This window comes from Gastrolobium bilobum, unplaced genomic scaffold (assembly GCF_033153095.1).
Source record: "Gastrolobium bilobum isolate Gb01-03AN ecotype WA unplaced genomic scaffold, APGP_CSIRO_Gbil_v1 utg8480, whole genome shotgun sequence".
Taxonomy (NCBI): Eukaryota; Viridiplantae; Streptophyta; class Magnoliopsida; order Fabales; family Fabaceae; genus Gastrolobium; species Gastrolobium bilobum.
The window spans coordinates 110,595-182,458 of NW_026899605.1; the positions used below are offsets into that span (position 1 = coordinate 110,595).

A 71,864-nucleotide genomic window follows, 5' to 3' on the forward strand; every position below is an offset into this window, starting at 1 on the left:
GAAGAAAGTTATACTTATCTTATTATTCATTTTTATCTTTCATTGTAAAAATAATCTTTTACTCTCAATTTCTTTTTTTTCCTCTCCCTCTCCCCGAGTAAAGTTTCCTCCAAAATTTGCTATTTTTCTTATTTCCTTCAAAATTCTCTCTTGGATTTTCACTCTATTTTTTTTATATAAATAGAAATTGAACACATAACTTAATACAATCAATGAACCAATCCTAACAGCACTGGACCAATTCTAGTGACTTCATTCCATTTTTTTTTTGAAGCAATGGCTAATGGCTCCTTGGATTTCTATTTATAGGGAAAATATTACCATGTCAATGGTAAACGTAATATTATAATAGTAACATATTATTTAACTAATAATCATGAAAGAAAACAGTTACATGTGAAATGTTTTGGAGTTTTGTTTATAATAATTTATGATTGAATTATATAATTTGGGGTGTTGTTTGTAATAATTTATAATTGATTTATATATTTTTGGAGTATTGTTTATAATAATTTGTGATTGAATTATATATTTTGGAAGGGACAGGATATTCTTACACCGGTGTAAGAGTTAGAAGTCCTACACTCAATCTTAACCATTGATCCACTTGTATCTAATGGCTCACTTTACTAAAAAGTTAGATCCTTTAGATATAAGTGAGATCAATGAACAAGATTAAGAGTGTAACTTACACTGGTGTAAAATGCCCCTTGGAGGGATAGGATCAACTTACACCGGTGTAAGAATAATAAAACTTACGCCAAATCTTAACCGTTGATTTCCGTACATCCAATGGTTGATATTTATTGGGAATTAAAAATTAATTAATAAGTGAGACCTAATAAATCTTAACCGTTAGATGTAGAAAATCAATGGTTAAGATTTGGTGTAAGATTTATTATTCTTACACCAGTGTAAGATGATCCTGCCCCTATTTTGGAACATTATTTGCAACAATTTATGATTGATTTACATATTTCTGGAATGTTATTATAATAATTTGTGATTGAATTATATATTTTGGAATGTTATTTATGATTAAATTATTATTATTATTTCAATGTTTTGCCAAAAAAATATAAATTGGAGACATTTTGCAAACTTTTTAGTGATGATACCATTCTTCCCTTCTCAAATTCCCTTCTTAATTTCGTCCTTTTTTTATCTTTTAAAAAGGTATATTTTTTTGCTTAGCTATCCGAATTGAATGCTTTTTTTATTTTATGTAACTTTTCATGCAGTGACAAATACATGAAGGGCAAGAATTTCTTTTGAAAAAAAAAAAAAAAAACCTCACCCTTTCAAAGGTGTAGGGAATGTAAAATGACAATAAGGAGTAATAGTCACCATTTTGCATTTTGTATATTTTGTATGTACATGCGAAATTATATTTAAAATCATAATTCCAAGAACTCGTAAAAAATCAAGGCTTTTATCGTCCTTTCAATTTTTCAGTTAATTAAATTTGAAATTGATGACATTAAATAAACATGACATCGGCAAACGGCCTATGAATATTATTATATAAATCATATTATGTGGTGAAAATTGGAGATTACCCTTAGCAAAATATATATATATATATATATATATATATATATATATATATATTGAGTGTATTTTGAAAGCAAATTACCCATTTGATATTAGTGTTTTAATCAAATTACCCATTTGGTATTAGTGCTTTTATCCTCCTTTTTATTTTGTTTAGTGAGTTATTAAAAATAATAAATTAACAAGTGCTGTGATGTGGCGCAACCCAGGACAAACACGTTATTTCCTTTAATAGTTAATAATAATAATAATAATAATAATAATAATAAAAAGTGTGGCCGTTAATACCCAGTTTCCAATGCTGTTATTATTATCTTTAAGTTTATAAGAAGGGGGACAAATTTGTGCCGCTGAAATATTATAAATCTGTACCCATGATCGCGATCTCTCCGCCTCGTGGAATTAGTCCTTAGTTTTCAACGGGATAGCTTTGAAACAATTTTCAAAAATAAAAAAAAAAAAAAATATCACGTGTCATTATTTGCCTTTTCAAACCATGTTCACGAGCTTGCATAGGGATCACAGTGGGAATTTCTCTTCACTCCTAGAAACGTAATGACAATAATAACTGCATTTTTCACATAGAAATAAAAACAAAGGAATTAAGAAAGGCGATATTAAAGTGATAATTTATGGCAAAAAATAGATTTATTGTTTTTTAAATAATTTTTTTTGAATTTATGACTGTTTTGAAAATAATTACATATTTATTGCACAATATCACGCTTAATTTGGCATCACCAATTACGCCTATTTAGGCGTCACTCATCAGGTGTTGACACGTGTCACATTTTTTTTCCAAAAAAAAAATTAATAATTTAATCGTAAAACTTATAAGGGCCATAACTTTTGACTCGGGTATGCGAATCAGGTAATTTTTTTTGATTCCACGTAACTTTTCGATATCTACGTAATGACACCTCATTTGACATATTTTATCTCTCACAAACATAATTTGAATTTGTAACAATGAGACTTTATCTTATAATCGTTAGATTGTGACCCAATAAATTAATAATTAATTAATAAGTGTGACCCAATAATTTATAATCGTTAGATTGACGAAAATTAACGGTTAAGATTTTGTAGTAACAAGTAATAAGAAAAAAGGTAGTAATTATAACATTTTCCTTATTTATTTCTATAACAGCGGGAGACAATGTAGTTTAATATAAAATAAAAAGAAAAGTAATATGACAATAACATGACAATAACATGCCCCCAAACAATACGATAATATAATTTACAAAAAAATTATATTTGATTAAACTCCCAAATCTTTGTAAATTATATTTGATTAAACTCCCAAATCCTAATAGTGTGTTAAATTATTAAAAAAAATAAAAGACCATAATAAAAATAGTAAAAAGATCAGTAAAATTGATAAGTAATATAATTTGTATGAATCATTAAATATAAATAGAATAATAATGAAGGTAAGATTTCTTATTTTCGTATCGGTATAAATTATCATCATTAATTTCAGACCACGACTTCTAAAATAAAGTCTCATTGTTGCAAATTCATATTGTGTTTGTGAGAGCTAAAATATGTCAAATGAGGTGTCATTATGTAGATCTCGAAAAGTTATGCGGAATCAAAAAAAAAATTACCTGATTCGGATACCTGAGTCAAAAGTTATGGTTTTCAGAAGTTTTACGATTAAATTGTTATTTTATTTTTTTGAAAAAAAAATGTGACACGTGTCAACACTGATAAGTGACGCCTAAATTAGGCGTGATTGCCTCTTTAGTGATGCCTAATTTAGACATGATTGGTGACGCATAAATTAGACGTAATATTGTACAATAAATACGTAATTATTTCAAAATTGTCATAAATTCATAATTTTTTATTTAAAAAACAATATATCAATTTTTTTGCCGATAATTTATGAGCCATCATACGTGTCATTAGATACCTTCCCAAACCATATATATGAGCTCGCACCCTGAACACAACTTCTCACCCATACGAAACTTCATGATAATAACAACAACATTGAAAATTTGGTTATAATAACACCTGTTATTTTTTTAATAACCCACAAAACGAAATAGCAAGTTTGCTCTGGATTGTGGCATGTGGTACTGGTAGCACATTGCACTTGTTATTATTTTTTCTAATAACTCGCTAAACAAAATTGTGAATTTTTCATGGGTTGCGTAATGTGTAAAGTGTCGTAACTTCGAATTTTCTCATCCTTCAAGAATGCAAAGTTTGAATGGAACAACTAGCAGGGACATTATATGCAAACACAAAAGATTAACAAATTGAAATTGAATAGTTCATAAATATCGTCTGTTTGATTTAAGGGATTTTTTTTTTTTTTTAAATTTCATTAAAAATTTCACTAATAATTAAAAATTGCCACATCAGTTTTATTTTATTTTTTGTTTTTATAAAAATTTAAAAAAATTATAAAAATAACCATTGTAATTAATGTTATGAAAATCGGACTAGTCCGGCCGGTCCAACCAATTTACCCAAAGACTGGACCCCAACTAGTCCAATCCAACTAATGGATCATGGCAAAACGACCGTACTACGATCAATTTTTAAACGTATTTCCAAATAAAGATACATTTGGAAAGTTTGCCCAATGTAGAGCAGTCAAAGACGTCATGTTGACTGACGATATTAGTTTAGTCTAATAGCTTAACGTGTCTGCATGCCACGTAGGCTTTCTCTCCCAGTCACGTCAACTCCACTGGCGAGTCCTACAGTGTCTCGCCGTGCATTCTGACGTGATCCAATCAGCCCTACACCTGCCATATATTGTGACGTGAATGGCAGCCAACGTTGTCGGTGCCCCACGAGGATAGCGTGACGGCACATGGCTGTCGGTGCCCCACGAGGATAGCGTGGGGTAGTGTCCCGTAAGAAGTACATACACAACTAATCTCGTTACCGACACTTACTGGAATACTTGACTTGGTTAAATATAGAATCTTCCGATGTTGCTCAATATGTGACAATTTGGTTAGTGTCTGGTGTTTCTATTTTTGTATCAGATATTGACTGACCGCTTCTTCATCCATATTTTATTTTCCATCACTTGCAATGTGTATTTAAACATATGTTGTTTATTTACTTATTTTGAATTTCAACTATCCTCTAATTTTTTGTGTTTTATTTGCATAAAAACACAATACTACAATGGAACAATTTCGTTCATTTGAATATTATAATGGTTCTAAAATTAACAGTGTAGGCGGTTTGAGCTTCGAAGGAAAAAAGAGAGCCATGTATATTGTCTGAGGGTTTTCCATTGAAGATCTACTTGAGAAGATTCGTCAGAAGTTGAAGTTGCAACAAAATCAGGTAATATCTTCAGTTACGGATAGAGTCCCATGTGGAAATCGCAAATATGCAAGTTTTGAAATAAATGATGATGAGGACATTAACATTTTTCTTGGAACATTTGTCCAAACTCTACTACATCTCAATTTGTTGAGTTATACGTGAATATTGAGACATCAAAGGATTTGTCAACACCAATACGTGGGCTGGACCATAACAGTCAGACACAAAATCCATCGTCATCGGTACCCCAGCCCACACAATCAACTATTGCACATGGAGAAGAAAGCGACTATATGGTAGATGTTGAACCTGAAAATGAAGAGGAAGAGGAAGACGAAGACGAAGACGCTATTGGCAAATGACCATGATCAAAATGATATTGATCCACGTGATGATGAACATGATGAGAATCCCATATCACACGAGACTGTTATCCCTATGTTCAATATTGCGGTTGTTCCACCATCATCAGGTTAGTCAGTAAATGGGTTGTATTAATTATTTTACAAAATCATTTTTTATGCCTACGATTTCATAAAATTGTATTATTAATAAATTATTTTTTATAAAGGATTTAATAACATGATTAATATTCAACTAAATCAATAAATTATAATGACTATTTAATTAGTTAATTAATAATTAATAACTTAACTTAATATGTCAAATTGTTAGGGTTTTATTTATTAACATGAAATCTGTAATTATATAATAATTAAAACAATTATTACAATTTTAATAATTACTAATTATAATTATTATAAATATATTAAATCAAAATTACTATTTAAGATTAATGTTTATAATTTTCAATATTAATTACTTATTTTTCTAGCAGGGTTTTTATGGCATTGTAAATTAAAATATGATTACAATTAATTAAAACACTAATAGGTTTTAGAAAAAGTTTTCTATGCCTAAGGTTTCCAAAAATATTTTTATTATTTAATTATTTGAAAAGTGATTTAATAACATCATTAATATTTAATTATGACACTAATGATTACTAAATTAACTTAATAGGTTTTTTCATAGTGTGTTATTTATTATGATTAAATCATTAATTACAAAATAATTAAAATAGTTATTACCGTTTTAATAATTACCACTTATAAAAACCGTAAATTACTAACATGATTAATGTTTAATTATAACACTAATAGTAATTACTATTTAATTATTTAATTAATAATTATTTATTTAACTTAATAGGTTTTTTCTTAGGTTCTTATTTATTATGAGAAGATTTGTTAATTACAAAATAATTAAATCAGTGATTAGCATTTTAATATTTACCACTTCTAAAAATCATAAATATATTAAAACAAATTTACTAATTATTAAATATGCTTAATGTTATTAATGAATCTACTAATTACAATTATTTGGATTTTTTTAAACACCTTGTCTACTACATTCACTAATTACAATACACATGCAATGACATTCACTAATTACAAAACACATGCAAAGAAAATGAATAATGCAACAACATACATGTAGTGGGTGACTAAAAATTATCGAGATAGGTAAAAAATGCAACACCACACCAGATAAACAACAAAGTAACCCTAAAAAAAAATACCCAACACAAACAAAATTAAGGTTACAAAAAAAGACAAGTACTAGGTAAATTAAAACAACACCATACCCGTGTGGGTGACTAAACGGAGAGGTGGAAAGATGGGAATATGAACTATTTGTTCCGGTGGGTGACAAAATTAGCCCCAAATGTATGGTATGGTGTGGGGTGCTCCGGCGTTGGGTGACTGCAGAGGTGCAAACAGACTGGAGAAGGAAAGTTGGCCACGCGAAAAATTTGCTTGACACACCGGAGAGCTGAGAAACGAACACAAGAGAGGAGAAGGGAAGAAGAAGGAACGTGAAGGAGAAGGAGACAGAAGTCAGAAATGAGAAGGAAGAAGAAGAGAAAGGCAACAGATCTATTGAAACCGTCAACAAGTGTCACGAGACATAAGCCACGTGGTGCCATTCGCGTCACAATGCATAGCGGGAAACATGTAGGACTCGTCACTGAAGTTGACGCGACTGGGAGAGTAAGCCTAGGTGGCATGTAGACATACTAAGCTGTATGACGAGACTGATCTTGTCAGACAACATGACGTCTTTGACTGCTCTACATTGGGCAAACTTTCCAAATATATCTTCATTTGGAGATACATTTAAAAATTGATCGTAGTATGGTCGTTTTGCCAATGGATCATATGTGCATTTGAACGAGTATCAAACCGACAACTTGCCTTTTATTTGGTTTAACGGACAACAAGCACCACTATGCCACTAATTCTTTTGTGAAATTTTATCACTAACGTTATATGGTTTTAATGTTTTTACAGTGAATGTAGATAAGTTATCTACATTTATTCTCAAAACAATGTCGTTTTAGAATGAAAGATTATAAAATTATAATAAGAAAGACTATTATTACCCTGAAATAAATTATAATTACAAAAATATCTTGATTTCCGTCTAAAACGACGTCATTCGTTTTTGGCTCAGAAAAAACGAACTTATATTATATTTATGGGTTCCCTTTTTGTCATTTGACATGACAAGAGCACTTTCCTACACACAAATTAAGTGTGGGTCCCACGCTTAAAAAAAAAATCAAACCAAAATCAGGATACGACGCCGTATCCTTGTTGCAGGAATGAACAGTGCCATTCCTGCAACATGATTCTTATATTTCCCTATATTTATTACATACTTTTATATAAATTCAAATCAAATGGTTCAATCAATATTGACTTATTAGGCCAATGACCCACTAACCTAGTAGTCAATCCGTTCTGTACAATTTTCATAACATTGGTTGTAATGATTAGTTAGAATAAAAAAAAATAGAAAACAGATTTTTAAACCAATCAGATCCTAAAGTTGCTAAACGAATCCCAATATAATATCCAATGGTCAAGAATCTTGAGTCACCAAAACAAAAGTACCATAGAAGCCACCAACCATGTCATACTAAGAGTCTCTTCATTTCATGCACCAATCTGTTTAAAGAACCCTGTATATTTCAAAAAAATAAATAAAAATAAACGAATGAATGACCAAAAAAGAAAGAAGGATGGCATATCTGTGTCTATGCAGGCCACAGCCTACATTTATGTATATCAGATTTAAAGGCATAGGATAGGAGCAATAGTTAAGAATGCAATGGACCATTAAACCTTGCATTGAGACAAACACTCTCAACTACCGCCACTTGTGTCTTTATTTGATTAGGAGTGCTATTAAACTCACATTTCACCAACCAATTTGCCAATGTTTCCTACTTGTTTTGTCCATCTCATTTTGAATCTTCAACTTTTATGAATACCAACTCATTTTAACATCATTCCCATTTATTAAATAGACTTTTGATTGTCACAAAATTCAAATGACTCTTCTCTGACAGATTCTTTGACTCTAGTGGATGAAAATGTTTCATTATCACTGCATTTCATTTCTCCACGTCAAATAAGATAATCTGCACTTACTAATACTGCACAGTAACAGCAATATCATGACATGGATCACAAAGAATTGTGGTATGATCAATTTCTCTTCTAGTATCATCATTTGCTCATGTTGGAAATTTTGATTTGATTTTATTTTATTTTTCTTTTGCATCGAAATAATGAATCCAGCTAAGTTTGAAAACCCGAGTTAAACTTTAACATACAAAAAGACATTCAATAAGAAAGCAAAACAAAGTTGCAGTTGGCAAAGTCTATTTATGGTCAAGTTTCACTTCGAAAGTTCACATCATGTTAGCCTTTAAACAAGAAAGTTACATATTTTTTTGTTTTAGAGGATGGTACTATAGCAGACATGCTAAATGCTCAGCATTGCCATTGTATTTGGGGATTGATATAGACATACTTATTTAAGAAAAAAAATAAAGTGATAAACTTACACTTTTACTGAAAATAAGTCTTCCTAGTTCCACCAACAAGTCCTATTTGTGTAATAAAGATTCAATACATTCATTAGAGTAGGTTGTTTTCATTTCAGAATCAGTAGTGTATAGCTTGAAAGTAAAATCATGGTTGTCACTCTTCTTTTAAGATAGAGTAGGTTGTTTTCATTTCAGTATCAGCAGTGTATAGCTTCAACACGTAAAATAATGCAGGAATTGTCATTATGTGAGGCAATGCCACTATAAAACTAAGGCTATTGTTCAATAATCACAACAATGCAGAAGCAAGTCCATCAGTCCCTCTTTTAAACAGCTTTAGAGTCCAGTTTATTATATTTACACCTACCTACCTTGGCTTCTCATACATTGTCTCAAAAATGAATACCAAGTATCTCACACTTGGTTTTGTGTTAACTTTGTTCTTGCCCCTAGCATCAGCAATGAACTCATATCACCCAAAACAGATTCCAGCTATGTATGTTTTTGGTGATTCCTTGGTTGATAGTGGAAACAACAACTACCTTCCAATAGGCGGACCAACCTTTCTTCCTTATGGTATAGACTTTGGTGGCAAACCTACAGGTCGAAACACTAACGGAAAAACAGTGGTTGATTACATAGGTGAGAAATACAATTGCCATTTGTTTTTCAACTTTCTATGCTCCATAAATTTATATTTCATTCTGATACAAAAATTTTAATGTTCAAACAAATTAATCTTCATTCTTTATGCAGCTATACATCTAGGACTACCCTTTGCCCCTCCCTACATGGGTCTGTCAAAGCATCAAAGGGAAAAAATCACCACAGGCATAAATTATGCATCCGCTGGTTCTGGCATTCTACCAGAAACCAACAATGTAAATGTTAAAACATACTTGTATTTAGAAGTTCATGAGCTTTGCTGTTCTTTGAATAGGTTGTCTCTGAAATCATATATTGTTTTCCCTCTTTGCAGTTTACATTGACACTAGACAGCCAAATAAAGTTACTCCAGAAGACTATTAAGAATGATTTGCCAAATCAGTTCAATGAGCAAGCAAAACTAGAGAGGTATCTATCTGAATCCTTCTTTTTTATCTCTACGGGGGTGAATGACATGTTCCATAATGGAACTTTCCATGGCACTACCAAATTTGCTTCAAACCTGCTAAAAGAATTCTCCCTACGCTTGCAGGTATGTATATGACATATAGAATTGGTTCTTATTTTTCATTCTATGACAATTTTTATCACTTTTGTCCATATGTAAGTGCAATTGCAAAAACACAAACAACCAAGCTTTCATTGAGAGAGATATATCAACAATAATATCACAAATGGGGGAGAATTCTTTCATTTGTTTCATCTTTTGTTTGTGGCAGAAAATGTATGACCTAGGAGCAAGAAAATTTTTGGTGAACAATATTCCTCCAGCAGGTTGCTTTCCATCAAGAGCTGTCCACACAAGACCAAGAGGAAAATGTGTTGACAAGATAAACATTGGGATCACATTTTACAATAGGAGGTTACCCAGTTTACTCCATGAGCTGCAATCTCAGCTTCCTGGCTCTGTCTTTGTACATTCAGATCTCTACAAGTTCCTTATAGAGCTAAGGGAAAATGGAGGTAGATATGGTGAGTTAAAAAAACCAGATGGTAACTCAAAACAGTAACTTAAAAGCTTGTGGTGGCACACTTGAATAACTGCTTTTCTTTGCAGGTATACGAGAGACATGGAAACCTTGCTGCCCCAATAACATTTATGGTGATCTTAAATGCCGTCCCAACACTGTTCCTTGTGCAAATAGAAACGCTTATCTTTTCTTTGATGACCACCCTACTCAGATTGCAAACCATATATATGCAACTCGTTGCTTCAATGAATCAACTATTTGCAGGCCTTCTGGCCTCAAAATGTTCTAGGATGCCTAGTTATGTTTGATATGTACGTGTTATTATAATAAATTGCATCCAATGAAATTAAAGTATCAACCTGTTCTAGTATGTCTAGTTCTGTTTTGTATGTACAATTTATTATAATAAATTGCATCCAATAAACTTAGTAATTTCCCATCTCTTGCTTTAGCAATTGATAAAAAAAATAACAACAAAAGTATGAGAGAGAGGAGAGAAAGTTTGTTGAGTGAAATCTGTGTAAATGACTTGAGAATTAAACTGATTATAATGAACTCATATATATATAGGGAAGAGAAGATAGCTTGTTCTATAAGCTGAAATTTAGCAATTACTTACAGCAGAAGTAACAGTAGCCAGCTCAGCAAACTAACTTCTAACAGAACCTGAGCTCGCACTAACAGTTTCTTACAGTTATGAAACTGAATCATAGAACAGAAAGCTGTCTATCACAAAATACAACAGAAAGTAAACTAACACAGAGTAAATCATATACTCTCTTACACCCTCTTCAAACTGATTACAAAAGCCAAAACGAGTAAGAAGGTTTCCATGGCTTTAAGTTTCCGAAAGCACAGGATACCCAAAGCAACCACAGAACATATAGAAAAGGGTTGTGACTAAAACACTGATAAAAGTAGCCTTCTTCATTGTTTTTGCCTATGATGGAGAGGATTTGACTGTGTTCCTGTTTCGTAACATAACCATCATTTGAGTTGGGACTTGAGTCTCACATGATTTAGTAAAATTTATTTGTACCTGAATTTCTAAAAGGATCTTGAGTAGGAGTAGGCAAAGGCTTGTTACCAAGTGCTTGGAAGATCCTCCAAACTTTTTGGGTTTGTGTTAAGAGTCACAACTCTTTTGTATACGTCGTTACTTGCCTTATTTCAGATTGACATCAAGGAATTAAATCGGCAATAACAAATTCACACCTTGGTTGACAACCTTCGAATATTTATCACTATTGTAACGTACGGATTGTTTTTTCCTTTCCATGCTTTAATTCATGTGATTGCGTGCATGGTTGAAGCAATTTCAAAACACATTCATTCCATCTATTATTCTGCCATAATTTGTCTAACAATTTCAACTATTAGTTCCAGAATGCAAAGTTTGCATAGAACAGCCCGAATGGTTACTGAGTTCATACCTGTCCCATAAAAAAATCTATTAATCTAGTTAAAGAGGAAAAGAAAAACTTCCATGTAGCTAATTTAATCATTTTACAGAAAATGCATTCGATTTCCTGAGCCTGATTTCGTGAACGCAATCCCCATACAGAAAAGGAAGCAGATGAAAGAAAAATACTGCCCAAGTTGACGTAGACTCATTCGTAAATATCATTAATCTCACAAATGACCTGCAGATCCCTACTTTTTAAGCTAAGGGTAACTTAAAATTTAACATACTAGATACAACAGGCATCATTTGACACCCCTGCTCTTGCCCCTTCTGTTGTATCTGGTAATTCTTTTACCCTTTTGCTTAGCAATACTAGTTGGTGTGGCTGCCAAGCTTGATTCTGAACCTAGCCGAGAACTATTCGGCTGAACCTCGTCCTGTACACTGGAACTGTTCTGCGAGCCAGTTGCAACACCGTCATCTTCTTTGAAAGCAACAGTGTCGGCTACATTCATATCAGGCACCTCCATAGATTCACGCAACAGCTTACAAGTCTCTTGCTCAAGAACACCCTGAGCTGTCCTCTCCTGTCTTGAATCAACTGCACTGGATTCATTATCCAATGTTCTTGTGCCCTGTTCAATAACATTCTCTGCATACAAACTGGCAAACAAGAAAGTGGTAGAATTAATTTACTATTTTGATAATTGGGATAAGACAGGAAAAATAATTTTTTTCCCCAGACAGGCGTGAGAGAAACTCAGTTGATTTTCCCACTATGAAATTTCACGTCAATTAAAAATTATTCATTCCAAATTTTGCAATTCAGGAAGTAAAGCTACCAAGAAAGAATCACGGCTTGTGGGTAATGAGTAATGACCCACGTATTGTGATGACAGTAAAAACAAAATTTGATTTACAATTTTACACTCTACTGATTAGCTAAAAGTAAAAGCCAGTTTACACAAAAAAAAGGTTTTACATTAAGAACATTCAACCAAAAAGAAACAAAAGAGCCAGATAACCATAAATTTACCTGGGCTCTTCTGAAGAGGGGAACCCATTTAACCATGCATCATCTGCTCCAACCTTCTCTTTGAATACCAAGCACTTTCCATCTTGTAATCTAGAATTTAAAGCTGCACTCAGAGGAAGGATCAGCATCTAAGACGAAAACTGAGATTTGAAAATTCTGAGTAAAAATATCTAAATTAAAGAGGCACAAAGAGGGAGAGATTTATAATAATCCACACAACAAGGGGAAGACACCATAAATCTACCTACACATGCTAGGTCCTGTAGATAACTACCCTAATCTATGTAAACACATCCTCAAGAAAATGAATAACATAATTTAACCAAGAAACATTAAATTGAATCCAATCACATTCCCAATAAAATGCGACAATCATACACAAGCTAAAGTGAGCCCGCTACCTACACTGAATTGCAATTAGTGAACAAAGGTTTAACTGAATACAATGTCTAAAAGAAGAATACGAACATGAAGAACTAGTATAAAAGTGAAGGAATTATATACTGCATACATGGTTTTTAAAAGCAAATAGTGCACTTGCAGCAATATATGGCTTGTAGGACTGTAGCAAAAATTGAATAGCACATCTTATTTGAAATACGGTGCATATTATATAAAAAAGTAATAATATATCTAAAACCATTTAAAATGACAATATAGAAACAAAGTACTGTGCGCACGTGTTTCTGTGTATATAATGAGTATTTCCTGGGCCTTGGCATAAAAACACAGAAGAAAAATTATATCTAAAAATAATATCTACCCACTAAACCTCAAGTGGCATGATCAGGGCAAAAAGAGACCTCCCAGTCAAAGCAGCTGACACTATTTGGAGGCTTTTCTTTTTGACCAAACATAAATCATAAATTCTAGAAGCATAGAAATAAAAAAGCTGAAGTTCCTTTGCATGCATTGTTCATTGCAACAAAACATTTGAGAAGCTACTTTCACCTGAACGGACCTCCACCAGCGATTCAAAAGCAGTGGGCAATGTCAAAGGCCTCCAATAGCGTGCCAAAGCTTATGGGGGAGTTTAGGTTTTTTTTTACTTTCTTTTTAGCCAGACCCGACACAAAAGCTATATTTATTTACTGCACAAATTTTCTTAGTTTCACTGGTAGATGTTATTGCCATCAGAAGATAGCACTGATTCCAAGGTGGCAAAACTAAACACATAGCATAGTGCAGGGGCCCATGGTGCCTCCCTAAACACTATAGCATCTCATAATAGCACTCTTAACTATTTCTACTTAAATTGCATATTGAATGTAATGAATGAATTGATACACAGATAGTGCTAACAAGCTCTATTTATAGAGCTGAAGCTGACTCAGTGATGAGTCAGCATTACTGACAGATTACAAACTGAAAGCACAACAAAATTGAAACCATCTAACAAACTGATACAAGGGAAATAATCTGCTACAACAGTATACAAAGAAAATAATCTACAACAGGTTGCTAGCTACCTAATAGTATGTAATATTAACCGAGTGCTTTTTCTAATAAGGCTGCCAAAGGGACTAAAAGTTCCTACCTTCTCTAGTTTCTTCAACTGAATCTCGCTGATGATTAGACCCATTAGTGTCATTATTGCCATTGACTTTAACCAGACCACCATACCTATTACATTCAGAAAAATGTTAAAATTAGAAGCTAATTAATACAACAAAACAGGGCCAGTTTTCCACAAAAAGCCTGACCAGACCTTTGTGCGTGTGACTCTTGATAATCATAGACATTGTCATAGGATTAAACTCAAAACACAATTTGTAACTGTTACTGTATCAATCTTGCACATCATTGTGTCTAGAGTTACAACTTTATTGGTTGGTCACCCAGAGAAAGTACCATGATAATAATCAAATACTGGGAATTTGGACACCTTTACTCAGAAGAGTTGTCAATTTCGAACACAGTAGCGCAAAACGAAATGTTTGTGGTGTAGGAAAGTTAAAATTTCCACTTATCAGCTAAAGAAAATGTCAAAAAGGTGATGAATGGGTTCAACTATAAGGACATTAAATGTATTGTACATTTACTTCATCAATCAAACAAGTAAAAAGAAACAAGGAAAAAGTAAAGTTGGGGTGGGAAGGGAGAATCAGGTAATATCAGAAAGTAAATGGTGACAGTGACACACTTAACCTGATAAAAATCTACCTATAAAAGTATATTGAAAATAAATGTCAACAAGATAGAAATACTCTAACCTGAGCATATCATCCGAGGACCCATCTCTTAGTCCTGAAGAAGTTATTTCTCTGCAGTCATCTTGAGTGCCTATGTAGCATGGTTTTTCATAAGCACAGTAAAACTTCTAGTGGGAGAGGGGAATAAAACTCATGAATAAGCATTTCATCTGCTGGTCGGGTCGCACCAACAGAAAGCACAATGGACTTATACTTGTAAGGAGTAAAAACTTTCCTACTTATCAGCTCTAAAATAACAATGAACAATGTCTATGTCAAATTGCACAATTATAATCATCCTCGGTATTAGATAGGCATTGATAATTAGCAAACGGATTTGCTTCTAAACTATATTTGAATAACAAGTTAGGTATACTGTCATTCTTTAAGACACCAATATAAGGCCTAAAAGTATTTTTGGTTTTTTTTTGGTTTTTTTTTTGGGGGGTGTTGGGGGGGGGGGGGGGGGGGGGGGGGGGGGTTGCAGTACAGATTACTAGCAGCAGTGTTACCTTTGGTTTTCAGAACAGCTACAAAGCCCTAGTGAAAGGAAAAAAAAGTAACCATGTTAGAAACAAAATAGCTTGATCCTTATAATAATCCTGAATGTATTACAAGGAAGGGGGCAGGGAACCCTAAAGATGTGCTATTTATATTAACTCCACTTCGGATGAGCACCTGATTCTGTTCAGAATTATTATTAGCTGGATCACACAGCACAGATTCAGGTTGGAACCCATCCAGTTTACTCTCCAAATCTGAAAGGCAGAAATGAAACATGGTTATAAAGAAAAAATAGCTTTTACTATTAAAATGACTGATTAGCAGAATAACCAAACAGGCTTCCTACAGCAGTAGAATCATACCTGGAGAGGCCTGAGAACCTAATCCTCTGGCCAAGTTTGTAGATGCATATTCTAAATTTGTAAAATTATTTTCTTTCTCTTGCAAACTAGCTTCAATAATTTCAATAGCAGAAGAGTTCACATTATTTTTATGCTCAACAGCAAATGCAGACCAATCAATTTTTGAGGAGGGAAGAGTCCTAAGCATCTCCTCTGTTGCCCTGGATCTTACTCTTCGTATTTCATCCTGAATACTCCATGATCCAGTAGCAGGAGAATCCCTTTTCAACTGCATTTTTATTATCAGCACAAATGCACATCCATAAACAGAACATTTGAATACTGTAACTCAATCAACACAGATGAAAACAGCTATGATTGACAGCAGCATTCATGTAAATCCTTGACAACTGATACTCCAGAACATGAGAAATTCTATTAAGGTACAAGTATATCACATAATTTATCTTGTAGTAGTATAATAAAATAATTAAGGAAGCTAACTGCTAAAAGAGGAAAACTTAGAGCCTCTGGATTTTACCAGGTGACAGTCATAGATTTTCCAGAACAAATCTTCTCACTCAGGTTGTTTTATGAAGTCGAAGCATGTGAATTTCAAAAATAATACTTTTCAAAATTTCTACATCCACTTTTAGGCAGGCCAATGGATTGGATTGATCACGTATGTACAAGGAACGGTTAAAGCCCCATATCATTAATTAACTATCATATACTTCCGTTATTTTAGGTCATCTTTTTCCATTTCACCATTCACTTGCAAGCCAACTTTAGAGATTTAATGCTAGTATAGGAGATCTTTTGAGCTCCTACTGAACCCTCGGACAGCCCCTTCCCATCCATATATCTTACTGTTTCATAACTTTTTCTTATACAAGCCTCCACCTAAGCATGAAATTGGCATTTCCACTACGTCTTATTCTCATAATGAAAAACAGAAATCGTGCAGATACAAGATACATACTCATCAATGGCCATTCACTATCTTTTCTAAGAAACATCAAGAACTTTGCAGAATCAACTTCTTAGCTTCAATTCAACAAACTAACTATACCCAAGCTGCTGCAACTGTTACCAACCGCAGGAGGGGGGGTAAGAAAGGTGAGATTATGACTGGCAGGAGAGACGGGGCACATAAAATCCACCCCCTTCCCATCCCTGGCAAACTAAGCAGGATTATAATGCAAAATAAATAACTCTTGTGAAATTAAAACTTAATTATTTCCCTTAAAATTCAACTTGCATGCATAATACCCCCCTCATACATAATTATCTTTATCGGTCTTCACATTTTCTAAAGACAGCCAAATATATCCCAAAAATAAAATAGACAACTTCTATCTACTATTTTATCTACTTCGTATTCAATTGTCCTGTACTCTATCTCTATTAGTTTTCAAGATTTTAACTTCATGAATTTCATTAATAATAAATTTTCTGGTTTAACTATACCCTGTGACAGCAATGTCTGTTCAAAATGAAGGGCTCCACTCTCTAAATAAATTTCCAGTAAAGAAGTCAATAACATAAAGGTAAAAAGCCCAGTTTGAATACAAAATTAGCTAATAATAAAATGATAAATACATTTTTTCCAAAAATAAATAACACATCAAATGGCACCTTGGAGGACGATGTAGAATTGCCACCAAATAGATGTGGTGTTTCTTCTTTAAAGAGTTGAATTCCGGATGGTGTTGGAGGCTTAGTATGGTCTATGGAGGGAGATGCCCACGGAGGGCGTGTGCGCATATATGACTTAGCCACATCCACCGGTGATCCTTCATCTTTGGGATCCTGCATAACACCCAGAGGTATATAGGTAAAAACAAAAATTAATGGGAAATCATATTGCCATGATATATATTATATGATTTTTGGATGAAAGGGGAAGGAGATAGCATGTACAAACATCAGTATAAGTATCTCCACAAACTCAGATACAGAAAGAAAAAGTCACTAACTTGTGGTGATGTAGCCAAAATCAAACTATGACTTCCATAACCTAAATCTGAATTTGAATCTAATCCTGACTTCTTCTCCTGCAGCCATTTCTTTGCCTCCATAACAGCAGCACTACAGAGATCGGGTGAATCTGTATATGAGATAATTAAAAACCCATGGTCAGGTAACAGTAAGGAGTTGAAATTGGGTTTTGTATGGAGAGAATACCGTTTCCAAAAGTCATGTTGAATATATCCCTTGGCCTCTTATCCCCATCATCATCATTTGCAGGAGAATCTACAACTCTTGATCTTATTATTTTTATCAACCTATCACATTCTTCCCTGATCAAACATTAAGTTATTTTAGAATCTTTTTCTGAACAACTTGAGGAAATAGCTAATGCATCCATAAAATTCTACACATTGTTAAACCACATAATAAATACAGTTCTACTCCACATATAGTTCATAAACTACATATCACTCAAGGTTTGCAAATTTTAGTACAGGTCATTGATATATGCTGCATAATGCACTTTTCATGATCATGCTCCTTATGCCTGGCCTGGGTTGATTCTTATATTTTGATCGCTCCGAATTTTCGGCAAGTTAAAGTCACCAAGATTGTACGTAATTTGGAGGAAAATTTTGAAGTCAAAGGATGCTGTCAAGTCTTGCTATGAATTTAAAAATTGGCAAATGGCAGAAATGTCTTCTATGATTTGATCACTAGCATCTACGATTCTGTATGGTATACTACTAGATAAATATGAAATAGAATTATGCTAGAGGCTAAGAGTACTGCTAATTTTTCTTGTACAAAGAGTAGTACTAATTTTAAATTCAACTCTATGAAAATACAATAGGTAGTCCTAAAACCAGGATGCACACTTTTAGTGTCTTTTTATTTGACTAAAGATAAGTATTAATGAAATTACATTGTTTACAAAAGAGGCAGATCAAGCAAACTTCCAACACATTATTATACACAAACAGAAGGGTGAAAAAAACTAAGAAGCAACAAAGGAAAAATCCACATGTTAAATTTATAATCAATATAAATTATTCAGTACCTTGAGAATGACTCTTGCATAAGTAGCTGCTCGATGATATGCTTGCTTTTGCTATTCCAAACTAATGGCTGGAATCCCTTCACAGAGAAATCAATCAGTTCTGGTGTCCCACCCTTTCATCACAGAATCCAATATCAAATGTGCAATATTCTTAGCTGAAACCAAGGGATTCATGAAGACAAGAAACCATCGACAAACTGCCTCTAAATCACAATCCAATGCATTTCTAAAAATGACATTTTAAAGCTTCGGAATCATCAACCAATTTTATTTTTTTATTTTTTTTGGAGAGGATAGGTTAAAGGGGTGAAGTATTCTAAAACTACCAAAGGCCTATATAAGTAAGTGGAACAAAAAGGTGTCTAAAAAGGAAATATGAAGAACAATGACTTATTGAAAAGGACTAGTTTCTACAATAAACAACACAAGCGCTACATCTCAAGCACAAGACAACATATCAGAGAGTCAATTACCTTGTTCAATGCAATATCACCTTCAAAAGGGCTATCATTTTCATCATCGAAAGTACCAACTTCCTCTGCAAAATTGTACACCGAGCACGTTTAAAAAAAAAAAAAAAAATTTGAACAAAGCATGACCGCTGCATACGGTTATATTTAAAATACACCATATATTCGTGTAATTTGTCTTTTTCATATCCAATTAGGAACTTTAAAACTGCCATAATTGCAATGCACCTACCTCGAATATTAGATCTACCAAAACTAAGATCAACTACAACTAAAGTCAGCACACACAATTTCTGTTCCCTCAAGTCCACATAGCAAAAAAATAAAAAAAAAATAAAAAAATTGACTTAATTATTTTAACAGCAGAAAAACAAAAAGGACAGAAACCCTAGTATTCCAAGTAGAGCAGTGTCATGGTAAGAGAAGTGCATATATGAAATTATAGACATTACCATCACTGGAATCGTTAGCAGAAGAGGAAGGAGAAGAAGTAGCGGAGGAGGAGGAAGTTGGAGAAGAATTGAGATCCAAAACAGAGGAAAAGAGCTTTCCGGCACCAGAAGCAATGAAACGGGTTGGGGAGACAACGAAACGCGAGAGCCAATTAGGGCTCTGAGAGGGATCGGGTCGGTCGTAGGGGGTCCGAGTCCTGGCAGAGGCGGTTCGGCGGGTTCGGACCATTTTGCCACCCGATCGAGATCCGGGAATGGAAGCCATTGGAGTGAAGCACACAGACACACAAGGGAAACAAAGCTTCAACGCTTGCAGAATGAAGAGGTTCCACTTTTTCAGTTCTACTCCTTCTCTTCTCTTCTCTTCTCTTCAAAACCTCTTCTACTCCCAGAAACAGAAGCAGAGGTTGATTGTTATAGCGGTTATCTTCGGTTTATTGCGCTTTTTTCTTTCCCTTCCTCTTCTTCTTTTGGTCCTTTTTTTTTTTTTTTCCTTTTAATATTCGTTTTCCTGAAAAGTCTGGCGATTTGGGATTTTTTTTTTTTACAAAATTGCCTTTCTGTTAAAAACAATTATCGATTTGTTTCACTTTTTTTTTTACACGTGATGTGACTTTATTTGAGGGTGAAGGACAATAAATTAACCAAATTAATTAAGGGTTTGGTGTTTGTCATTTTAAATGACATAAGTTATGTCATTTTAGGAGAGATAGACACAGAAAAACGAAAATCATGGGAGAGAGAAAGTCGATGGTTTTTTTTTAATTTAAAATTCAAATTTTCTGTATCTGTATCTCTCTTAAAATGACATAATTTTCTGTTATTTAAAATGACAAACACTTTTCTCATTAACTAAATAAGGAAAGAAAAAATTAGTAATGATAAAAAAAGAATTCAAATAATTCAATACACTTAATTTTTTTTTTACATAAGGAAAAAATATTTGAAATTAGCATTGAATTTTTTTATATAAGGAAAAAATATTTGAAAAGCATTGTTAATACTGAATTTGATATATTTAAATTTGAAAGGATTTCGAAATATCATTATAAAATCGTATTACAATTATTGATGAAGATCTTGTTATTATTATTATTAATTATTGATTATTTATTGTCTTTTCTTTTCCTTATTTATCAAAAATAAAAGAATGGAGTGTATTGTATATTTTGGACGAAAAGGAAAAAAACAAGAGCCATTATTAATAATAATATTTCCAAATCCCTACTGTTATGGATATATTCATCATATCCTAACTACCTGCTCAAGAGATCATCAAAGGGAGAAGTTATTCCATGGACCAGTCCCATAGAATTTACAAATACTCTTTCTCACATGTAAAGGGAAAAAAAGGAAAACAAAAGAAAAAGCAGGGGTAAAATAGTCAAAAAAGTTTTGATAGTGAGTGGGAGCAAGAAAAAATAACATGGTCGGGATCATATAAAAATTTTCCCATCAAAGGATAGATTCTCTATAATCCTAACAATATTAAAAAACAAAAATACTCAAGATAAGGACCTCATCCCAACAGAAAGGGGAGGAATACTAATGCAACCTGGGAGATCTCAAAAGGCCCAAGCCTAGGAAGGTAATCCTTATAAATAAGAGCCTAAAGATCCCAAGTACATACTTTTTAACCTATTTACTATTGTTGCCAACACTGTGCACACTCACGTCTTGGCTATAAGCCCATTGCTTGTGCGCAGTGATTGGGACATCGGCTATAAGCCAAGTATACATCTGATTATACAGTATCTCTGAGCGCATACTATACGGTATAGCAATACGGTCTTTCCAGGATCGAACACCTACAAATTCAAAAATAATGATATGATAACTTATTTTCTCTTTTGTTTCTTATTTTTTGAAAAACAAATCGAGTTGATTCAATTTTTTTACAAATAGGAAAAATTCAAATCAATTTTATAAAAACCAGACCAACTCGGCCACGTTGACCCAAAATTTGATGAACCGGTTATATAATTGGTCTGTTTTCGTATTGGACCGACCATGTAATGGAACCTACGTGACTCGGTCGATTTTTGTAAAAATCGATGACCCAGCCCATTTATAAAAAAAAATTAGTTTCCTCTCATCAATTGATGTCTTTCTTTTTTTCACTCTCACACACAAATGATTTGTTTTTGTTTTTTTTTGAAATATTTGAGTAATCTGTTGCTTATTGAATTACATAGTTAGAAATGTCGTCTACTGATACTGAAGCACCAGTATCACAAATATTATATGTTTGATAGATCTTTTGCTGGACAATGATATGTAATTTATTGTTTTTCTTATTAAAACATTTGAAATTGATATCATTTTTTTACAGATATTTGAGTATGTTTATAATTTTTTAATATAAATTATAGATTTACATATATTTACCGGCCATGCGGTTAAACCAGCGAGCCGGTTTTAATAACAATGAATTCAATAGTCAAATTTTATTATTAATGATAAATTTGTCATTTTTGAATTTTCAAAGATTTAAAAGATTGCATCAGGTAATTGACAATTATTAATGATTTTAAATATTATTTGACTTAATAAATTTAATAACCAATCATAATTTAATATCAGTTTGATCAATTTAATTAATTTAATGCATTATGCTTGATATTTACTCGATTTAATAAGGTAATGAGTTACAAGATAAATGATATACATAAGGTCAAAATTTCTTTACACCAGCATAAGAATCATAAATCTTACATCAAATTTTCATACATTTGATGATGGTAATTTTTTGGGAATTAATGATAAATTAATTAGTGTAACCCAATAAACTATAATCGTCTGATTCGTAGAAATCAATGGTTAAAATTAAGTATAAAACTTATAATTCTTATATCATGTAAATTCACACACACACACACACACATATATATATATGGCTTATCGTTTCTCAAGCTGCCGGAGATAATTTTATCTCCGGCTACTAAATCATAACCGTAGAAAGATGGATCAATGGTAATGAAGAAAGAGAGAGAAAAAGAAAATCATAATCATTCAAAGGTTAATCAATTAATATAAGGAAATAAATAAACTAAACGACGTAGTTTTGGGGTAGCTGGAGATAAACTTATCTCAAGTTGCCGGAAAAATGTTTTTCCCATATATATATATATGTGTGTGTGTGTATGTGTCTAGGGGTTTACATTTCTACAGCTGCTGTACGTGCAGCAATCAAATATAATCATAATCATACACCTGTCGTTGTTGTACGTAAAGCGGCTGCATAAATTATTTTAGCATTATGTATGTGTGTATGTATATGGGCTTATCATTTCTCAGCTGCTTGAGATAACTTTATCTATGGCCACTAAATCATAACCGTACAAAGATAGATCAATGGTGATAAAGGAAGAGAGAGAAAAAGAGAATCATAACCATTCAAAGGTGAATCAATTAATATAATAAAATAAATAAATAAAATGACTAGTTTTGGGGTGACCAGAGATAAACATATCTCAAGCAGCTTGAGAAATATTTCTCTCTCTATTATATATATATATAGAAAAATGTTATACTTACAACCTACTTTCGTTTACAACATTTTACAACTATATCTTAACCGTTGATTTCTGTGAATCAACGTTATTATTTTCGCAAATCAAACTTATTATTTAATTATTAATTTGCAATAAATGATAATTGTTGATTGACGGAAATCAACAGTTAAGATATAGTTGTAAGAGATTGTAAATATAATCTTTCTTATATATATATATATATAGGTTTTATGAGTGTCAAGTCACTGGATATAAGTTTTTGTCCAATCACTAAATCATAATCGTACAAATGTTGATCAATTAATATAAAACAAAAACAAAAAAACAACATAGTTTATTCATGACTTGACCATCCAGTGACATTACAAAAAATAACTTTCTATATATGTGTGTGTGTGTGTGTGTGTGAAGCAGTTATATTTATTACTCTTTTAGGCTTATTACTCTTACTACCTGATCGGTAATCGTTGGATCAATTTAAAATCAACGGTTAAAAAATGGAAACTAGTGGTAATCAATCAGGTTTTAGGAGTAACAAGGCTAACATGGTAGTAAATATAACATTTCCCTATATATAACTTTAATAGCTCTTCTGTAGTTGCAGATCAGAAAATTTGCAGCCACACTTAATTCCACCAGGATAAGGTTCTGTATCCTGGAATTTTATTTTTTTTTATTTTATTCCGGGATACGGCTCCGTATCCTAGTGTTAATAGGTTTGCTGCAATTTTCCTATCTGCAGCGACAGCAGAAACGATGAACCCTATATATATATATATATATATATATATATCTGTGATTTATATTTCTGCAGCTGTTGTACGTGCAACAATCAAATATTTGCCATATATATACTTGAAAGCATTAAATGCGGGGAATCATAACCATACAAAGGATGAAAACATTAAATGTGGGGAATCATAACCATACACATGTCGTTGTTGTACGTAAAGCGGCTGCAGAAATGATTTTACCTATATAAATATATATATATATATATATATATATAGGGATTTACATTTCTACAACTGCTATACGTGCAACAATCAAATACTTGCCATATATATACTTGAAAGCATTAAATGCGAGAAATCATAACCATACAAAGGATGAAAGCATTAAATGTGGGGAATCATAATCATACACCTGTCGTTGCTGTATGTAAAGCGGCTGTAGAAACGATTTTACCATATATATGAGAAAAATATTTCTCAAGCAGCTTGAGATATTTATCTCTGTCTACCTAAAATCTACATCATTATTGTTTATTTATTTCCTTATATTAATTGATTCACCTTTATATGGTTATTTTTTTTCATCTTCCTTTATCACCATTGATTCATTTTTGTAAGGTTATGATTTAGTAGCCGGAGATAAAGTTATCTCAAATAACTTGAGAAACAATAAGCTTATATATATACATAGGGTTTAGTCAGTGGCGGACACACATAGTTCCCGCTGTCTGCACTTGCAGACACAAGTTTGAGATTTTTTTTTAAAGGGTGGGTGATTTAGGTCAAGTAAAAAAAAGAAAAAAAATTAGGAAGATTGAAAAAAATAAACATAGGCCCAACCATGGTAGTTAAAATCGATATCTTACCTAAAATCGGAAGAAGGATAAAGAGTCATAAAACGTAAAATCCTAACATAAAAAAATCGTAAAAAATCATAAAATCGTAAAACTGTTTAAAATTTTGATGAAATTGTTTTGATTAAAAAAAATTGTAAAATCATAAAATCGCATATTTAAATCGGGATTTTAACTATCATGGATCCAACCCAACCAACCCCTATAATTATTTTCTTTTCTTGTTTATATATTTTTTAATATATTTAAAATTTTCTTTAAAAAAAAAAATCTTCGGGTGCGCTGCCCCCGAACCTCCACATTAAGTTTGCAAACATAAATTTTTTTTTTCTGGGTCCGCCATTGGGTTTAGTGGATGTACAGTGACTGCACCTAAGAATAGTGGTTCATTACTTACTCCGGAAGTATACCAGAGTACACCGTTCTTCTCTAGTGTACATTCGGGAACGGTGTACTCTGGTTTAGTTCCGGGAGTACATAGAGAATCGTACCAATTCTTAGATGCAATCACTTTACAAATCATTTTGTCATATATATATATAGGGTCCGTCGCTTCTCATGTGACTGCTGATGAGAAAAGTTGCAACAAATTTTTAACATTAGGATACACGTGCGGATTCTATCAAAAAAAAAAAACCAGGATTCAGACGTGTATCCTGTGTTGCTGCACTTTTTCCCTTCTGCAGTCACATAAGAAATACTTTCCCCATATATATATATATATATATATATATATATATATATATATATATAGGGCTTTATTAATCTCATGTGACATAAGAGAAGCTCTCTTATGTCATAGAGATAGTTATGAGTGTGACCCACTCACTTAAAGAAAAAGAAAAAAAGAAAAAAAAGCAACACGGAAGTCGATGTATGTGTAGGAGAGAAAAATACTCTCCTACAGCATAAGATAATATTTTCCTATATATATATATATATATATATATATATGTGTGTGTGTGTGGAGGGTTCTTTTGACTCCAGAGTAAGACTTTTAAGTCTTATTCCCAATCCCAGCTGTTGATGGACGGAAATCAACGGTTGTCATTAATAGTGTAATTAATAATTAATTAATTAATATAACTTCCTAAATTATAACTGTTGGATAGACAGAAATCAACGGTTAGGATGGAGAGTAAGACTTGAGTCAAATGTTCTCTCTCATATATATATATATATATATATATATGGGAGGGTTCTTTTGACTCCAGAGTAAGACTTTTAAGTCTTACTCCAAATCTTAGCCGTTGATGGACGGAAATCAACGGTTGTCATTAATAGTTTAATTAATAATTAATTAATTAATATAACTTCCTAAATTATAACTGTTTGATGAACGAAAATCAACGGTTAGGATGGAGAGTAAGACTTATAAGTCTTACTCTTGAGTCAAATGATCTCTCTCCATATATATATATATATATATATATATATATATATATATATATATTGAGGGATGGAACTTGTATTTATCATTTTTTTTTCCTCTTTTTTTGTCAGATACCAACTGATGTCCTAAGCTGACTAATTCGATTGCAAGTGTTAACCTCTTGACTCTTCGTAAGGGAAAAATGACTAATTCGATTGCAAGTATTAACCTCTTGACTCTTGGGCGTTTGGTATGCTGGATTTTGAGAGATTCCCGGGAAACTGAATTTTTCTAAATTTTAAATTTTCAGATATTATCGTAAACTGAATGCAAAAATCATATTTTTGAAAATCGAGATTCCCGGACAAATAAAAATTTCTCCTGTACCAAGGGAAAAATTTAAAATGATCCGAGATAACCGTGATCCTTCCATTTTAGGGGTGCCACATAAGAGGAGTTTTTTTCTCTCTCTCTTATGCCCCAATTATTGAAAAGTGCTCCACGAGCACTAAATGATTTCTCCTTCCTAAGAGTTACATCATTATAAGAATACAAAATTTTACATTTACTTTTAAAATCAAATTTTACACGTGATGTGACTTTATTTGAAAGTGAAGGACAATAAACTAACCAAATTAATTTAATAAATAAAAAAAATTAATAATCATTTGTTAATGATAAAGAAATTCAAATAATACACTTAATATTTTTATAAGCCACAAAAATTGAAATTTAATACATTTTGAAAGAATTTCGAAATATCATTATATAATCGTATTACAATTATTGATGAAGATCTTGTTATTATTATTAATTATTGATTATTTATTGTCTTTTATTTTCCTTATTTATCAAAAATAAAATAATGGAGTGTATTGTATTTTGTGGACGTAAAGGAAAAAAAGTCAATAGCCATTATTAATAAGGGGTAAGATATAATTGTAATCACCAATTAGTGTTACTACTAATATTATTATCAATCAATTTTACCTTTAGATTGATTATGTTGATCCAATAATTATATTTATTTTTATTTTTGTATGGTTAGGATTTCTCATATTTAATGTGAAATCATTAAATATGTGAAATCATAATTATGCAAAGGTAAAAATAAATATTAAATATTAAATATGGGTTCATGGGAGAAAAATAAATAGTGGATCCCACCCTTAATTTGTGAGTGTATGAGAGAAAAATTCTCTCATATCACATGAGAGTAATATTTTCCTACTAAAAATATGTAATCGATCAATTGATATAGAATTATATGACACAAGCAGTCGTGGATCAGAATCATAACTAGAAGTCAAAATAACTAATATTTCATTTTCATAAATGACACATGCAGACGTGGCGCGACCCAGCTAGTATGTTATAGCGACCTTGGGTTGCAATCCACTTCACGTGAAGTTCCATCAAACCCCCTCTTCTCTATCTTTTAACAGGAAATATTTTTTATGCTCTAGGACCACTCAATGATTTGGTACTCTTTCTTATAACATTAATTATTTTTTTTTTAACCTTTGTTATTTTTCTTCTTTTTTAATTTTATCTTTTCATTTATACTAGGGGACCACCTAAAAAATGGTGGTCCTGGGTCACAATAAATCTTCTCCTTTTAACTGGCAAACAAAGTAATAAAATACCCTTTTTTTTTTTCTTTTTTTTAATATATGATGATGTTATTTAACACATTAAAGATCCATAAATACCGTTTTTTTAGTTTACTCTTAATGTCGATTTCTCTGAGCCAATCATTACAAGCCACTGTATATTTCTGTTGAGTTGACCTTTCCTTAATCATGGAAACTAATCCTAGTACGCTTACACGACAAAAAGTAAAAAACAAATGCCCAAAAAAAAAAAAAAAAAAAAAAACCTACTCAAACGCCCAACCCAAGAACGTATGTATAGAGTGGAAATTAACAAACGGGAAATTCATGAATGGCATGAGTACTTGTTATTCACCCATGCCATAATAGCTTATTGCTTAAAACAGAAAGCAAAATGAATCAACCTTAAAGTCTTGCAAGATTTTTCACACTCTATATATATATATATAGAGCAAAAAAAAATAAAAACTCAAATGTCGCGCACGTGGAAGACATTGCGGTTCTTGATGACTACATCGTACATATAGACAGAGGTGAATTTGGTGAAATCCCATGGAAGAGAAATGAGGTCACTGGAACAATGCTTGTGGAATTGGTACAGTTCAGCGTCTCCACCATAGTACCTTTCCCATCCTAAACCAATCAAGATTTGCTCAAGCGAACTATAGGAAGATACCACTTCCCCAGTTTGTAAATGAACCAAAACCTTTTTCTTTGAACTACCTGTCTTCCCCTCCGCCGCTTGAGGGTTTTCCACCAAACGAAACCCACGATCCTTGAATATCCATACCCCAGACATTAATTTGAGTTTTCTACAGGGTAGTAGGATATATGTGGTTATTTATGATGCGTTGCTCAGAGGAACAGGGGAGAGAAAATTAATTAGAAGGGGTTCTGTTCTGTTTTGTTTGAGGAAAGCAAAGGTTGGGTGGGGAAGGGTATATATATATATGTTTCAAAAGAGGAAAATACTATACTCTTGGAAGTGGAAGATTTATATGTCTCTTTCGGGGTTTAGGTCCTCTTTGGTTAGGATAAGGCATTATTGGCTTTGGCATAGAATCTGGATATTGTGGGGCCTAATGGGGTTTCTCATTTAGGAGAACAACTTCATGCGATTCGATTTCCGTTCAATGCAAGAGTTGTTCCGTCATACATCACGAGATGACCACGTGATGACAGTGGGAGTGATTGTATTAATCTTCCTTAGATGTTTACTCATCATTGGGAATAATTGGACACCGTAAAGGCAATATTTGCCCCCTTTGTCTAGTCATTTGGATTTTACGGCTCAGAAAAAATGGTCTCTGTTTTAGCTGACAATAAATAATTAAATTAAATTTTAACTATTAATATATATATATGGCTTATCGTTTCTCAAGCTGTTTGAGATAATTTTATCTCCGACTATTAAATCATAACCGTACAAAGATGGATCAATAAACGGCGGACCTGTATATGTGCAAGTGCACACACAAATTTTTTTTTTTAAAAAAGAATAAAATATATTTTGAGTCATCAATAAAAATTACGAAACCTAATTTTTTAATGTCAGAAGATATCTGGATCTATTTTTGAATTCTGAGAGACCACGAGTCGACTTTTTTTTCCTAAGGGATTAAATTAAGGCTCGTCATTTTTGTTGAGGACCCAAAATGTTCTATTGTAACAGTTTAGTTGACTCTTGATTACTTTTTTTATGTTAAGTTAAAGTTTTTTTTTCTGTTTATATTCTTTTGTATTTTAATATATTTAAAAAAAATTCCTTTGTTCTTTTATTCTAAGTGTGCAGACATAAATAAAATTTTTTAGGTCCGCCATTGTGATCAATGGTGATAAAGAAAGAGAGAGAAAAATGGAATCATAACCATTCAAAGGGGAATCAATTAATATAAGGAAATAAATAAATAAAACGACGTAGTTTTGGGGTGGCTGAAGATAAGTTTATCTCAAGCCGCTTGAGATAAGTTTATCTCAAGCTACGTCGTTTTATTTATTTATTTCCTTATATTAATTGATTTACCTTTAAATGGTTATGACTCCTTTTTTCTCCGACTACTAAATCATAACCGTACAAAGATGAATTGTCGCTGATAAAGGAAGAGAAAAAGGAAATCACAACCATTCAAAGGTGAATCAATTAATATAAAGAAATAAATAAACAAAACGACATAGTTTAGGGGTGACCGGAGATAAATATATCTTAAGCAGTTTGAGATATATATATATATATATATAGGTTTTATGAAAGAAATAGAAAAATATGTGGACCTCACCTCTTTGACGTGTGTGTAGAAAAGTGAAGTAATGTTATATAATGTAACAAACATATATATATATATATATATATATATATATATATATATATATATATATATATGGGGAGGGATCATTTGACTCCAGACTTAAAAGTCTTACTCCTCATCGCAGCCGTTGATTTCCGTTCATCTAACGGTTATAATTTAATAAATTATAACAATTAATTATTTATTAATTTCAAATAAATGATAACCGTTAAATGAACGAAAATCAACGACTGCGATGAGGAGTAAGACTTATAGTCAAATGATCTCTCCCCTATATATATAGAGTTTGGTGTTTGTCATTTTAGGAGAGAGATAGACACAGAAAAATAGAAATCATGGGAGAGAGAAAGTGAGTGGTTTTTTTTTAATTTAAAATTCCAATTTTCTGTGTCTGTATCTCTCTTAAAATGACATAACTTTCTGTCATTTAAAATGACAAACACTTTCTCTCTCTCTCTCTCTATATATATATATATATATATATATATATATATGGGAAACAAATTTCTACTTTCAAAGGAGAAAGTTTTTCTCTTACTAGTGACTCATAGTATAAGTGAGGCCTACAAAATAGTGGAGAGAAAAAAAAAATAAAGATGAGATCAACTTATGCTATGAGTCACTAGTAGGAGAAAAAATTTCTCCTTTAAAAAGAGAAAATATTCTCCCTATATATATAGGGTTCGTTTTTTCTACAGTTATTGCAGATAAGTTATCTGCAGTAAGCCCAATATGACGTCGTTTTGGGACAAAAATCATGATATTTTTTGTAATTTTAATTTATTTCAGGGTTATAATAGTCTTTATACTTATAGTTTTTTAAGACTTTCATACCAAAACTATGTCGTTTTAGAAATAAATGCAGATAACTTATCTGCATTTTTTTCATATATATATATATATATATATATATATATATATTCGTGTGTATATATATTCATTTGAATTGATTCTTCAATTTATAAACTAAATACATCATATGATTTTTTAAAATATTTCAAAAAAAAGGTTATATATAATTTATTAAAAGTCTTTTGTTCTATGTACGTAGGTGGACCTCGGATTGACTTTTAGGATTTTAAATGTTATAGTGTCCTTTCTGATCATATTAGATTTTTTTTTTTTGTATTTTTTAAAATAATAAAGAGATCTAGTACAATTATTGGGTTATTCTTCCTATAATTTTGCATCACCGTTCAAACCTCATCATCAATAGCGCCTTCAGAAATGTTGAGTCTTTAAAGCACCCCTCAATTTTCAAACGACCACAATTTCAGTAATAAATCATCATTTGTCCTCCGAACGTGCCTCATATTGTTTTAGGGTTTTATAATAGTTATGTTGTAGGAAAAGTGATTGTGTAATGTTATAGAGATTCGTTTTGGGTGTCTTAATTTTTTATTTATTTTTTTGTTTTAAAAAGTGTGGGCCCTACAAAATATTGTGAGTGTAGAAAAGTTTGTTATGTTATGTTAAAGGATAAAACGAAAACCCATTGTTTTACTCGACAGGCAGAAAAATTCTTTATTCGATAAGAATGTTGAGTTGCATGCCCACATGGCATCACGTGGGCTTTGTAGGGTTCATGGTCCTCCCCAACAACGAGGAAATCTTTGAGCATCCTATTGTCAAATCTGTCATTAATTCATGGTGATAATGTTGGATTTATCCACGTATACAACTTTCTCTTCATAAATATAAATGCCCGATCACAATCAAATAAAGCTAGACTTGACTGATGCTAAGGTGGTCCTAGACTCCTAGGCAGCTAGAGTACTTGACAAATTTGATAAATTTATAGTAAAGAAAAACCAGTTTGCACAAAAATAAAGTTATTATATGTACCCAAAAAAATAAAGCTATTGTAAATATGCATAAAGACACTCAAATACAACAGGCACAGAGAATTTCTTTAATATGTACTTGCACCACAATTCTATTTGATGGTTCTTTATCAAAAAATAATATATTTTCTTTTATTTATATTCTTCTTCTTTTTTTAAATTCTCTCCCAATTTTTTTTTTTCCTCTTATTTTTTAAAAAGAAACACAAGCTTCCGGATCACTAAAAACGAGCTCCAGACACAAGGCACACCCATGCTCGTGCAGATACGTGCAAAATCCTCGATCTTGGGAAGAAAATACTAGTGAAGATGACATTGGTCCCCCCGCATCAATTTAATCCAATTATAGTGGGGAGACATAGTTAAGAAAATGAGCACACAAAATAAAGAAAGAAATAGTCATTTAGAAGCAACGTAAAATTTCAATAATTTTTCAAAAAAAATGTATTTTATTTTCGACGTTGAAATTTTATTTCTAGTTAAATTCCATTGTAAGAAGGAATTTTTCATCAAAAATTTTGACAAAATTATTTGACTTTCAATGGAATATTGGATGGTCATAAAATTTCCATTAGAAAGTTTATTTTCAACAAAATTATTTACAGCGAAAAAATCCCGTCGATAAAATAACCTTTTCTAATAATGGATCTAATACTTCAAGTTCTGAAATGAATTTGTGTGCCACATAATTATGTTATATTTTATTAAAAAATATGAAGACGGTTTGGGTTAGCTAGTCTTTTAGGCCAGAGCCTCGCAATTATCTTTTTTTTTAGCAGCATATATATCATCACAATGATCGTAAAAATTGTAAATTGGCGTTTTTTTTTTCCGGTTTCTTTTTGGGGTACAGAAGAGCTCATTATTGCTTCTCTTTCATAATTCTATTTTGCACATACTTGTCATTACATATTTCACATGAGTGTAACCTACACTTAATAGGCTAACAAGATAATCGATCTATTACAGTTCTGTCCGTTAAGAATAATTCCTCACTTAAAACACATTTACAAGCCATAAAATTAAACGCAAGTTAAAACTAATTTACCTCGGCTGTTATTAATTAACTGCATCAATTGCTATAAAACCAGTTAAACCATATTGATCTTAAATACAATTATTGAATTAAACGCATGGTCATTTAGGAGCACAACGGACAATATTTGTGTCTCGTGCAAGGAATTATCATGTATGACAATAATACCCTTTTTTTTTTTGAGTTAACCCAACCATGGAAGCGAGTTAGCGACCTTTTGATATTTTCATAAGTTTCGATTCTTTAATCTGGGTATGAAACTAATCTGGAATACAGGGCGAGTTTGTTGGTAGTAATAAAGTTGAGTAACTGAAAAAGAAAGTTTCGATCCCCACATGTCATTTTTGGAAGGTTTAAATATTTTTATCCTTATATCCGCCTTGTATTCCGAATTAGTCGGCTCAAAAAATCAAAACTTAGTGAAAAAAGAGAGCCAACTCGTCTCAAGAGATAATTAGAATTGAGTTATCGGAAAAAAAAAAATACTTTAACATATCACCATTTACTTAAATTCGAGTAAAGAATTACACAAAAGTAAACAAACAATAAAATGAACAACACAAAAACGAGTTCATTCAAAAATCAAAATGAACGAATCCCATAAACACAAATCAACGGTGTAATAATATCATTGACGAAGTTATCAATTTCCCCGTAAGAACAAAATCTTCATTATTATTATAAATCCTGTCAATATATATCGTTTCAATTCCTCAAACGATATCTATTCTCATCCTCTTCCACTTTGTTTTTTTTTGTTCTAGAATTAATAAACATTTTAAAAAGAGACAAAAAATGAAGCCAAAGCCATAACTACACCAACGAAGCCCATGACCTGGGTGCGAGAAGAGCTGCTAGGAGCTGGTGCCTCTGCAGGTGACTCAGCAATAAGACTCTCTTCGTTTTCAACAACTGGTGATGATGATGATGATGATGATTCAACACCAGGTGCAACAATGGGTTCTGTGACCTGAAGAACCGCAACGGTTTCAGGTTGGTTGGTGACAGTGTTCACAAGCAAGGTTTTATAAGGAGAACCCTCAACAGCGGAAGCAAATGCAACTTCACCCTCGTTAATGAGGTTAACATAGATGTAACCCTGATCGTTCTTGGCTGCACCAGAGGCTCCAAATAGGGTTTGCAATTTGGTGTGGCTACCTTGAGCTTCAACGAGTTTTTTCTCATCGTAGTAATCAGGGAGAACGTGTGTTCCGATGATTGCTTTGATGGTTTCTTGGGATTTACCAGAGAGGGAAGAGAGTGCTTTGTTATCAAGGGCAAGGATTGTGACTTTTTTACCACTGTTGATTTGTTCTGCCAGCTTGGTTTCGGTTAGGTATTTGTTGAACTGTGAAAATTCTGGGTATTGGCTTAGCAGTTTTGTGATGTCCAAGCCATGAATGGCTGAAGAGAATGTTAGCATAAGTGCCAAGCACAATACCCAAGAGTTCCTCAAACCCATCTTTTATTTTTTATTTATTTTTTTCTCTTTAATTTTTTGATTAATCCGAAACCAAGCTGGTGTAGGGAATGGTGAGGTTGATATGTGTGTGTGTATATATATATAGATAGTGTGTGTGTATGTGGTATGTGGAATTTTTGGGTCAACTTTATTTAGAGTCAAATTGTGTTCGTAACCGAATTTATTGGGATCTAGTGGCGTACGAATGATCACCAATGTTAGCCTTTACTATTTGATGGAGATTTTGGATGGCTAAGCATGGTTTGTGTAATGAAGCATTCGGAGAATAAGTAAAATATACTAGAAGAATCCGTTTACAATTATTTTTATAAATGACACTAAATTTGACCGGTTATATATTTTTTATTGAAGTATGATCGGTCAGATATAGTATAGTTTGTAAATAAAAAGTTTGTAAATATAACATTTTTCAATGTATATATATAGGTAAGATTATTTTTGCAGCCGTTTTACGTACAACAATGATATGTGTATAGTTATGATTTCCCATATTTAATGCTTTTATCTTTTGTATGGTTATGATTCCCTGTATTTAATGCTTTCAAATATATAAATTGCAAGTATTTGATTGTTGCACGTACATCAGCTGCAGAAATGTAAACCCCATATATATATATATATATATATATATATATATATATATTGTGGTGATTATGATTGATGGTGATTTGTGATGCCATGGTCTACTTTCTTTAAAATTAGGAGTAGAGGGTTTTGTGATGATATATGGTCAACTTTCTATAATCTGGCCGAGTTTAATTTAGAGCAATTAACAACTTGTAGGAGTAAAGTTTTTTTTTTTTTTTGATAAAAAAATTAAAGAGAAGGTTATCCCCATAAGCTTTTTATAGAGAGCTTATTAATTGACAAGAACAGATTCCGATCTAAACTTAGGTGCAAAAGCTTATAAATATCGGAATTTTGTTGGCTCAAGAAAACTGCCTACTATATCTGTAACTGGTTTATTTAAATCATTAGGGAGACAAAAACAAAAATAGTATAATCTTTTTGCTCGCTGTATCTTTACATTTGGATATGTAAATAACTCGTCATATATAATATTGTGTAAGGAGAATGATGAATTTGTATGTTGTAAGAGTAATAAGTTTGAACTATACTAAACCTGACTCAGAATTAGTGAGAAAAAAAGAGTAATAAGTTTTATATCAATTTTTTTATCATTAATCTACTTCTATCTAATTATTTTAATCTATTAATCACATGAGATCAATCGCTAAGATTATGTAAAATTATCAGTCCTCATATTATACAAGCATAGTTAAATTGCTATTTACATATGAAGATTAGATTCATTTACGTGAAAAAAATAAAATAAAATTCACACAGTATCCACCAAATAGTTCGAACATCAAGTAGACTCCCAAAAATTTGGATTGGAATTGTCTTGATTGTTTAGCATTTCTTTTTTGTGAGCCATTGATGGTAAATAGGGGTGTCATCCTTCGAATTGAACCGAATTTTTAGAAAAAACGAATTGAATTGGTTTAAATGATCCAGTTCAAAAATGGTTCAGTTCGGTTCAAAATCGGTTAGATTCGAAAATAGTTCAGTTCTATTAAAAATGGTTCATTTAAGTTCGGGTCGACTCTATTCTGAAAAGAAAAAAATTAATAAATTAAAGAAATAAAATAATAAAAATCAATTCGATTCTGTTCGAAAAAGGTTCAATTCGTAAACGGCTCAATTCGATTCAAAATCGGTTCGATTGGAAAATGGTTTAGTTTGGTTCGAAACCGATTCAGGTTGACCCTATTCTGAAAAGAAAAAAATTAAATTTAAAGAAATAAAGTAATAAAAATCAATTCGGTTCGATTTGATTCGAAAATAGTTTGGTTCTTGAACTGATTTTAAAAATAAATTTGATTCATGAACTGATTCTTTAAAAACCGGTTTGGTTCATGAATTAATTTTTAAAAATCGATTGTTTTAAATACAATTCAGTTTGGTTCACAATTCAGTTCAATTTTTTGATTATTTTGCACAATAACACAAATGCCTCAATAAAATTGGGACGCTCAAGACTTAAAAGCCGGTCCAATGACATAACTCAGCCTGAAAAATAACTAGGTTGAGTTCGGATTCTACAAATTAAGCATGTGAATTTCAAGTCAAATTTGGGCCCTCCATTGTTTTAGTGCAGCCCAATATTATCATAAGTTAAGATTTATGATTTTTAAATTAAAGATAATAATAATTTTTTTATGCATCATGATCTCTACCATAATATCCGAATCATTATCTTAAAATTATGGTAATTATGATAAAGAACTGCACAGATGGCCATTATAATGCCATGTGGCAATTGCAGACAAGAATTTTAAAATCAAGTTTTTACTTAAACACAGAAATGGGATAAAAAATCATAAAATATAAAATCATAATAATTTTTTTTATAAAAAATCACAAGAAAATAAAAATGCTTGGAATGTTGATAAAAACTTTTTGATGAAAAAAAAATCGTAAAAATATAAAAGTACACTTTTAAAACAAGTTTTTAACTACCATGGTTGCACATGTACCACATGCACAATTAATTCACACTAATTATATACATAATTGATTGCATTAATAGAATAAAATACTTTAAAATAATATAATTACATAATTTATTTTTTTAATCGCAATTATATGATTTTTTTGCCTCAACTAAGAATTTTATACAAACAAACCAAATCTTAATATATAAAATCTTCATCCAAACTTTAGAAACTTTGCTGACGTGTCAATCTGTTCTTGCTTCTCAGGTTTGTGTTCACACTTGACAGATTTTGAAATGTTTCTTCTTTTGGCAACTTTCAAAATTCGAATTTTTAAATTCATGGATGGGAAAATAATTCAATTTTATGTGGTGGAAGACAGCTGTATTAATGATCCACTATTTTTTGCATGGATAAGTGAAAAAGTAATAATATCCCATTACTTTTTGCATTGGTAGGTGGAAAAGTATTCAAATTCAAAATTTAAACTTAAAGGTGATAAAAGAGTTCATCGTTAATATCTGAATAGGTAATTATTAAAAAACAAAATTATTTTGTGTATAAATAGGATATGTGTTACTGGGTCTTTTCATTTGGTAATTAGCTTTTGTGCATATGTTTCTTCTCTTCTCTGCCTATTTATCTTCTTCTTCTTAAGTTGTTCTTCTATTTGATGAACATATAATATTTTTTATTTTTTTTGTAGCACTATTGTAGAGTAAAGCTGACAGGATGATTTGGAATCACTAGAATATGAATTTATTTACTTCCTCATAGGAAGGTATGACATTCTTCTCTATCTTTTTTTTTTGATACAATTCTCTATCTTTTTTTCTTCTACAAGTATTTTTTCCATAACACAATATCATGAACGAGACGATATAATAAAATGTCCTTACTTTTAAATGATTAAATATTTATGTTTAGCCTTCATTGTCTGTGTTTTGTGGGCACCATCTCATAATTCAACACGGTAAAAATTTCTCTTTTATCTTAAAGTCCTTATTTTTTCTATTTGTAATACCTACAAGAGCAAGATGAGTTTTTTATTTTATTTTTTATGTCCATACATAATTTGTTTCTCATTGTTGTTGTTGCTCTTTAATTTATTTTTGTTCTTGACAGATATGTTTACCGTGGTGGTGAAAATGATGAGTTTGATATGAATGATACTACTTTGACCTCATAAACCATCATCTATTTCTTTAAAGGATATTCGAAGTGTGTCCGATGCTAGACCAGTGCAACCCAGCAACATAGTTTCAAATGGTGATTTAGAAGAAGACAAGATAGAATAAGCTAGAATGTTGCTTTAATTCTATACTTTTGTTGCTAGAATTTTGTTCTCACATGTTTGTCTTGAATAAGCTACATATCTTTTAATATTCCTTAAACCAATAATTATTATAGTTGTTACATATATTACTCTATTAATTATTGAAATCCTCCAAATTTAACTCAACAAAAATGAGGAGCCATTCAAATATTATGTGAAAAAAATCCTAACTATAAAAAAGATAAGTGGTGTTTGCTACAACTATGTACTTGGAGGAAGATGATGTTGAACATTCACAATGGAGACAATTTATTAAACATAGCGTAAGAGTAATATTTAAGTTTAAGAAACATAAATATATTAAAATGAATGACCATTCAATGACTAAATTGACCATTGAGCTGATACACCATAATGTTTAAGTCAGTTCATTATAGAAACAACAGTGGAATTTTAAAAGTTGTTAAAAAAAACAAAACCACTAATTATTATACCTATTAGGATTAATTAATTTTTTGGGTCTAAAAATAATAATATTTATATTTACCAAAAAGAATAATTATTATTATGTCTATTGGACTTAATTATTATACCTATTAGTAAACTTTTCAAATTCAAAATTAAAGTAACTAGATAGGTGTGAAAAAAAATTCAACATTATTCGGTTAGACAAACAGCTATTTTCTTCCATTATTTTTTATATCAAAAATTGTTAAATCTATTAAAAATATAGTTGGCAAACAACTGTATTATTCTACTATTTTTTGCATGGAAAATTATTAAACTTATTAATAATATTTATTATTATGTGTATTATAATTCATTATTATACCTATTATGATTAATTAATTTTTTTTACAAAAATAATATAAAGTAATAAATTTGTTTTTAATGTTTTTGTTCTTGAGAAGATTTAGAAGTTATTATCAGATATTGACTTCATTATTACATTGGAAGTTCCAAGAAGGATAATCAAATACGAGTGGGTGTGTTGGGAAAACGCGCGCATATGGCTACAACAACCAAAATAGACATTTAATATTAATTTTGGAAGACACTTTTGACACGCCACTTGGTGCACGTTAAAGTGGTATATGATTATAAATAATACTTATTGCACAATAATAAAACTTATATATATAATACTTATTGCACAATAATAAATTTTATATCTTCTTTATTGGCAGTTAGGCTTGAATTAAAATGTAGATATATACAAGGGTAGATTGAATTAATTTTAAAAATAACGTAAAACGGTTACGTTTTCCTAGAATATCCAAAATTTAAAAATAAAAAAATTAAATAAAAATAATGCAAAACTATTACTATTACTTATTGCACAATATTTATTATGTACAGACTTCTATGCATGTTTCCCTTTATTTTTTGCATAGAAAAATGTTAAGTTTATTAATTTATTATTATGTCTATACGGAGGAAAAATATTTAATACCTAAGATTTAAACTTTTTAAATTTTAAATTTTGAACTTGAAAGGTGAGAAAAGATTTAGCATTTAATATTGCCCACTACTTTCTGCACGGAAAATTATTAAGCATATTAATAATAGTTATTATTATATCTATTGGGCTTAATTATTATACCTATTAGAATTAATTATAAAATTGAAAAAAAGATATGTATAAAATAAAATTAATTTTAATAAAAAATATTAATTAAACGAAAAATATATTTAAAATTATAAAAATAAACTTTAAAATAAAGTAAATTAAAATCTTAACTTAAAATAATTATACGAAAAGAAAAAAGAATTCGTGCAAGAAACTTTTTAAAAAATACTTAAGATAAATATTTTAAATGTATACATATATATATATAATTATATATATAATTATGGGTTTTATAATTCTCATTCAACATGAGAATTCAAATTTTCCTACACACCCTTCGATTTTTGTGCTATCATGGGTCCTACATATAATTTTTTCTAACACACGGGTCCCACATGATTTTTATCTCTACAACACGAGAATTGAATTCTCATTCAACATGAGAAAATTAAACCCCTATATTTATATGTATATAATATAAGTTAAAAGAGAAAAAAATTATTTTTTAAAAGAATGTATAATTAATTATTTTATCATGTTGAATTTTAAATTTTAAAATTAAATATATTAGAAAGAAATCAAACATTTATTCTTTTGATGTAAGAGTATAATTAACACAATTTCCTATGTCGTGAATGATTACCTAGAAGCTATTACTTGAAGAATGTGCATAGACTTCTATGCATGTTTTCCTATATTTTTTGCATAGAAAATTGTTAAGCCTATTAATTTATTATTATATCTATTCGGAGGAAAAATATTTAATACTTAAAATTTAAATTTTCTAAATTTGAATTTTGAACTTGAGAGGTGGGAAAAGATTCAGCATTTAATATTGCCCAATACTTTCTGCATGGGAAAATATTAAGCATACTAATGATAGTTATTATTATTTCTATTGGGCTTAATTATTATACCTATGAGAATTAATTATAAAACTGGAAAAAAGATATGTATAAAATAAATTTAATTTTAATAAAAAATATTAATTAAACGAAAAAAATATTTAAAATTATAAAAATAAACTTTACAATAAAGTAAATTAAAATCTTAACTTTAAATAATGATACAAAAAGCAAAAAGAATTCGTACAAGAAACTTTTTAAAAAATAATTAAGATAAATATTTTAAATGTATATATATATATATATATATGTATATAATATAAATTAAAAGAGAAAAAAATTATTTTTTAAAAGTATGTATAATTAATTCTATTATCATGTTGAATTTTAAATTTTAAAATAAAATATATTAAAAAGAAATCAAACTTTCATTCTTTTGATGTAAGAGTATAATTAACACAATTTTTTATATCGTGAATGATTACCTAGAAGCTATTACTTGGAGAATCTGCACAGACTTCTAAGCACGTTTCCCTTTATTTTTTGCATAAAAAATTGTTAAGCTTATTAATTTATTATTATGTCTATTCGGTGGGAAAATATTTAATACTTAAAATTTAAACTTTTTAAATTTGAATTTTGAACTTGATAGGTGGGAAAAAATTCAGTATTTAATATTGCCCACTACTTTCTGCATGGGAAATTATTAAGCATATTAATGATAGTTATTATTATGTCTATTGAGCTTAATTTTTATACCTATTAGAATTAAGGGAAAAATATTTCTGCAGTTAATGCAGATAAGTTATCTGCATTTATTCCCAAAACGACGTCGTTTTGGTATTGAAATCTTAAAAAATTATAAATATTAAGACTATTATAACCCTGAATTAAATTAAATTTACAAAAATACCATGATTTCCATTCCAAAACGACGTCGTATTGGTTTACTGCAGATAACTTATCGGCAGTAACTTCAGAAAAAGCGAACCCTATAATTAATTATAAAACTGGAAAAAGATATATTAATGACAGTTAGAGTTGGCAAATTGGGCTCGGCCCCCAGTGCAGCAATAATTTTTTTTTATTTTTAAGTTTATTGTCTAATTATATAAAACATAGATAGATAGTAATCTAGAGGTAACTATAAGAAACTTTTTCTTGTGGTTAAATATAAAAACCTATTACATGTCGGTATAAAATGCTGACATATATATGTGGCAAAATGGGTTCGGCCCGACAGGCCGGCCCTCCCCGCCCGCCAAACAGGCGAGTTAGCCCGGCCAACATATTTTTTTTGTTATGTATACTGTCTAACTATAGAAAACATATATAGATGGTAATCTAGATGCAACTGTAAGAATCTTTTTTGTGGAGATATAAAAATCTATTAAATGCTTATATGAAATGCTGATAGTTAAGGTGGTAAAATGGGTTCGGCCCGGAGGGCCGGCCCATCCCGCCTGCTAACACTTTTTTCCCCTTATGTTTGCTGTATAAATATAGAAAATATAGATAGATAGTAATCTAGATGCAACTATAAGAATTTTTTGTTGTTGACGGATATAAAAACGTATTACATGCTTATATAAAATACTGACAGTTAGAGGTGACAAAATAGGCTCGGCCCGGAGGGCCGACCCGCCCATGCTCACCAACACTTTTTTATATCTATTATTATGTTTATTGTCCAACTACAGAAAACATAGATAGATAATAATCTAGACGCAACTATAAGAATCATTTTTGTGGATAAATATAAAATTATATTACATGCTGATATAAAATGCTGACAGTTAGAGTTGGCAAATTGGGCTCGGCCCACCCAGCGCACCAACAGTTTTTTTTTTATTCTTATGTTTATTGTCTAATTATATAAAACATAGATAGATAGTAATCTAGAGGTAACTATAAGAAACTTTTTCTTGTGGATAAATATAAAAACATATTGCATGCCGGTATAAAATGCTGACATATATATGTGACAAAATGGGTTCGGCCCGGAGGGCCGGACCACCCCGCCCGCCAACATGTTTTTCCTTATGTTTACTGTCTAAATATAGAAAATATAGATAGATAAGAATCTAGATGCAACTATAAGAATTTTTTTTTTTTTTTTGTAATAACTATAAGAATTTTTTGTTGTTGATAGATATAAAAACCTATTACATGCTTATATAAAATGCTGATAGATATAATTTATTTTATTCTGAATTTATCAGAATTGCAAGCGTAGGTTGGACTATCTTTAATTTACCTTGATGTCAAGCACAATATGTCAATTTTTTTGTTCTTCGTATGTTGCACGATTTGAATCTATTATAGACATCATTTGACATTACACTGAAATCAGTTTATCAGAATTGCTCTTTTCTTTGTGCAACACATGCAATAAACTATTATTTCCATATTCTATGTCATTGATGTAACATTCTAAAGTCTTTTCCAGACTACTATCAAAATTAACTTACGACTCTCTTACATATTTTATCTACCCGGTAAATTATTTTTTGAATTATTGTGCGCTATAAAATTCCAACTAACAATTTAATCTAAATTTTACGCTAACATTTACGAAACAAACCGATTTTTTTCTCCGTGCATCGCACGATAATCAACTAGTTCTTATTTAGTTCCTAAAACAGTGACTCTGGTTATCTCATATCACTGACACTAAGTAAGGATTTTATGCAAACCAAATTTTATACATGAATTTTAAAATACACGTAATATTACCCCTCCCGGGAAAAAAAAATAACAATGAATCTACATCGATGAAATATAGCATCATGCCACCTCAACTGATGGTCCAATAGATAACGCACAAAAATAGCAACAAAACTTTCAATAAAGACAAATAGATTAATATTGACGAGTAAAATTGAAAAACACTGAAGAAAGCACTAAAAACGGCTAACAATATATTTTGGAATTTGATCAATAAAACGAGTCTAGTTCAGTCAGATAAGCCAAATATATTGGTACATCCCAGTCAGTTAACTAATCCAAAATGACTGTCTCAAATCTCATGCAGGGTAACTAAAATCCAGAAGAAAGACAAATAACAAAGAAATTATCAGCAAATCTCGATTTGATTTCTACTAGCACAACAATTCACCTAGCTTCATCCAAAGTCATGCCTGATAAACTAGCGCTAGATATCTTGTCAACGATATCTGAGATGGTCTTGTCCATGTCTAGATCCATCATTGGTTTAAACGGACGCTCCATTTTCTGAAATAAAAACAAAAAGGGATTAAGGCATTAAAATATACTGAGCTGAGTACATGATGATTGCACCCACCAAGTGAGGAAAAAAAATAGATTAGAAACATTATATATCAGAAACATAGCAACCAACCAGCCTCTAGTAAAAACAATATAGAAGACCACTGTTGAGATATATAGTCCCACATTAGTTGTATGTGCAACTAATGTGGAGTTTATAAGGCCTTGGGCACTCTCACCCTTTGAGCTAGCTTTTGGGGTGGTGTATCCCAAGGTTCTTTACATGGTATCAGAGCCTCGCCGCTCCCCACTTTCTCTTGTGGAATTTCTTAGCACAGGTAGGCTGAGCCTGTTGCATCATCCACTCTTCAAGTCCAATGGGCTCTCGTATGGGCTCTCGTGTGAGGGGGCGTGTTGAGATATATAGTCCAACATTGGTTGTATGTGCAACTAATGTAGCCTTTATAAGGCCTTGGGCACTCCCACCCTCCCACCCTTTGAGCTAGCTTTTGGGGTGGTGGTGTATCCCAAGGTTCTTTACACAGATGTTATGCCTAGTATACGCGACTCCTGTTATTGTGAAATCTAGGGTAGATATACGTAGCATTAGTCCTACAAGCAGAGAAGTTTGAATAAAAATAAACTCCTATTATAAATGGAGCTTGAAATTGGGTTAATCCATATGTATGATCTAAAACACCTTTTGATCACATGCATCGCCCAGTTGCTAACCACCGAATTTCACTATCAGTCCTACAAACTGACACTCCGGTAGTATGCCTGAATGGGCACGTGCCTCATCTCTACAGCAAGGCTTCTCCAACAAGCCACTTCTAGCCACCTATGTCAAGTCTTCTCGAATAGATTCATATGTATGGATCTCACAGCTTCCCTTTCCTCTGAATACAGGGGTCATTCCACTTGTTAACGCAGGAAGACCACCATTCATGCATTAATAGGCCTAAGTGATAAACTAACAACAAGGCGTTATGTCCTATGCTTAGCCCATTCATTTCCGGAACTTCATCTCTCGCACTTGAGTTCCTAACAATCTCCACCTCAAGTGTGAGTCCTACAATAAGTGAATCCAACACTACATCTCAACTCAAAATTTTAAGACATTAAGTTTATGGATCCTTTCATTTATATGTTTCATGCTTAGCCCATTCATTCCCAATACGGGATTCTATCCCTCACTCGAATTCCCAAGAGTACCTTCCTCCCATGTTCCATACACCAATGCAGTTATTTTTCAACTCCGGATGATCTTTTCCCTTCTTTTAAAGAGAGCGATATCCTAAAAACTGATGTGGGAAGTCAATAGTTAAAATAAATCCATAATATGAAATCTAACTTTGCAAAAATAGAGAACTGTTTGATTATTAATAGTTTAAATGTTTAACATAACGAAACTTCCGATTATTCAAGTTTCATAATTCTAGTGTAGGATTTACCAAGAGACTGACGAACTTCTGGCCTCCTTCTTCCCGTATTTCAAAGCAACCCTTTCTTGGCTGTTCACATAAGAAACAAAAAAAAAAAAAGGATGCCAAAGCTGGATTAATCACTCTGTTGACATCACTACTATAAGTTCTCTTGAATCAAAATTTTGGATAAATAATCTTCTAACATTTGATTTCTGATGCGAATGCCCCGTTTGTTAAAAAAAGAAGTTACATTTGATTTCTCATGGGTATATAAAAAATATATCTCATGATGACCAAAGGCCCAAAAGAACAGAGCTACCTTTTTAGGGTTCACTATGACAGTGATGTCAGGAACTTTGGCCTCTAGACCTTCTTTCAACTCAGTGGCTCTCGTCTTGAATGAATCGCATTGTGTACTAAGGCAAAGAAAACAAGCAATTGCAACTATATAAGATATATACAGAGATAGAGAGAGAGAGAGAGAGAGAGAGAGAGAGAGGAGTTTCAGCTACGCTTCAGAAAATATAAGCAACTAGGCATAGGAAATGGAACAAGTACAAGCAACAAAAAGTGAAAAGAGTTCAATTCAGTGATATCAAAATAAAAAACGAAATAGGGAATTTTAGAAAACGCAACGTAATCAAGAGCAGCAAATAAAGTGCCTCATTTTTCATTTCTTTGATTCTAGAAACTAACGAGAAAGTTTCATGGAAAAGAACGGAGTAACATAAATTTAAAACCCAACATTCATTTTTGTCAAAGAATGAATCTTTTAAGCAAAAGAAAAATACACATTTACATTTTCTTCTCATTTCTTCATTTAATTTGAAGAAAAAAAAAATAATATAATGAGATAAAGAAAAATACCAATGTTCAATGACGATGGTGGTTCTGGAGTTGGAGGAAGCAGGTTCTTGCCCTTCTTCTTGCTTAGGCTTCTTGCCCTTCTTCTTATTATTCTTCGGCAACTCAGCAAAAACCGGAGGTGGACCGGGTCGTTTAGCCGCGGACCGGGTCAGCCTGACGGAAGAGAGAGCAGTGGACCGGGTTACCCTGGCGGGGGCTTGGGTTTCAGGTGGGTTTGGCTCCGAAGCCTTGCGTTTCCTTGGAGGCATTGCCGTTGCCGTTTACGTTTACTCAGAGTGAGAAGAGAATAGAAAGCTTGTTTCGTAAGACAATAACCAATAATCACTGTGCTGAGTTTCTTTGGTTGTTGTGTTGATGTAATGGGATGTGAATTGTGAAGGGACGGTTCAGTTTTCCGATTACTTAACTTTTTTGAATTTCATCCTATTTGACCGTACATCGAAATGGTTGCAGACAATAACTTTTAAGCAAGAAAATGCGCTCTCTCTCTCTTTCTTTTTGATACAAAAACGCTCTCTTTTCTTTCAGACCAAACCCACAGATATATTTGCACGTCATTCTAAATACATTATTTTTTAAATGAGTATATATACATTGAAATACCAAACTCCTTTTTTGTTTTTTTTGGTGAAATAAATACCAAACTCCTTTTATTAATGTAGGTAATACCCATTATGGTTATAATTGCTTTCGAAAGATTTCGTAATTCTAGAAAGGGAAAAATATATCATTTATGAACATAACTATTAACTTACTTTCAGTTTTGTTCCAAAATTTGACATACTTGTTAAAGAATAACCATATTTACTTTTAGGTGGTATCTTGAGGGATTTGTGTCTAAAATTTTAGGAAAAATCAAATTTAAGGTAAGTTTACGAAGGGGTGAAATCTTATCTATATCTATATCAAAAGCAAAATTATTTTTCGGCTGGATAACCTCAGATTCATTCCCATATTTTTTCGCTTTTACCCTTGTACTTTTTTCTATCATTCATTTTAATCTCAATGCCTAAAATCCTCTATCGATCGGTTAACCGGTGACCCGGCACGGTCCAAAAAAAAAATTTAAATTTTTGTTTTAAAAAAAAATCATAATAGCCATATTTGAATATTTTTTTGTTTATTGACTTATATAAGTTATGTACCTATAATACTAATATTATCTCAATTATGTACTATGCATAAAATTTTGAATAAATTTATAGTTAGAGATGTCGTTTTATGAACCTAAAGTCTCGTATCACGATCATTATTTTTTTTTTGATTTTTTTTATAATAATATGTGATTTATTATTTTTTGTAAACTATTTGAAATTTTTATCATTTTTTTAGATATTTGAGTATGTTTATAATTTTTTAATATAAATTATAAAATTATATATAATTACTGGGTCATGCAGTTGAACCAGTGACCTGATACCTCGACCGGGTCAATGACCGGGCCGATTTTAATAACATTTATATCTCACTACTTTTTCAAAATTTAATGTTTTTAATTTTTTTATAATAAAAATTCAAATTTTAAATATTATATAGGTGGAAAAAAAGTTCAACATTGTTTAGTGGCAGACAACTATATTAATATCACACAACTTTTTGAATGGTAATTGTTAAGCCTATTAATAATACCATTAATTTCTGTATCGAAAATTGTTAAGCCTATTAATAATATTTATCATTATGACTATTAGAATTAATTGATTTTTTGGGTCTACAAATGAACCAAAGGTTATTTTAATATAAAAATAAGTTAAAAAACCTCTTCTTTTTTTTTTCTTTTTTTTGATAAAAACCTCTTTAGTTTATGTATAAATACGATGGGGAAATGGTTTGTCATGTTACATGACAACAAATCAATTTTCCTTCACACACAATTTAAGCTGGGTCCCACCTTTGATTTTTTTCTCACTCCACTATTTAATGGACCCTACATATATCATAAGTGTGTAGGAAAATGGTTTGTTGTTATATAACATGATAAAAACAAAACCCAAATATGATATGTGTTACTGCATATTTTCCATTGATAACCCGCTTATGTGCACATATTTCTTATATTTTTATTTGTTTATCTTCTTCATATTCTCAAGTCGTTCTTCTACATAATCTTATCCATTATTTGTGAGTTTATAGTTTTCTATTTCATATTTGTTGATTTTCCATGTTCATTGTTCTATATTTTATGTTAGTGTTTTACATGTACGATATGATAAGCTGAAATGTAAAGCAGATAGCAAATTATAAAAATACTCCGTGATATTTTTATTTAGTGCAGTTTTTTTATATAGTCTAATCTTTGTTGCGTAGTTTACTCACATTGATTTCACCAAAAGTCTTTCTTTTCCTCCTTCCTTAACACTCACAAGTTTTGCTTTTAATGCGGTGAGATCCATCAATGTGAGCAACATTTTAACTGGCAAGTGTCTTGCAAAAATAAGAGCGAGTAATAGTCTTGTGAATGAATGCAATTGCGGTGACAATTGTTCAAGCAGCAGTTGTAATGCAAAGAAGGTAAAATGTGCTAGAATTACTAGCACAATTGTAGAAGCCTTGGAAGACATTACTATTCTCTTCTATGCTTGAGCAGGTAATGCAACACTCTTTCTGTTTAGTTTCTGCAGTGATGTATTTTCACTCTTTACTATATGCTAGATTACTCCTCAAACTTCTATTACGTTTGAGGACCATAAATAGTTATTTTCTAACTTACATTTTCGCAAGATTAATTTTGTTATGTATAAATCAATTTGATGTTTGATATACAAGTTTTATGATAAGAATAACATATTACTTCGATCTTCAATTTGAGAGTGAATTTTTTATATTGCAGACACTAACTCAAACATGGGCTACATCTAGAGAACATCTGACAATAATCCTTTTAAAATGATGTTTTGCATGCAAAGAATTTTAGTATTGTTATGTTTGAGCGACTTTTTTTTTTGTCTAGACAATTGTTTTATCCTCAGTGTGTACGAGCATCTTATCATCTTTATAGTGATTCAGGTTTTTTTTTGTCCCATTATGTATTTCTAGCTTTATTTGTCAAACACCAGAAATGATTTATTCATCTTGGGAACAGTGACCATTTTGTCACGCCTGGCCAAATTATTTACCAAACTGCCACGCCAACAGTAAAAAAATTCAGAATGCCATGTGGCATAATTCGCTCCACTGTGCAGCGAAATATGTTTGCAAATAATTCGCTAAAAAATTCAGAATGCCATGTGGCATAATTCGCTCCATTGTGCAGCGAAATATGTTTGCAAATAATTCGCTACACAGTGTAGCGAATTATGCCATGTCAGGTTACACAGTCAGCCGTAATGACACGTGTCAAGCAGGCAGTAATACAAGCATAATTCGCTACAGAGTGTAGCGAATTACTGTCTGCTTGACACGTGTTATTTTTGTTGACTGTGCAGCCTGACATGGCATAATTCGCTACATTGTGGAGCAAATTATTTGCAAACATATTTTGCTGCACAATGGATTGAATTATATTGCGTGACATTCTGGGAATTTTTACTGTTGGCGTGACAGTCTGGTAAATAATTTGCTGAAGTGTGGCAAAATAGTCACTGTTCCATTCATCTTGATTTCTAAACAATTACTTGGTGCCCAAAAATATTAGACTATCTAATGTCACTCCGATATTTGACTTCCCGGTTGAAAAACACATCTCTTTTTTGTTATTTTACCACTTATTAATTCTTCAATTATTGTTTCCAACCCAGTGATTACATGTTTCAAACTAGTGAGTAGTTGGGCTTTTTAACCATTATAGCCTTTATTTAATAATTAATTACTAAATTGACCTTGATTATAAACTATTTCAAAAATTTAACCTCTCCAGAAAATATAACACCAATTTATCCCTGTTTGACCGTTGACCATCAAACCTTCCCGGGTATCCCCCTCCCTACCCGGATATTTTTTGAAAATTTTAAAATACCCGGGTAGGGAGGGGGATACCCGGGTATATTTCAAAAAACTGTGAAATGCTTGAATTATTTACCCAGGCAGGGAGGCGGCTACCCGGGTGAATATGCATGGTTCTTGAAGAAATTAAGAACAAAGTCAAGTCAATTAATAACAATTAATAGCTCATGGAAGGGACTATGAGTCCCAACAAGTAATTAACAACAATTAATGGTGATTATCAACAACCAAAAAACAATTAATGGCCCAATTTTTAATTTCAACATTAATTGACTTGGGTCTATAATTTTGTTTAGTTTCCAATGCATTATTGATACTGATGGATCATAAATATTTCCCACTAATTTTGAAATGTTTAATGTGCTCTTCCTTGACTCGACGTGTATACCCAAACGGCACGTTGAAAATTGAAATTCGTAGAGATCCTTTTAAATAGACCCTTCCCTGGGAACTGAAAGGAGGCATTGGGGTTCTGGCTGCAGTTGCTACAATGGCCGGAACAACTACTCCAACTCTGTCAGAAGTACAAGTTCAACAAATTGTTATTTTTTTTGGTAATCACCATTAATTGTTGTTAATTACTTGTTGGGACTCGTAATCCCTCCCATGAGCCATTAATTGTTATTAATTGACTAGACTTTGTTCTTAATTTCTTCAAGAACCATGCATATTTACTCGGGTAGCTGTCTTCCTATCCGGGTAAATAATTCAAACATTTTTCAGTATTTTTAAATATACCCGGGTATACCCCTCTCTACTCAGGTATTTTAAAATTTTCAAAAAATACTCTGGTAGGTTTGATGGTCAACGGTCAAACATGGACAGATTGGTGTTATGTTTTTTGGAGAGGTTAAATTTTTGAAATAGTTTATAATCAAGGTCAATTTGGTAATTAATTATTAAATAAAGTCTATAGTGGTCAAAAAGCCGAGTAGTTGGCTTTAAAAATGTATTTGTTTAATTAAAAAATATGTTTAAAAGCTTATAATAATTAAATAATTTTTAAAAAAATCTAAAACCTAAAAAAGTAGCTTTAATATTTTCTAAAATTTTTAAAAAATAACTTCTAATTTTTGAACCTCTAATTATTTGAAAAAAATGAGTAATATTTAATTTTAAGAAACATAAATAATTTAGATTGTTGTAAAAAGTAACAAATATTTGCAGCAAATAATTATTTATTATTATTAATTACTCAATTAAAATGAATGACCATTCAGTGATCAGTGACTGTTCAACTTCTGTCTCTCAATAAGATATTTGCCATTAAATATTTTAAAGACTCTTCTGCATCCTTGCATTTTATCGAAATAATATTTTAGTGCTATTTATGATTATATGTTTTCAATTCTAGCCCAATGAGTAGTTGACTTTAAAAAGGTGTTTTTTAATTAAAAAATATGTTTTGAATCTTGTAATAATTAAATAATTTTTCATAAAAACTAAAACCTAAAAAAAGTAGCTTTAATATTTTCTAAAAAATTTAAGAATAAATTTTAATTTTTGAACTTCTAATTGTTTGAAAAAACAAGGAATATATAATTTTAAGAAGGGATAAGTTATTCTACCTATTATTTTTTTGTCTATTTTTGCCTACCATTATGCAGCACGGTTAGATTAGAATCTAAATAGAAGAGAGAAATAATAAATGTAGTTGAGATTCTGATCTAACGGTGTGGAAAGTGGTAGGTAAAGATAAGTAGAATAACTTATCCCTTTTAAGAAACATAGATAATTTAGATAAGTTAAAAAAATCACAAATCTTTACAACAAATAATTATTTATTATTATTAATTACTCAATTAAAATGAATGATCATTCAGTGACGAACCCAATGGGTGCAGCTCAATTGGTAACTTGGCGCTGAGTTAGTGGGGTTGGACATGTGTTCGATTCCTGCTGAATGCATTCTTGGGGAGGGGGCTGAACCTTTAGCCATCACTGATCCCCCGCACTCCGGATTAGTCCCATAGCCGGCTCAAAGAGTCGAAGCTCGTGGGGATACCGGAGGGAGCCAACTCGCCTCAAAGAGGTAATTAGGGTTGGGTAACTCCAAAAAAAAATGATCATTCAGTGACCAGTGACTATCCAACTTCCGCATCGTAAAAAGATATTTGTCATTAAGTATTTTATAAACTATTTTGCATCTTTGCATTTACTGAAATAATGTTTTAATGCTATTTATGGTTACATGTTTCCAACACGTAGTTATTCCTTTTTAATTTTGAATTTTTAAAAACAAGTCATCTTTTAAGGGGGGAAAGTATACTCCGAAACAAATAATTAATAATAGATTAAATGAGATATTGATACGGGATAGGTTATTGTACCTACTATTTTTTCTGCCTATCTTTACTTATCACTGACCAATACCATTAGATCAGAATCTCAGGAGGAGAGACAAAGGTAAAGATTAGTTGAGATTCTGATCTAATGATATTTTAAAGTGATAGGCGAAAAAATAAATAGGTAAAATAACCTATCACTATTAATACATGAAAGAATAAAAAGTAGCATCTTGTAAAAATGTATTAATTCATATTTATTTTGTTTTTTAAAAGAATGTCTTTAATTTACGTTCTTTGACTTTGAAAGTCTTTTAACAATTATTTTTTCTTAGATTAGCGAGAAGAGCAATATTTTTAAATATATAATATAAACAATAAAAAATTAAAAGAAAAATATATAAAACAGGAAAAAATTTATATAATAAATTTAAATTTAATATAAAATTGTAGATTAAATGCATTTTATATTAAATTTAAATTATAAAAAACTATGTATAGTTGATAAAAAACAATTTAAATTTGAAATTTAAATGAAAAAAAAAGAAATGACATATTTATATTTTAAAAGAAAATAAATTAAAAATTTACCTTAAAAAAATAATACAAAAAGTGGAAAATTTTCCCTATAAGTATTTTTTTTAAATAGAGATAAGTGAATTTAAATTTAAATTTAAAAAAAATGAGATCCATCATTCTGTAAATAATAAATTATAAAAATATAAATTTTAATTTAATATATAAGAAATAAATTAATTTTTATTCTTTTGATGTACGAGTGTAATTAACATAATTTCTCATATCGTGAATGAATAACTAGAAGCTATTACTTGGAGAACGAGTGCAATTTTCTATGCATGTTTTCAACTACTTTCTGTCTAAGGAAATTGTTAAACCTATTAATAATATTTATTATTATGTCTATTGGATGAGAAACCATTTAATATTTAAAATTTAAACATTGTAAATTTGAATTTTGAACTTGATAGGTGGAAAAGAATTCAGCATTTAATGTTTCCCACTACTTTCTATATAGGAAATTGTTAAGCATATTGATAATATTTTTTAATATGTCTATTGAGCTTAATTATTATACCTATTAGAGTTAATTAATTTCATTGCAGCAAAAAAAAAACCAAACATTATTTTATCAAAAACTTTAAAAAATATTATTTTTAACTTCTAATCGTAATTAGGTGAATAAATATGCAATTAAAAAAAGAAATAGGAAAATAAATGTAATTAATGTAAATAAAGAGAAAGCGTTTATGTTTTTTTTTTTTCAGCTTTCTTGCTTTTTAACTTGGAACTATTTGAGAAGTGGAAAAGGTTCAAAAATAATGAAGCGTGAAATTGAAAAGTTTTTTTTTTATTATTTTTTTCAAAATTAATGAACTGAAAACTTTAGAACCCATAAAATAAAAGACAGAGACAATAATTTAAAAACTTCATAAAAAGAAAACAAAATAGTTAAGAGAATGAAGTTTAACTTAAAATTTTGCGTCCTTTTTAACTTAAAGTCTATCTCCTCATTTTTTATTGAAAATACAATTAGTCTTTAAATTTTCTAAAGTATGTATTTTATCATTTAATTTGACTTACAATTTTCTAAAATATGTATTCTTTGGTGACAAACAACTGTATTAATATCATACTACTTTTTAAATGGTAATTGTTAAGTTTATTAATGATATCACTAATTTCTGCATCGAAAATTGTTAAGCCAGTTAATAATATTTATTATTATGTCTATTAGGATCAATTGATTTTTTGGGTCTACAAACGAACAAGAAGGTTTTAAAACTCAGACCGGTCATCGACTCGGTCGAGGTACTGGGTCACTGGGTCATTGGTTCAAACGGGATCAACCGATTTTACTGTTTACATATTAAAAAAATATAGACATTACTTTTATTAAAAATTCACATATGAAAACTATCAATGAGCTTCAAAAAATAAATTGGTTCTCAATGATAAAAAATATTATATACTTCTAAGCTTCTAGCTCTAGACCATATCCTAATATTGGATTAAAATTTTAAAATTGCAATGTAAGCCAAATGCGTCTTTTGTGTCTTGACATAACACGGATAAATTAAATCATGATAATAAATAGTAGGCGTGAAATATACATTAAGGAGAAAGTGTCAACCGTTGATATGAGACCATCGGTGTTTATCCCCACTAAACTTATTAAGATCATTATAAGATGCAACTAAATTACATAAACGAATTGCACTAATTCAAAATACCTTATTATTTGCACCTTACTTATTAATCATATTTACCACAAAATATGAACATGATTTAATTCAAGAGTTCTCATCAACTACAAAAAAAAAAAACCAAAAAAAAAAAAGAGGGTCAATCGGGTCACCGAGTCGTCGGGTCTCGGTCGAGTCAACCGGTCCAAACCGGGTCGACTGCGGAACCGATCCAAATGACCACTCGGACCGGGGAATCCACCGGGTCATCGAGACCCGGGTCGACCCGGCTGGTCTGAACCGATTTTTAAAACACTGCGAACAAGTGATTATTTTGTTAGAAGCTTAAAAAATAAGTTCAAAAAACCTCCTTGCAAAAAAATATTATTTATTCTTAATAATTACTCATATAAAAGGAATGGCCATTCAATATTTTGTAGTATATCATTATTTTAATGCTATTTATGATTAGTTATTTCCAACCCAGTGACTATGAGTAGTTGGCTTTTCATTATAAGAACCTTTTTTTGGGTGGATAAATGTAAAATCTTATTACATACTGATATAAAATGTTGACAGTTATGTTATCAAAAAAAAAAAAATGTTGACAGTTAGAGGTAGCAAAAATGAGCTCGGCCTGACGGGTCAGCCCCGCCCCACCGGTTTGGTGGGCGGGTTAGCCCGCCAACACATCTTTATTATTAAATTAAAATTTCACCCTTCTTCTTTTATAATAAAATTCCTAAATCTAATTTCAAATTTGTAAATACTAATTTGTAAATACTAATTTGTAAAATTTTAAATACTAAGGCCACAAATCCTTGCAAAAGATAATTAAATATGATGCATTAAAATTATAGTGTTATATATATTAATTTTGTGAATAATTATTTATATATATAGAATTAAGTTAATGAATGGTCTTTTGATATTACCACATTTAACTTCAACTCTATGAAGTGTTTGTTATAATATTAAACGTATTAACTCAAATATTTGCCCACTATTCATGTAATATATATGTCACAATACACACACCTCATAAAATCTATTTAGAGACAACTACAGATAACATAGATGGATAGTAATCTAGACGCAACTATAAGAACATTTTTATTATGGATAAATATAAAAATATATTGCATGATGATATAAAATGCTGACAGTTAGAGGTAGAAAAATGAGTTCGGCCAGGAGGGCTGCCCTGTCCCGCCCGCCAACACGTTTTTATAATCATATTAAAATTTCACCCTTCATCTTTTATAATTAATTTCCTAAATCTGATTTCAATTTTGTAAATACTATTTTGTAAAATTCCAAATACTAAGGCCATAAATCCTTGCAAAAAAATAACTAAATAAGATGCGTTAAATATATGGTTATATATATATATTAATTTTGTGAATAATTATTTATACTTATGCATTAAGCTAATGAATGATATTTTGATATTATCACATTCAACTTCAACTATGAAGTGTTTGTTAGAATATAAAGCGCACTAACATGAATCCTTGTAAAAAAAAATTATTTATTATTATTAATTATTCAATAACTCTTAATCTAATATATATGTCACAAATACACACACCTTTGAAAGTCGAATTAGAGGCACATATAATTTTTTTTAAAAAAATAATCTACACGCAACTATAAGAACCATTTTTTTGTGGATAAATATAAAAACCTATTACATGTTGATATAAAATGCTGATAGTTAGAGGTAGTAAAATGGGCTCAGTCCGGAGGGTCCATAACCGAAAAACCGGTCATATAACCAGTCCAGGTGAAGTAGCGGATTGGCCAAACATTGGAACCGATGCAACCTGACCGATTTTGGTGAAAACCGATGACTCGATCGGTTCAACCAGTGACTCGACCCAATTCATAAAATAAAATAAAAAATCATAAAGAATATCATTTTTTTAAAAGGGTTATATTTATCTCATTTTACATGAAAAAAATAATTTTCCTACACATACAAAAGAGAAGTGGGTCCCACCACTCTTTTTTTCTCTCTTCTCTTATATGTGGGTCCCACTTGTAATTTTATTTCTACAACATGAGATAATTATTTTTCTACAACATAAGAAAAATATTTCCCTATTTTAAAATTCACAAATGATTTGTTTTCTTTTGAAATATTTGAGTGATTTCTTTTTTATTGACTTACATATGTTATGTACCTATAACACTAATATTATTTTGGACTTGGTTATGTACTATGCAAGGAATTTCGATTTAATTTATAGCTAGAGATATTGTCTACTGAACATGAAATACCAGTATCACAAGCATTATATATTTTTTGATCCTTTGTTGAGTAGTAACGTGTGATTTATTATTTTTCATATTAAAATATTTGAAATTGGTATAATTTTTTAAAAGATATTTAAGTATGTTTACAAATTTTTAATATAAATTATAGATTTGCATATACTTATTGTGGTTAAACCAGTGATCCACTCAATGAACATGCCGCGTTTATTAACATTGTTTATAATTCATGCATAAGGAAATACAGGAGAAAATTAGCATCTCTTTTAAAAACTATTAAAAGAAACATATTTGTATAGTCGCTCAATTACTAAGAGAGAATATTTAACATATATTCACTCGTAGAATTTATTTATTCAAATGGACATTAATTATGCCATGGTTGGTAAGACCATATTTTTATTGAATAAAGCATAATCTTCAGATCTTCCCCAACGAAAAGTTAAGTTTTAAATAAAGCTGAGCTTGAGCTATTTGACTATAAGATGTGCATTTAATATAATTGAAAACTTAATTTCTTCAAGACATTAATCCCATATTAACTATCATTGGTAAAATTTAGGAGAATTCGCAATCTAGATTGGATCGGTTTTGAAAGCAAAAATCATGCAATCCAATTCTTTCGATTTGATCATTCATTTGGTTTGGATTTTTTTCAAATCTGATCCAATCGAATCTAATTTTATTCAGTTTGGATTGTATTAGTTTTTGATTTTTTGAAAAGCCTAAAATTTGTATGATAATTATTCTGTAAATAACATATCTTTTGTATACCTTGACTTTGTAAAGTTTGTATGATGATTATTGTGCAATTTAGAAACATAAGTAAATGATAATCTAATTTTTAATATAGTACAACAAAAAGTTGAATTTCTATCTTTTACCTCCAACAAAAAATTTACAATGTGATTGTCGCAAATATGGAGTAATCCAAGGTTTCATTTTATATAGGAGCTGTTGTACAATAATAACTCATGCAATAAAAAATATATGATGTATCTTACAAAAAAAGCATAACATAGATCAAACACAACTCACTTTCTCTAACATGATGGGTGGGTTAATGAGTCTTGAGATTAGAATTTTGCTATATGATTTTTGGACTATGATTGAGGAAAGTCCTAAGTTTGTAGATGGTAAGATTAGTGAATCATTGGATCGGTTTGGATTGGGTCGATTTTCACTAACCAAATCGAAAATCAATTCAATGCAATTAAATTTTGTGATTTTTTTTTTTCGTTTTTTCACTTTTCAGTTATCGATCTTTTGATTCTTTAATTTTTGGTTAATTCGGTTATCAATTTTACGATTTGATTACCGCGATTTAAAAAACCTGAGCGTTTACGAGTTTGAGCGGAGAAAAGTTCTCGAGCTAGAAAATTGGCAAAAATAAAAATAGAGGACAACTTAGAATGTTTTCAGAATATTAACGGTGGAAGGTGAAAACAAAAATGAAGGATTAATATTATTATTATTATATATGGTTCGTTTGTTTGTTAGAAGCGAGAAAATATTAAAGGACAAACCGAATCAAGAAACTCAAAAAAATTTATGCCATCATCCGCTATTGTTTTCCATTATTAAAAATATAAATATATGATAATTATTGTCAAAGTGATAATGCATAGCTAAAAGACTATTATTATTATTATTAAATGTATATTCTTTGTTACTTTATCGAAATAATATATTAAGTTGATTATTTAATGATTGTCTTACAATAATTTTTTATTTTTTTTGGTAAGTGTCTTACAATAAATTTAGATTCTCTCAGGTTCCTTCTCATGTTCTGAGAAAAAAAAAGAAACAAAGGGTCCAATTGTTTGTGCTTGTTTAATTTTTTTTTTTAAAAAAACCATGCGTAATTTTTTTTGTAATGATTAGATAAATTCAAAAATATCAAAAAAAATATTTTAGTGCTTCTCTCAGAAACTAAAAAAAAATATATAGTTTCTATAAAAAAAATTAGAAAAAGTTAGATCATAAATAATGTTTTTTAAAAGTTAAAAAAAATGATTACAATAGAATCCACCATTGTTTGTATAGAGCTTATTAAACTTGTTTTTGTGTCTTTCTCTTTTCTCTTTGATAACATGAAATCAAACATTAACCAAATCCAAATCCAAATTCACCCCTCCATACTTAGAATTAGAACCATTAACCACTGTCATTAAATTAGTCAAAAAAAAAAAAAAAAAACTTAAACACTGCAGAAACATTCGGTCTGTTCCTAGCACTGTCCAAATAATTTTAACAAAATACTGACTCATCAATTCAATTTTCTTCTGTAAATTATTGTAAAGATCCATCAGTAACAAACAATTCACCAAGTAATATTTAATGCATTTTCCCTGCCTATATATCAAGGACACCAAAAATTCTCATCTATGAGGAAAATCTATAATGGTATAAAAAATAAACAATCATAAAAAAGGTAACATAGTAACTGCAAATTATATCCTTCAAGACAAGCTCAGCAGTTTTGTCAAGCCCCATAGAATCAGCTCGTGTGTCTTTTTCCTATAGAATTTTATCTAGTTGCCTCCGGATTGTGGCACTTCGCAAAACCAAATGTTATGTGCAAGAGCGAAGGTGTGCCTCTGGATTGTTGATTTCCAAAGAATGATAATGAACATGAGATATTTTAAAATGAAGTAGAATTAGAGAAAAGTAGCATCAATTTATCCAAGGTTTCAGGGTAAAACTTCCTGGCAAATAAATAACAAGGTCGTTTTGAACCATTCCACATGCAAGGTGTAATCAACACTGTTCTCTGCGAATTGAAAAGTGAAAAACCAATAATAATTCATTCCTTCAATAGAAACAGATATAATGTCACAATATGGAGGACCCTTTGAAGTTTGAACCATTTATACCTGTGCATCACTTGTAATACGTGGACTTTCATCAATGGACTGCAGTGAATGAAATTATGTCACTAACTAAAATTGTAGAAAAATGCTCTCATTGAACATTAAGAAGTAATAAGGTTAAAAACAGGGAATAAAGTGAAATTATTAAAGGGATAGGATCAACTTACACCAGTGTAAGAATAATAAATCTTAACCGTTGATTTCCGTGTATCTAACAGTTGAGATTTATTGAAAATTAAAAATTAATTAATGAGTGAGACCTAATAAATCTCAACAGTTAGATGCATGAAAATCAATGATTAAGATTTGATATGAGACTTATTATTCTTATACGTGTGTAAGATGATTTTGCCCCATTATTAAACAAGGAATGTCACAAAGTAAGTGAATTTTGTGTTTTCATTTTGTTTACTCTCTTGTTTTTGTAACTCTTCCAATCTATTAAGGTTCATGGTGTAATATTTTCTGTAGTGAACAACTGAACATCCAAACAAATTGTTAGCGTTAGATGTAAAAATAATTTTCTTGGGAAAAAAGAAATCTGATAAAGAATGTATATGATAGCCCTTCTAGGTGATCAGCAAGGGTGGATTGAATTTATGCCAAAAGAAAAAACTACATAAAGGAACAAGTCACTAATTGCTTTTATAGTTCATTGAACATCCTAGTTCCTTTGATGATTAAACATGAAGAACACAGAAACATCTTTTCTGCTAAAAAATAGTCTAACTGAAGGAAGAGAAAGTGAAGTTTATGTCACATACTGTTAAGGTTTTCAGAAGTTCATAAGTTATATCCTGAGCACTGAATGATCTAGGATGCCATTTTCCTTCAGACCAATCAACATATGTTACCGACCAATTTGAAATTCCACCTGGATCAATCATCTAAACATACACCAAATGAGTTAGCAACGAAAAAGACCGATATCATTTGCACCTAGAAGAAGTCAGATTGATGCACTGACGTTAAAAAAGGTTGGTAAGTAATGCTCATCGGAGTAGCAGTTGCGTCCTCCCTCCATTCTTGGCTGTAGAAGTTTAAAACATGAACAGCATGATGTTTGTTAGTGAAGCTTTCTTTACAGATTCCATTCTTCCCAATAACTTCTAAAAGAATAGAGTTAACAGCAAACACAGTAAACATATTATGTCTGTGATAAGAAGGAAAGAAGGAAAAATATTATTGAGTGATGCTCTTGTAACTTGGTCAGCAAACAAGATTCAACTCATGTTATCAGGAAATTCTCATTTACTTTCAGAAATTTGTTAAAAAACTGATGCAGGATGCAGCAAGTACAGAACTGACTAAGAGGATAAAATATCAACTATTATGCAAAAGTAAAAAACCAAAGCTAGAAAATTGAACAAACAGAATGACAAAAGAACCTGGAGTCTAGATAAGAGATATATGCATGCTACTGACAACTGAGAATTAAGTCCAAGAAATCTTTGTCAAATTGAATCTTTATAAATTTCCAGCAAACTTCCTCATGTGTGGGTTGGTTACAAACTTGTTATGTCCTGCTGTTTTTTCTTTTTAGTGAATAAAAATGTAGTTTCTAAGAAAGAGGACAAAGAATTTGAATATAAATAGTGGATTAGATTTGTCCAGAAATCACCTACACCTCATATTTCATTAACTAATGCATACATTTATAAACTCTTAACATTCTTAAGAGAGGTGATAAGAAGAATACAGAAAGGAACAAAGTACAATCCATTAATTAACAAAGGCATCAAGCAAATAATTATAAGTAACACAGTACATTGCAGTGATGCTTGAATTTTGTGTAATAGAGACTGTCTGCCATAACTATAATAGCATGCTGCCGCTTCATTGAGAACCACTGCAGTACAAACATGACACAAATCAGCCGCATGCCAAAAAAGTTTCCATTGATTTCCTAAATGTCTTCATTGTTATTACATAAACCAATTTTTGAACCAAATCTTGACTGTAATGAATGATTCTGCATTTTAGAGGGGAGAGGAATGAGCAAAAGAAAGAATATTGTTATTAAAGTTAACCCTGAATAAAAAAAACTTTTGCCTGGTTGAAATATGAGAAACTTAGACTGAAATTTCCTTTTTAGGAAATTATACTGTACCTGTGAACCCTTTCGGAAATCCTTCTCTTCTACTTCAGGTAACATATACTTTATATACCTGCCGTTTCCATGAGGACCAGGATCAAAGTAGCTTTATTTTTATTTTTTTGAGTGAAGGGGGGGAAAACAGAGAAATTAGTTAATTTCCATCTAACAAATCTGCAGCAAGGAAAGTTTAATGAAAGGAAAAAGTTTCTAAAATTTCCTCAACTAATTAGTAGTTTTTGTAGTATAATGTCTTACCATTCAATGAAGCTGACATTTGTAAACAATAAGTAGTTGTACACAAAATCAAAGTGGCGCACAGGAATACAACTGAAACAAAATTTGAAGATGTTATTGACTAGATGAAATCCACAAGCCAAGCATGACTTTACATAAAAAGAAAAACCATAAAACAAAATTGACCTTTCAGACAGCAAGACAAAATGTTGGTTATCAGGGTCTATAAGTGCGTTTGCCAAAAGTCTCTTTTCTGCCTCAACCATAGAAAAATTTCCCCAACTCACCTGTAAGAATATTTCAGATCAGTTAATATTATATTAAGAAAAATGGCATACCGTTTGCAAAATGAATGGATGCTAAGTAATATGTAATCCTACATTTGAGAAAAATTATAAGAATTGAAGAAAAATGATGCATTAATGTGTTAGAATATGTAGAAAAATGTCATTATTGTATTTTAGAGTATCTTAAATTATATTGAATGATCTCTTAAGAGTAGTTTTCATATTTAATTATATTTCCTAATTTTTTTTCTCATTTGATGAAGAGTCCAATAGTAATATAAATTGGGGATAATGCTTTGTCTTTTGTATCCCATGGAGAATATAATCCATATTCTCTTTTGTCTCTCTTTGCCTCTTTCTCTACCTAGATCCCTATAATTTCTACAAGATAAAAAAAAAAAAAGATATGAATTTTAATAAATGATAGCCATTATGCTTTTACAACATCTAATTCTTTTCTTATTAATTGAGGGCATTTTACAACACCCTCTTGCTTAAGGATAATGTGCAGTTATCCTTCTTTAAACTGCTTTCAGAAGCAATAAATTCATGCAATATGAATCTAAATACACAATTTCAAAAAACTGTGAGCTATTCAGTGTTAACCTATGAAAGTTCTCTGAGAGTAAATTTAATACATATAACACCATGGGTTACAAATATAAAATGTCATTTGAAAATAGCCTTATGCCCCATACCGGTTCACTGTGAATGTCTCGACCAACAAAATAACGGCTAACATGCACTGGTTTTTCCCTCGATGCATGTACATAAATAGAGAATTTGCCCTCGTGCCCCTGCATTTTGTTTTGTTATAAGTAAAGATCAAATAAAAGGGAACTAAATTTCTGTTACATAAATATGGCTCTTAAACATCTTCTCAAAGTAAATGTACTTAATAAGTAGTCATTGTATATAAGTTCCATGCATAATTTGTCATCCACTTGCAAAAAAAGTATTCTTGCAAACAGATTTTATCATTTGATATTAAATACCTACAGACTTTCTCTATGATGACAGAGCGGGTGGTAAACAGAAATTTTATTATAAAGTTTTACTTACACTATAATCTAATTATGTATTGTCACATTATTTAATGAGTTTAACAACACATGAGTTGTCAAACATTTTAAAAGATGTGGAATATGACTGCAAAAAGAGCAGTTAATTGCAATCAATTTCCTTTATAATACAACATGAACGGTATATTCATCAAATATATGAAATATGCACTTATCTTTTAATCAAACAAAATCACAATACATCTATTCTCATCCTTCCTCACTCTTCAAACCAGATACATCAAATGCTTCAAGAGAGTAAATAAACACTGCCTTTTCAGTAGGAACTGTAGTGTTAACTTAAATTACCAACCCTCCTTGATGGAAAAGTCTTCACCCAATATAAGCGTTAGAAAACTGATCAAATTAAAAAAGATTTTTAGTCCATAATTATGTCACAATCTTTTAGACCTCTTCTACTACTTCTCCTTTCATGTATAAAATTCACTAGATGTTTAATATGCATGAACTGAGAATTTCACATAGCATCATGAGCATATGGCTGAATGAGCAACCTCTGACTCCACATCCCCTTGGACAGAAGTACAATAGTGACAAATTCTTACTCCTTGATAGTAAAATGGAGTTTACTTTTCCAAATGGTTATCTAATAAATGGTTCAATATGATCTACCGCATATTTCCCCCCACTATTCTTTCACAGCCATTGTTCATTCCTTCATAGTTCATAGTATCCTTTTTCCTTGAAAATTAAGAAAATCTCCGCCAAAGGATGATTGGAAATATAATCAGATTCCATCCATCAGTCTTGTCCACTAACATATCCTCTTATCTGTATAAGGCACTCGTTTTCTTACACATATTCATAACTAAGAAAATAACAGTTATAACATGAAACAATCCTTTACTACTCCAATTCCACCCTTTTGTAGCTCACTTATCTCTCATTTCTAAAGTAACAAATCTAATACTCTTACTGAGAAAGGATGACAATGACTTAAACCATAGCATATCAGCAGCTATATCTGCATAAATATTACTGTGAAGAACCCCATAAACACAACGTATACTATAAACTTGAAAAAATAAAATAAAAAATAAAAAATAAAAGATAGCATTCATACTAGTAAAAGAACATAAAAAAAGAAAGTTTATAGAATAGGTAATACCATACTTGAAAGAACATGTGCCAGAGTCTCTCGAAAGGCAGTGAACCTGGAGTCATAAACAAAAATGCAACTTTGGGGGTCTTTGTTTGAACATCATGAAACTTGAGCAACTCCTTAATAACAACCCGAGATTCAATTTCTTCATCAGTTAGTTCCCTGGAAAAATCATCACTTGGATGCAAATCATATGCGTGACAACCTCGAGAGGAAAAGAAATAGCATCTTGCCGGGCTTGTTGGTCGATAAACATATGAAGCAATCATAATAAGGAACACCACAGAAACCAATACAATGATCCAAGTAGGCCTCTTTAGTAATTGCTTTCTTGGCACTACCATCATCAGAAGATTTCTAATGCCTTGTGGCCGTGCAAGCTTTACTCTCTTCATTTAAGCAGCTTCCCAAGACAGACATGTATGAACTTGTTTATATTCAATGCTGTCTCACTGTCATTGTACATGGGAAAGAACAAAACATAAGACATAAGTGATTCGTGCATGAATAAAAACTTAAGGAACATGTTAACATAATTTATTCTTATCAACAATAAATTAATAAACATGACTTGGATCTTATACAATGCCTCCTCCGAGAACATGAATAAACAACAAGACTAGAAAGATAAACACTAGGCGTTAAAATACACATCTAAATATTCCAATTACTTAAGAGGGGTAGTGGCAATGCCTGTGATCCAATGAAGAAAGGCCCCAAGATCCCAGAAAGATAAATAAATAAAATATTCAGACTTGAATATAGAATGATATATTGGTTTTGAAAAAAGCAATGCAGTGTGTATGAGTAGAGATTTGGAAAGAATGAAAAAGCAGAGTGTAGATTCATTGGAAAGTGATATCTGATACGCATGTCTCAGTCTCAGGACTGCCAACAGAATTGAAGAGAGTTCAGCAAACTCCGGTGTTCTTGACACCTCACTCACTCCCCCAAACTATTCTCTTTCTTTCTCACAATTTTAGTGGAACTGTCTTAATAAATAGCATGATAATTTCTCTTTTTGCATTTTTATTATTTTTTTAGATCACCTAATATTCTCGTACATGTCTTGTCTGCTACGAAATTAATCTAGATGTAAGCAATTGCCATTGTACAATAAAATTCCAATGAACCATGCATAGTAGTTAAAATCTTAATTCTTAGCATAAATATGATTTTAGATTTTATAAATAGAGAAAAGTTATATTAATTTTTTTCTTTTCTTACAATCTCTTATGATCATTTTTATTACCCTTACTGTTTGATTAACACATTAAATTAATTTAAAATTAACGGTTAAAAAATAAAATAAAAATAAGTGTTATTGATTTTTAATTAATCCAACGATAATTAATCAGATAATAACGATAATAAACCTAAAATAATAATAAATATAACAGTCCCCTTTTTAAAATAATATTTTTAGTTTCTTATGTTATCATAGATCTATTACCTGTTAAATACTAACATGTTACTTAACACTGACTTAAGTAGAAATTAACACTTAATGGATTAACATTAATAATAACCAAAAGTACTTAACTTACAAAAAATAATCACAAATCAAAATTGCAAAATTAAAATGGTCACGAATCAGTTAAAATGTGTGAACCAGTCACGGCTTACAGAGTTTAAATGGCCCTAATTTTCCAAACAGAATTTTTAAAACCTCTTTTTATAACCATAAACAATTTTTTTTTTCTCCTTTAAATTTGTTTAATATAGAATAAATGACAGTCGTAATGTAATAAGAAATCAACTTCTTTCCTTTAAGAATAGTCAGCCAGAATGGCCGAACCAAAAATTTTGTGAGAAGGGTTAAGGAAGCAAATTGACAACCTTTATTTTGAAGTCATTATTCCAAATCCATGTATTTTCGCATTCTCAAAAACCAATCAGATTTTTCAAATAAAGGTTGTGCCAGTGTAACATTACAATACATCACCAAATAGAATCAAAATAAGTAGGGCAGAGTGCTTGGGTTAGCCAGGCCCCACTTTCGGAATATCATAATAATGCTCACTAAGATTGGCCATATATTGATTGAATTCCTGAATCCTATCTCGATAAGACCTGCTCGCCATCTTTGCTAGCCTTTTAAGCTCAAGTTTCTGTGTCTGCAGGAGAGATCGCCTCTCAGCTGGTGTTTCCTAACTACTTAACAGTTAAAAATTTATACACTACATGAGTCTCATTTAGTCTAATCTATATATATAAGTTTCCACACTATCTAACTAAAATATAGCTACTACTCCTTAATTTTCCATTACTATATAGAATTCTGAGCGATGATAGAGGTAAATAGTAATTGCTCATCCTTCACCAGTTAAGCATAAACTAGGCATGATGTTTATGCTAAGCTTTCTAGAGAAACATCATCCCTAGCTTATGCTTAACTGGTGAGGGATGAACAATTACTATTTACCTCTACGATAACCGCTTAGAATTCTATATAGTAATGGGAAATCAAGGAGTAGTAGCTATATTTTATTTAGAAAATGTGGAAACTTAACATATAAACTAGACTAAATGAGACTTATGTATTGTATGAATCTGTAACTTTAAGTAGTTAGGAATGTAATATATGTATTGTACTGATGGGAAATAGTTTAGGACGTAGATCTTATTGTAAGATATTTAGAATGTCAAAATATGATTCACCGTTTCCTCTGCCATCGTACTTGTCAGCCTCATTATGCTATCTTCTTGGTGGTCCGTTGACAACATGTTTCCACCTAACATCTCCAAAGTGAAGAAAATACCATTAACAACAGAAATTGTAAAAAGAGAGCAAGGTGAGCTGCTGCAGATGAACATGATGAACAGTTTGACATGCTTAGAGCAAACCATCTCTGCTAAAGTTTTTGTTACATCATAAGATTTGAATCATCAAATCAGTATGACGACAAAAAAAAAAAAAAACCACAATTATTGAGCTTCTCATTGGAATCAGATAAATCCTTCCAAAGTACATATCACTATTCAATTGCAACATTTAAGATGATGAATCCACTCACACGTTTTGCATACAAAATTTAACCAGAACACTCCTAAAGAAAACCCAAAACAAGCTTGGCAGGAATCTCATGCATGCCTAACTTTGAAAGTTTATATAGAAGTCAGAACAATCAACAGCCACGCTACTGCATAGTTTTCAACTGTCATAAACCCTAGGTTTCTACAGTAATATGATCAAAAAGAATGGAATGTGTGCAAAATGTAATAACGAGTATAATTACAAGTATAATTAAGCATATTATACTTGTTATTAAGCATATTATTCTTAATTAAGCATATCATCTCAAAAAAAAGAAAAAAAAAGGAGTATTATGTTCACCTGAATTGGCCTCAGACAAGTGATGGTAACTTTTATTATGGTGTTTCTTCATTTTCTTCTTCTTCTTAATCCCACCATCTTTCACATCCAATGGTTTCCCCCTTCAGCTTCAATTTCCCAACCACAACGCCGTCGTACGCCGACATCTTATTATTCACGATCAGATTCAGAACATAAATCAACGATCAACAATCAAGAGTGTCAGGAATTCAATCAAATCGACGATCAGAAAGCGTTGTCCCTGTGATAATTGTAAATAATGTCCGGTAGAAGGAGAAGACGGTTGGCGTATATATTCTAGAAACAAATGGAACCGTCTTCTCTTCAGGGACAGGGACATGTAACTGAAGCCGCGCCAATATTAATATTTCCTTACATGACTGGGCTATGACCCAAATGGATCTGGATCGTGAAAATTCAAGTGATCATGTAATCTGAAGAATCATAACCATACAAAGGTAGATTAATGGTAAAAAAGGAAGAGAGAAAAAAATGATAAAATAGGTAGTTACGAAATTATAACTGTTGATTTATCTTTGTATGATTATGATCTTCCCATATGACCATATCATGTTTTTTCACAGATTAGAGGATCTATTTCCTACCCAAATAGGCCCAACGCCATTTTTTTTATTATAGATTATTTGTACAGCGAAAAAATGACTCGTGAACAAAAATATTAATTCTTTTACGAGATTGATGTTTGTTATTTTAAATGACATAAATTATATCATTTTAGGATAGAGATAGACACAAGGAATGAAAATTATAGAGAAAAAACTGTTTTTTTTTAATTTAAATTTTAAATAGAAAATATTATTTTATGTCTATCTCTCTCTTAAAATGACATAATTTTATGTCATTTTAAATGACAAACACTTTTTCATTCTTTTACACCATTTTTTAAGATATTTTCTGTTGGAGAAGTGTTTATCATTCTAAATAATATAATTTTGTGTTATTTTTAATAAAACTACATTATTTTAATGTATTTTGTCATTTTTTCTTTTTATAAAATTAAAAAAAAATGATGGAAAAAATATAAAAATATATCAAAACGATATAATTTCATTACAAATAACATAATTTTATATCATTTAAAATCATAAATACTTTTCCCATAGTTTTTAAAACTCAGTTCACTATTTTTAGAATTAATTTTATCAAAATCTAAACCTAACACACTATTCCGTAGTCCGTGATAAGTGATTGGTCTTTCTGGAGACCTCATTCTTAAAACAAGACATTAATTAATGCATGTCGTATATAGTTGTGCCATGTGTCCGTAACGCAAGATATTAACTAACGCTTGTAATGTATAGTTATGTCTGCGTCGGTGTTATTATTGTCTTTAATTTTAATCATCCTATTTAATATTCTAGTGCTAATTTTATGGATTTTTAAAATTAATAATAATAACTCATATAATTGATGAAACCATTATACCAGATTTTGTCTCTAGAATTGGGATTTGTTGATATTAAATTGGTAATTTTTTTATATTATAGGCAATAATTTGTGACTTAGTAATGGATAACAAATTTTTTAAAAAATTGTGTTGTTTCTTGATTTATTTTGTATTCAGCATTTATATTATTTTAAGATTTAAATAAAAGTTCAATTTTGTTTTTATTATGCTACATATTATTTTTTTAATACATTAATCGGATCCATAAATCTATCAAGATAATTATTAATAAGGTATTTACTTAAAAATACGGTCTCGTACATAAAGCTTATTTACTTATAATTTCTAGCTATTAGCATTTGTCCATGGAAAATTTCTTCTATAATCCTGCGTTACTGAAAGTTCAATACATTTTTAATTAAATTTAGAAAAAGTAGTATAAATAACTTTTACCACTTTACCAATTTTTTTTTATCGATATTCACTCTTTATCCCATTTTCCCCTAGTTTTAATATAAAGGATATTTGGTAGGAAAATTTTATTTTGTTGCTTAGGGAAGTGGAGATGGGATTCAAGAGAGACCATGTTTGGTAGGGATTTGAAAAAAATTTGCCTACGAAATTTGTTTCCATGAAAATGTGATTTGTGTGTAAAATCGAAGGCAGAATACCACTTTGAGAGTTATATTCTGATTTTGCCGGCAATCAAAAATTTGAGTGCAAAAATATAGAAAAAAATATCCCTCAAATTGGGTGCGAAATTGTGGACAAAAATATCCCTCAAGGGTTATTTTTGTATTTTCAATTCATTTTCCAGCAATATTTTATCACTTTACCCATTTTTTTTATCGATATTCACTTATTCTCACTTTATCCCATTTTTTCCTATTTTTAATATAAGGGGTATTTGGTAGGAATTCTTTTTTTGTTGCCTAAGAAGTGGGGATGGGATTCAAAAGAGACTATGTTTGATAGGGATTTGAACAAAAATTGCCTAGGAAATTTATTCACATGAGAATGTGATTTGTGTGTAAAATTGAAGGCAGAATACGACTTAGAGGGTGATATTCTGATTTTGCCAGCAAACCAAAAATTTGGGTGTAAAAATGTGAACAAAAATATTTCTCAAATTGGGTGCGAAATTGTGGATAAAAAATCCCTCCAAGGTTATTTTTGTACTTTCAATCTGTAATATCCCAGAAAAATAATAGTAATTTATAATACAATAAATTAATAATAGTAATAAATTATAAATTAGTAATAATAATAATGGGTGATAAATTGTTATTATTTAATTGATCATTATGCTTTAATGTTTGATTATTTGATTGGTAATGTTTGATTGGATTAGGATGAGTCAACAAACATAAATTGTTTAGATATGATGACTCAACAAACATAAATTGTTTAGATATGATGAGTCAGCATTGAGTCAGTAATGTATAAGTCCTAAACTTCAACTATGAATAGAGACCTAGCCTAACCAAACCAATTCACTCTCCTCTACTACTCTTTTTCTCTTCTCACTCCAAAAAGTTTATTTTAATTATTTTCAATCTTTATATTTTTTTATCAACCGGTTCTCTGCCCCAAATTACTCTTTTCTTCTAAAAGTTAGCGAAAACGGAGACCAGGTAATCCTAATCCCTAGGTATTTTTAGATTATATTTTATGTCAAATTTGGTATGTGTAATCCTAATCCTTAGAAGTGTTATGTTAATTTTATATGAATTTTGATAGGATAATTATGATCCTAAATATATCATAGGGCTATCTTATATGAAATATATTGCATGTAATCCTAATCCCAGATAATTGTGTTGACCTGTATATATAATTACGTTCCTTATAAATTCGATTTTGTTAATAATTACTATCTGCTAAATGTTTTCTCAATTTGCTTCTGCCGAACTCGGAACTGCATGTGTACACCTCGCTGCAAATTTTTTTCGGTTTCTGTGCAATTCTTTAAATTGAATTCAAATTGTCGTTGCTTTTATATATGTAAACATTGTTCACAAAACAAAACTCTCCTTCTCGATTTTTGTGCGTCACTTTCCATTAAATTAGATGCCTGATTGGTTTCTTTCAATTTGCAAATTAATATGTCCTTCACTTTTGCTTATATGCATATATTTGCAATGATATTTTTCTCGGTTTACGTGATCAACCTATTTCAAATACATGCTTTCAGTATATGTTGTTAGTTACAATTGTTTCTTTTGAATCCTGTGCTTTATTTTATAAATTGAGGCACTAAAATATATATATGTTTTGATAAATTAGAAATTAATTGTTAGTTGCAGAAAATAGATATTACATATATTTGAAATAAATTGAGGAATTTTGTTATGTTTGTATAAAAAAAAAATTAATAGTGGGAGGATAGCTTTGGGATGGTACCTCCCAAAGTGATGAACACAACTTTTGGG

The 71,864-nt window shown here is 30.8% G+C and overlaps 6 protein-coding genes and 1 pseudogene across 7 annotated transcripts; 1 reads left to right on the plus strand and 6 right to left on the minus strand.

The window, feature by feature from the left end:
* Window positions 1–9,162: 9,162 nt before the first annotated feature.
* Window positions 9,163–10,690, plus strand: LOC133291920 (GDSL esterase/lipase At2g03980-like). The gene is made up of 5 exons (XM_061490280.1): window positions 9,163–9,406; window positions 9,521–9,624; window positions 9,885–9,962; window positions 10,150–10,402; window positions 10,488–10,690. Exons 1-5 carry the CDS (start codon window positions 9,163–9,165, stop codon window positions 10,688–10,690), a joined length of 882 nt encoding a protein of 293 aa, XP_061346264.1.
* Window positions 10,691–11,768: 1,078 nt separating this feature from the next.
* Window positions 11,769–20,289, minus strand: LOC133291882 (protein KAKU4-like). Of its 2 annotated transcripts, none has more exons than XM_061490229.1 (13): window positions 19,836–20,289; window positions 19,387–19,451; window positions 18,914–18,981; window positions 18,067–18,182; window positions 17,859–17,989; window positions 17,518–17,691; window positions 15,901–16,168; window positions 15,713–15,792; window positions 15,547–15,574; window positions 15,056–15,125; window positions 14,380–14,465; window positions 12,843–12,945; window positions 11,769–12,469 (listed from the first exon to the last, which is right to left on the minus strand). In XM_061490229.1, the coding sequence occupies exons 1-13, from the start codon at window positions 20,098–20,100 to the stop codon at window positions 12,109–12,111; spliced, it is 1,815 nt and encodes a 604-aa protein (XP_061346213.1). In that variant the 5' UTR covers window positions 20,101–20,289; the 3' UTR covers window positions 11,769–12,108. The 2 variants fall into 2 exon arrangements, with proteins under 2 accessions (XP_061346213.1, XP_061346212.1); XM_061490228.1 differs by having other exon boundaries at window positions 18,914–18,990.
* Window positions 20,290–28,095: 7,806 nt separating this feature from the next.
* LOC133291912 (flowering-promoting factor 1-like) lies at window positions 28,096–28,818 on the minus strand. The gene has a single exon (XM_061490269.1). It carries the CDS (start codon window positions 28,720–28,722, stop codon window positions 28,393–28,395), a length of 330 nt encoding a protein of 109 aa, XP_061346253.1. The 5' UTR covers window positions 28,723–28,818; the 3' UTR covers window positions 28,096–28,392.
* Window positions 28,819–33,887: 5,069 nt separating this feature from the next.
* Window positions 33,888–34,571, minus strand: LOC133291921 (fasciclin-like arabinogalactan protein 3). Its single transcript, XM_061490281.1, has one exon. The coding sequence runs from the start codon at window positions 34,569–34,571 to the stop codon at window positions 33,888–33,890; it is 684 nt and encodes a 227-aa protein (XP_061346265.1).
* Window positions 34,572–43,895: 9,324 nt separating this feature from the next.
* LOC133291922 (uncharacterized) lies at window positions 43,896–46,551 on the minus strand. The gene is made up of 4 exons (XM_061490282.1): window positions 46,304–46,551; window positions 45,756–45,852; window positions 45,464–45,523; window positions 43,896–44,015 (listed from the first exon to the last, which is right to left on the minus strand). Exons 1-4 carry the CDS (start codon window positions 46,549–46,551, stop codon window positions 43,896–43,898), a joined length of 525 nt encoding a protein of 174 aa, XP_061346266.1.
* Window positions 46,552–59,371: 12,820 nt separating this feature from the next.
* Window positions 59,372–66,542, minus strand: LOC133291869 (glycosyltransferase BC10-like). Its single transcript, XM_061490197.1, has 11 exons — window positions 66,527–66,542; window positions 64,699–65,139; window positions 63,202–63,300; window positions 62,403–62,503; window positions 62,238–62,309; window positions 61,995–62,085; window positions 61,653–61,733; window positions 60,852–60,914; window positions 60,649–60,771; window positions 59,888–59,926; window positions 59,372–59,784 (listed from the first exon to the last, which is right to left on the minus strand). Exons 2-11 carry the CDS (start codon window positions 65,080–65,082, stop codon window positions 59,656–59,658), a joined length of 1,182 nt encoding a protein of 393 aa, XP_061346181.1. The 5' UTR covers window positions 65,083–65,139; window positions 66,527–66,542; the 3' UTR covers window positions 59,372–59,655.
* Window positions 66,511–68,346, minus strand: LOC133291923 (uncharacterized; annotated as a pseudogene).
* Window positions 68,347–71,864: the final 3,518 nt, after the last annotated feature.

Excerpts from the sequence above, each read along its gene's own strand:
- LOC133291920 (XM_061490280.1), top strand. The coding sequence starts at position 9,163 with ATGAATACCAAGTATCTCACACTTGGTTTTGTGTTAACTTTGTTCTTG. Across the intron at positions 9,625-9,884 it reads ATGCATCCGCTGGTTCTGGC|ATGTTCCATAATGGAACTTT; the intron begins ATTCTACCAGAA and ends GGGGTGAATGAC. Across the intron at positions 10,403-10,487 it reads GGAAAATGGAGGTAGATATG|GTATACGAGAGACATGGAAA; the intron begins GTGAGTTAAAAA and ends TTTTCTTTGCAG.
- LOC133291882 (XM_061490228.1), bottom strand. The coding sequence starts at position 20,100 with ATGGCTTCCATTCCCGGATCTCGATCGGGTGGCAAAATGGTCCGAACC. Across the intron at positions 15,575-15,712 it reads ATAATTCTGAACAGAATCAG|GGCTTTGTAGCTGTTCTGAA; the intron begins GTGCTCATCCGA and ends TCCTTTCACTAG. Across the intron at positions 15,126-15,546 it reads AGCTGTTCTGAAAACCAAAG|GCACTCAAGATGACTGCAGA; the intron begins GTAACACTGCTG and ends CATGCTACATAG.
- LOC133291912 (XM_061490269.1), bottom strand. The coding sequence starts at position 28,722 with ATGTCTGGGGTATGGATATTCAAGGATCGTGGGTTTCGTTTGGTGGAA.
- LOC133291921 (XM_061490281.1), bottom strand. The coding sequence starts at position 34,571 with ATGGGTTTGAGGAACTCTTGGGTATTGTGCTTGGCACTTATGCTAACA.
- LOC133291922 (XM_061490282.1), bottom strand. The coding sequence starts at position 46,551 with ATGCCTCCAAGGAAACGCAAGGCTTCGGAGCCAAACCCACCTGAAACC. Across the intron at positions 45,853-46,303 it reads ACCATCGTCATTGAACATTG|TACACAATGCGATTCATTCA; the intron begins GTATTTTTCTTT and ends TCTTTGCCTTAG. Across the intron at positions 44,016-45,463 it reads AGAAGTTCGTCAGTCTCTTG|AAAATGGAGCGTCCGTTTAA; the intron begins GTAAATCCTACA and ends TTTTTATTTCAG.
- LOC133291869 (XM_061490197.1), bottom strand. The coding sequence starts at position 65,082 with ATGAAGAGAGTAAAGCTTGCACGGCCACAAGGCATTAGAAATCTTCTG. Across the intron at positions 60,915-61,652 it reads AATTCAAGCATCACTGCAAT|CCAAGAATGGAGGGAGGACG; the intron begins GTACTGTGTTAC and ends AAACTTCTACAG. Across the intron at positions 59,927-60,648 it reads AACTTCTGAAAACCTTAACA|TCCATTGATGAAAGTCCACG; the intron begins GTATGTGACATA and ends CATTCACTGCAG.